This window comes from Carica papaya, chromosome 7, assembly GCF_054855325.1.
Source record: "Carica papaya isolate Zhongbai chromosome 7, ASM5485532v1, whole genome shotgun sequence".
Classification (NCBI taxonomy): Eukaryota; Viridiplantae; Streptophyta; class Magnoliopsida; order Brassicales; family Caricaceae; genus Carica; species Carica papaya.
In genome coordinates, this window is record NC_142315.1 from 16,624,878 (window position 1) to 16,696,966 (window position 72,089).

Consider the following 72,089-nt stretch of genomic DNA (forward strand, 5'->3'; position numbering starts at 1 on the left):
TGCAACCCCTGATTCACCTCTCACTTTTAGGACAGCTTTCAAGAAGTCTTGGGGTCTAAGTTGTACTTCAGCACCGTTTAACATCTCTAAACGGATGGTCAATCTGAGCGTACGATCCAAACATTAGAAGACATGTTACGTGCTTACGTTCTCAACTTTGGTGATAACTGGTATGAACATCTTCCTCTTTGTGAATTCACTTATAATAATAGTTACCATTCCAACATCGGTATGGCCCCATATGAAACTTTGTATGGAAGGCCTTGTCATTCCCCTACTTGCTAGAGTGAAGTCGAGAACTAACGCCACTTAGGACCAGACCTCATTCAGAAAACCATTGAGAAAATCAAAATCATCCGCAAGAATTTAACAACTCCACAGAGCTGCCAAAAGAGCTACATCGATAATCATAGGCGACCCTTGGAGTTTTTTGTAGGAGATCAAGTCTTATTAAAAGTCTATCCCTACAAAGGCAAGATGCAATTTAGAAAGAAATGGAGGTTAACCCTCGATATATGGGACATTTTCCTATCATCGAGCACATTGGACCCATGGCTTACCACTTCACTCTAACTTGGGAATTCGAGGGTTTATATGATGTCTTTCGCGTCTCGATGCTCAAGAAGTACCACTCTGATCCTTTTCATGTTATTGCTTGTGATGAGGTACAGATATAGGCCGATATGTCCTATGAGGAGGTTCTTGTAAAAATTTTCGGGTGGACTGATAAGGTCTTATCTAACAAGATGATTCCTATGGTAAAGATAAGATGGCAGCATCACCCCCCAGAAGAAGCGAGGTGAGAGTTAGAGGATAAAATATGAAAAAAGTATCCAGACTTATTCGAGACAAATTTAGGGACCAAATTTTTTTAGGTGGGAGGGATGTAATACCTCACGAATCACTATACTAAAATGATTTGGAAACTCTATTTATTCGAATCTTTGGCCACCCTAAATTTAAATTAATTTATGTCATTCGCGAGATCTGTGATTTCAATCAATTTTTATTTTTATTTTTATTTATTTTATTAATTTTTCGATTATTTTTATTTTAATTTATTTTACATTATTTTGTTTTATTTCAAATGGAAAAATTAGAAAAAAAAATTAGAAAACAGTGAAATTGGAGAAAATCGGCTTGCGGGGAAAAATATAATGGGAACAGAGGTTTGCCCGCGTAGATGCTGGGCACTGTGTGCGTGCGCACATAGTATCTGCAAGGCGTGCACACAGTGCGCATGTCCCATCCGCATGTTAACATGCATGGGATGTGTTCACAGCGCGCAAGTCCCCTCCGCACGCACGCACATATAGGACGTGCGCACAATGCGCACATCCCATCTGCACGCACGACAGGGGTCAAGACCTGCGAGCACATCCTGTCGCGTGCAGGCGGGCCATCCGTGCGTCACTTCGCGCATGGATTGGCACCACACACTGTGCGCTGCAGGCCTATGAGGATAGGTCCTGTGCGCCTGGGGCCTGCACACAGTAGACCTGCCCGCGCGATGTCCAGTACACCTGAGCCCAACACAACAATAGGTCTGTGCGCTTGTAGGCTAGCTTGAAGCACGCCGACCGAGCTTTGCCACCTAGGACAGAGCTCCGCCACTGCCAGTGAAGGAAATTTTTCTCCCTCATTTTTCGTGCTAAGAATCTTTTCCTCCTTTCTCTTCACTAGATTTTGCCACTTGATGCGAATCCAACGGTTCTGAAATTCTATAAATTGTCTTTCCCCCTCCCTTCCTCTCCACATTTACATTTCTTCCATTTTTCAAAGATTTAGAGAGATATATATATATATATATAGTAAAATAATGAAAAAAGAAGGAAAAAAAAGAAAATGGTGAAGGAGAAAAAATCGAGATTTTGGTAAGAAATCTAGTATTACTTTTGATGTCTTAAGGAGTATTTTTAGATAAGTAAATTTAATATGATAGTTATTTTGTCTGTTTTGTGTGTCTCTGTATTCAAATAAGTAGAATTTTCTGATTTTCAAGCATGTTGTGTGATTTACTGACACTTAGTGAATTTGTATGTAATAAATGTAATATGTAGTTCATGATGATAAAAGTAAAATAAAAAAATAAAAAAAAAGTGAAATAAAGCCTGCATGGTCCGAAATGTATCTGTATTGACATGCATATTGCATCAAATGTCTCGTTAAGTTTTTTATCTCTAAAGGGTATCTGTTCCCCTTGCCCTTTGGGGTATTTGTTTTCTCCTCCTCTATATGGTCTAGAAAGATGTAAGAGAACTGCTCCTAGTGGATGACAGTGTACCCTCTGATGAGAGTGGTATTATATTATCTGTAGGAGTCACCCGTGGCTAAGTAATGTCGTGACTATAGACTATATGTTAGAACTACTATTGTTGATACGACAGTGGTCCATGGTTTAGCCAGCTAGAAGTGGGCTTGAGCAAATTGTCGTATCTGTATTTGATCTGATCATTTCACTTAGGCGGTTGGAAATTTGTATCTATATTGGCCTTCAAATATGAAAGTTTGTAACAACTTCACGAAATATAACACGAAAAATATGAGTATTTTATGATTTATTTGATTTTCTTTATTATTTAGCATGATATATGTATATTTAATTTTTTGTGCTAACGTACTATTTTGATATTTAAACAAATAGTTTTTTTTCTAATGATGAGTTAGGTAAACGAGGAAGCTAATCGGTAAGATAAAATAATAAAATTTTAAAATTTTACGATGTTAATTTAATACTGTTTTCCTTACTGAGCATATGGAACTCACTCTTTCCACCCCCCTCCCCCCCCAAGATGAGGAAGAAAATGAGGAACCATAGGCAGACCTACCCTTATAAATCTATGAGGATCCCTTGGATCCATAAGTCTAAATACATGTCTGTTCCCGCACTCTTATAAATTCCAGTAGCATAGTGAAAGAAGTGGCCCTTATGTTTTGTATTTTGTAGCCACTTCTGCCCTCAGTGATGTATGTATTTTGAACTATATATATCTATCTGTAAGGAATTTGTTAAGATCTTGATTTCACTGTATAAATATTATCATGCACTCGGTATTCTGAATCTGTATCTGACACCCAATTGTCTTAACTGGGACTTGAGATGTCACAATATATTAAATAGCAACTTTCCCTTTTCATATGGCACCTTGAATGAATTGATAACATCTCTTAATATACTTCGTTTTCCTACGAATTTTTTTATCCCGAGCATATTGGATAGTATTGTCACAATACATTTCTACATGTTCATCAACTTTAAGGGTGATGTTGATATCTTGTAGAAAGTTTCTCAACCAAATTGTCTCTTATACAGCAGGACAACTGTAACACCCCGCCCGTCGCTATGCTTAATTAATTTGAAAAATCCTATTTATTCGAGCATTTAGGTCGTATTGAACTCATTTAATTTACTCCGCATATTATCTATCGTAAAATGTGAATCTTGCTAATTTTTTATTATTTTAATTTTATTTAATATTATTTTATTTTAATTATTTTTATTTAATTTTAATTTAATTACATTTATACTATTTGTTTTATTTTAGTAAAAAACTGAAAAATTTGAAAAAAAGGGCAAAATGGAAAAAAAAATCACACGGGAAAGAAAAGAGAGATAGGCCCCTGTGCGCCTAGGGCCTGCGTGCAGTAGGCCTGCATGCACGGCACCCAATGCACCTAGGCCCTGCACGCGCGCAGGCTAGCCCCCGCGCGTGCAGCAGGTGCCTTGTGCACCTGCAAACTAGCCTGTTGCGCGTTGAGCGGGCCACTGCCACCTCAAGCAGTGCGCCGCCGCCACCAATGAAGGAGGTCTTTCTCCCTCATTTTTCTTGTTGAGCATCTTTTTTCTCTCTTTTCACCAAATTTTGCTACTCGGCGTGAATCTAATGGTTTCAAATTTTTATAAATAGGTTGATGTGAGCATATACACGGACCATAAAGAGAAGGCCCAATCCAAAGAAAGAGGAGGAAATAGGCCAAAAAGGAGATCTTATGGCCGGTCCTAAAATTTTTATATGTCTCCCCATTAATTTAACTACAATCTCTTTTAATTAAATGGGAAGACTAAATTTATCTTAGTTATGAAATTAGTTTTTAGTTTTTAATTTATTTCCATATATCTCCCATCTTAATTTGGCCACAATATCTTTTAATTAAAAAGGAAGACTAAATCTATCTTACTTAGAAAATTAGTTTTAAATTTTTAATTTCTAATTTATTTCTTATGTAATTGCAAATTAAATTAAGACATTTTATTTCCATTTTTATTTACTTGGCTTAGCTTATAAATAGGCCTCCAAGTTTTCATTGTAAGAAATTCAGAAATTATTTCAATAATACTAAGAGTATTTCTTTTCAAGAGAGGTTCTTCTACCATCTTGTTGAGAAAGGAGTGGATCTACTTATCAAGGTACGACCTTGTGACGTTTTTTCATTTTATTTCTTTCATTTTCAATGACCTTAGTTCTTATCATTTTTTATAGTGATTTAAGTAGGAAGGGTTTCTATAGAATCAATTCCTTTGATGCCTTTAAATGAAATTATGTGAGTTCCTGATCACATCGGTTGATCTTGGGTTCGGCATCATTTGGTATCAGAGTTTTGGCTCCATTTAGACCTACTATCTTTTACTTTTGTACTTTTAAATTCTTGCACCATTTATTATTTTTTTATTTTTTTATTCATCTCCTCAAAGAAAAAAGATTATCTCATACATCGATCCAAGTAAGACATAACGTCAATTGACACTTTTTTGGCTTGATAAAAGTGTTATTGAGTATCATTATTTTTTTTACCTACTTTTCTTGCAATTTTGTTTCCTGTGCAAAAAAAAAAAGAGAAAAAAAAAAGAAAAAAAAAAAAGAGAGAAAAAAAAGGAATGAAATCCCATCGGGAAAATACTTAACTTTTTGGTACTCAACCATCATTCTTTGAAACCATGCAAGAACTACCTCTTCATAAGGCAAAAGCCCCTTTTATTTTACAATTATTTTTTACAACCACGTGCATTCACACTTACGTAGTTCATTAAATGTTACATTTTTTTTTATATAGAACGTAACATACATCGAAAATAGATTGGTAGGAATATCTTTTAGATTTTTCCTTGGGCTAATACTAAATCCCTACCTCTTCTACGAATCGTCAATTTTTTTCTACACTCAGTTTCTTTTATTGTTCTAAGCTTTAGTTCTCTAATACATCTAAGCATCTATATTGTATCTTAGAGCTTAGCGTAATTGATAACACACTACCTCTTCCTTTGTGTGTTACATTCGTGCTTCTAGTATTGGTACGATATTTGTTCTATAGTACTACTTGTGATGTCTTAAAATAATACTTGAGAATACTTTGATTCAAGAGGATTTATCCGGCACTCAACTTGAGGGTGGGAGATAGAAAGGTAAAAGGCAAGAGTGTATGAGATTATTAGAGGATAAAAGCCAAGTGAGTGAAATATGAGAGAATTGATGAAATTTTGTTTTTTTTTTTACCAACCCTTTTACAGGAAATCTTCTTAAAAAAAACAAATTTTCATCAGTTCTTAAAAAAACAAAATGCCAAGTGAGCATCAATGGCCTGCCAACATAATGCTCCTTATGGAGGTTATGTATGCATAATTGTTATGGCTTAGTTAGAAGGTAGATAACTTGAGGAGTGGTCGAAGTGAGGCAAGATACAGGACCCCTAACACAAGGCGACCTAGAACTCAACAACCTAAAAATGAGGTTAGGTCCTGTAATGATAAGGAGGAAGATAAGGCGAATAGGAGAGAATAAATGAGGGACAGTAATATCAACTCCATCAAGATGAGAATACCACATTTCAAGGGTAAAAATGATGTTGAAGCATACTTAGAGTGGGAGAGGAAGGTAGAATTAGTCTTTGATTGCCATAACTACCACAAAAAAAAAGAACAAACTAACAGCAGTTGAGTTCACTGACTATGCCTTAGTGTGGTGGGATCAACTACTCCTTACTAGACGGTGTAATAGAGAACGACCAATATCTTCTTAGAGAGAGATGAAAGCAATCATGCAAAAATGATTCGTACCCTCTTACTACTATAGAGAGATGCATCAAAAGTTACAGTGCTTAACGTAAGGGTCTATGTTCGTTGAGGACTATCACAAAGAGATGGAGATGGTCATGATCAAGGTCAATATAGAAGAAGATCCTTAAGCAACAATGGCGAGATTCCTTGGAGTTCTCAACAGAGACATCGTTAACATGGTGGAATTACAGCACCATACAAAGGTGGAAGACATGGTACACATAGTCATGAAAATTGAGAGACAACTCAAGTACAAAAAAGAGGGGCACATCATATGTCACCCTTACCAACAGCTTGAAATAGCCTAAGAAAGAATAAAATAAGGGAGTAGACGAGAAGAAGGAAAAGTCTATACCATTTGATACAAAAGGTATGAAACCTAACTCATCTCAAAAGTATAGTACAATTAAATACTTTAGGTGTCTCGGAACCGGACATATCACTTCTTAATGCCCAGATAAGAAGATCATGCTACTAAAAAATGATGGTGGAATTGATAGTGCTAGTGATTGCGAGAGCGAAGATAATGATAACATGCCACCACTAGAGGATATTGAGGAAAGTGTTGAATATCTAGCTCAGGGGGAAGTTTTGGTTATCCGGAGAGTTCTGAATGTCCAAGTCAAGTCGGAAGAAAGTAATTAGAGAGAGAATATCTTTCACACTCGTTGCCTTATAAATAGGAAGGTATGTAGTCTCATTATAGATGGGGGTAGTTACACCAACGTTGCTAGTATTATTCTAGTTGATAAACTTGGGTTGACATGCACGCATCATCTTTACCTTTACAAGTTGCAGTGGTTGACTGATTGTGGAGAGATAAAAGTGACTAAGCAGGTATTAGTTTCTTTCTCTATTGGGCGATACACTGATAAAATACGTTGTGATATTGTGCACATACATGCTAGTTACATCCTACTTGGAAGACCTTAGTAGTACAATAAGCATGCAACTTATGATAGCTATAGGAATCATTATTCCTTTAGCATGAGTGATCAAAATTTTACACTTGCACCGCTATCACCTGAAGAGGTATTCAAATATTAGCAGCAACTCAAAAACTCCATAAATTCTAGAGGAAATAAAGAATTAAGCAACATGAAAAGAGAATGTTACTATATGGAACAGGAGTTAAGGATGCCATCTTTTAAGAAAAAAATATTAGCTCACCTCAAATTTTTTTTGTTTAATAGTGTTGTTTTGCAGGACATTTTCTCAACAAAAAAAAGAAAAAACAGGATTGGTGAAACCCCTGCATAAGAAGTGTATGATTCGAAGACAAATCATTTTTAAAGGGGGAGGGGATGATGTGAGTATGTACATGGGCCATAAAGAGAAGGCCTAATTCAAAGAAAGAGGAGGAAATAGGCCAAAAATGAGGTCTTATGGCTGACCCTAAATTTCCATATGTCTCCCCATTAATTTGACTGCAATCTCTTTTAATTAAAGGAGAAGACTAAATTTATCTTAGTTAGAAAATTAGCTTTTAATTTTTAATTTATTTTCATATATCTACCCTTTTAATTTGGCCACGATCTCTTTTAATTAAAAGAAAAGACTAAATTTATCTTACTTAAAAAATTAGTCTTTAATTTTTAATTTTTAATTTATTTCCTATGTAATTGCAAATTAAATTAAGAGATTTTATTTTCTTTTTTATTTACTTGGCTTAACCTATAAATAGGCCTTCAAGTCTTCATTGTAAGGCATTCAGAAATTATTTCAATGATGCTAAGAGTATTTCTTTTCAAGAGAGGTTTTTCTATCATCTTGTTAAGTAAGGAGTGGATCTACTTATTAAGGTACGACTTTGTGGCATTTTTCCATTCTATTTCTTTCATTTTCAGTTACCTTAGTTTCTATCATTTTTATAGTGAGTTATGTAGAAAGGGTTTATGTAGGATTAATTCCTTTAATGCCTTTAAATAAAATTGTGTGAGTTCCTAATCACGTTAGTTGATCTTAGGTTTCGCATCATAGGTTTTCCCTTCCCACTCTTTTCTACACTTCCATTATTCCATTTTTCAAGACTTATAGAGAGAGAAAGAGATAGAGAGTGATTTAGAGAGAGGAGGGAAAGAAAAGAAGAACGGTGAAGGAGGAAATATCAAGATTTTGGTAAAGAATTTGGTATTTCTTTCGATGTCTTGAGGAGTATTTTCATATAAAGAAAAATTATTATAATATGATAATTATAACTTTGCCTGTTTTGCATGCTTGTGTATTTGTGAGTCTTATAAGTTGAACTATTCTTGTTTTCAAGCATGTTATGTGATTTACAGACACTTGATAGTTTTCATGTAATAAAAATAATATGAACTCGGTATTGTTATGTAAAAAAGATAAAAAAAAAACAAAAAAAGAAAAAGTGGAATAAAGCATGAATGGTCCGAAGTATATATCTGTATTGACATACATAATGCATTAAGTGTCTCCTTAAGTTTTTTATCTCTGAGAGGTATCTGTTTCCCTAACCCCATTCGGGGTATCTGTGTTCCCTTCCCTATCTGGTCTAAAAATATATAAGAGGACCGCTCCCTGTGGATGACGGCATACCCTCTAACAAAAGTGGTGACACAAATATCTATTATGGGTCATATTTGGCTAAGTAATATCGTGACTGTAGATATCTGATAGGACCACTATGGTTGGTACGACCATAGTTGTAGATCGTACCATGATTTGGCCAGCTGAAATTGTGCCTGAGCAAATTGCCGTTATCTCTATCTGATCTAGTCATTCCACATTGGTAGTTAAAAATCTGTACCTGCCTTCAAAGATGAAAGTTGTAACGACTTCGTGAAACATAACACAAAAATATGAGCATTTCATGATTTATTTAATTTTTTCTATTGTCTGGTTTGATGTGTGTTTGTTTTAATTATGTTAACTTACTGTTTTTTAATAAATAAATTATTTTCATAATGTAAGATAGGTCTACAAAGTAGCCAAATGGTAACTATTTTTGTTAAAATAATTCACTTTTAAAACCTTACGATGTTATTTAAATACTGTTTTTCTTACTGAGTATATGGAACTCACTCTTTCCATGCTCGCTTACCCAAATGAGGAAGAAAATGAGGAACCGCAGGCTGACCTACCCCTGGAAGTCTATAAGAATCCCGTGGATCTACACAACTTGAGTGCATGACTGTTCTCGCACTCTGATGAGACCAATAGCATAGTGAAAGAAGTGGTCTTCTTTTGTGTTTTGATTTTGTAATTGTAGTCACTTCTGGCCTCAGTTATATGTATGTAATTGGAACTCATATATATTTGTAAGGGATTTGTATTAATTAGTTCCACTGCATAAACTTTTATCATGCACTTGTTCTTCTGTTTCTGTATATGACACCCATTCACTTTGATTAGTATTTGGGATGTCACAACAACTAGCAACATACTTCGCTTCTATTATAAATAAGCAATGTAGTCTTACTTTTTACTACAACAAGATATGGCTTCTCCACCAAGGACAAAAATATATCCTGAGATCGACTTAGATTCATCTCAGTTGTAACCCCAGTTTGCATCTAAATATTCCTTCAACCTTAAGTCCCCTTCTTAATAATAGAGGACTAGGTCACTTGTGCCACGAAGGTAGCGCAAGATTCTCTTGACTGCTTACCAATGAGCAGGTCCAGGGTTGCTTTGATAACAAATTACTAAACCAACCACAAAACAAATATCCGGCCATGTACACAACATGGCATACATCAAATTTCCTATTGCACTAGTATAAGGAATGTTACTCTTTTTTTTTTCTTCATCTGTCATTGGGCACTAATTAAGACTTAAGATTATACCCTTCTTAATAGTAGTGTCAACGGGTTTGGAGTCATGCATCTGAAATCGTTCCATGACTTTTTTAATATATGTTTCTTGGCACAGTCCTAGAAGCTTGTTGGGATGGTTTCTCATTATTTCCATGCCAAGGACAAACCTGACTTCACTTATGTTCTTTATCTCAAAAACAGAGGGCAATCACTACTTAGTGGCATTGATCATCTCCATGTTATTTCTAGCTAATAGTATGTCATCAACATATAAGGAGAGAAACATAATCGCTCCCATTATTTTCTTAACATACACACAATGATCTTCATTTATTATGGACAAGCCAAATGAAGTAATGACTTCATGGAATTTAAAAATACCATTATCTAGATGACTGTTTGAGACTATATATAGATCTTTTAAGACGAAAAACTTTATTTTCTTGAACTTTTGAGATAAACCTAATAGGTTGATCCATATATATTTCTTCCTTAAGTGTACTATTGAGGCAAATAGTTTTAACATCCATTTGAAATAACTCCAAGTCTAAGTGGGCAACTAGGTCTAGAAGGAGGCAAATAGAAGCAAATCTCACCACAGGAGAAAAAGTCTCTTCATAGTCTATACCCTCAATTTGGGTAAAATCTTTCGTCATTAGTCAGGCCTTAAAATTTTCAATTGATCCATCCGCTCCACACTTTATCTTGAAAACCCATTTTATTTCGCATCATTGAGTCCATCTCATCCCTCATGGCATCAATCCACTCTTTATTGTTTGGTGAATTGATAGCTTCCTTAAAGGAATTGGGTTCCTCAAGTTTTAAAGGAATGCATAGGAAAATTTCTCCTTCAATTTAGAAATATCATCGAGAAATTTTTCCATGTTCACTCTTTCATATTCTAGGACCTTTATCACCTTCCTAACTAGATGATAAATCTCTCCCATTGTCCCTAGGCATGGGATTTGGAATTTAAAGACTAACCTCATGTTTCAAGCTCGAATCTTGAGGACTAACCATATTTTTCGGTGGATTATGATTTATAGACAAGTTTCCACCATCTAGAATAGTAGGATCACTCCCACTATCTCTTTTATTTAGTAGAATATCACTATCTTTGGTGACTTGGTAGGTTCTCAATGCCTTTCTCTTAATAATAGATAGTTGCATGTCCTCCTGTAACTCATATAGTTTGAGATTCCCATTTATATCATCAATATTTGGGAACTCATCCTTAAGGAAATCAACATTGCAGAAGTCAATTTCGATCATGCCACCATTTGGGTATTCTTCAAACATTATATATCCTTTTAAATGTTCGGGATATATGATAAACACTATCTTAGTTACTCTTGGACTTAGTTTTTCGTGTTTGTGGGTTGGGTTATGCACATAGTCTGCCGACCTCCAAGGATGTAAATGATTCAAAATGGACTTATTGTCATTTCATAACTCATATGGAATGATGGGTACACTTTTATTTGGTATACGGTTAAGGATGTAGATTACCGTATCAACACATCTCCCTAAAAGTATTAGACAGGTTGGCATGTGCCATCATCGATCTAACCATGTCTAGTAATGTACGATTTCTTCGCTCTACAACACCATTTTGTTGCGGAGTATGGAGAATTGTAAGTTGCCTACGTATATCTTTTTTTTCAAAATATTCTTTCAACATATCAGAAAGGTATTCACGACCACGATTGGTTCGAAAAGTCTTTACTCTTCAATCCATTTGATTTTTCACTTCCGTTATAAAATGTTTAAACATATCTAGCACTTCATAGCAGTGAGAAATTAGATACACATATGCATATCGTGAATAATCATCTATAAAAATAAGAAAGTATATGGCACCAGACGTGCTTTGATATTTAAAGGCTCGCAAATATCAGAATAGGTTAATTCTAAGGGACTTGACACCCTTGAAGCCTTACCAAAAAGCTTCTTACTCGTTTTACTGGCTAAACATGACTCGCATTTAGGCAATTTGACCTTAGTAAATCGGTCCAAAAGACCTTTTTTAGCCATTCTACTCATTTGGTCTTTGCCAATATAATCAAGTCTAACATGTCATTTAACAAATTCAGAATCACAATTAAAGTGAGAAACATAAGCAAACATAGAATTATTATATATATTATCATCCAAGTCAAGAACAAAGAAATTATTTCTTAAAGACCCATGACCAAATACATCACCATAATATAAAATGTCTAAAGATCCAATCTTAATAAGAAAACAACTAAAAGTAATCAACATTGCACCCCGGGTGCATAGTATCATGAAGGAGTAAAGTATTTCCTCTATGTAGCTTGAGCTGATATGTTCCGATTCCAAGGATATCCTCTTCGTTGTCGTTGCCCAATACAATAGTTTGCGAACCCACCAGGACACAATAGTAGTCAACGAATCTAGCTCGATCTTGAACTACATGTTTGCTTGCTCCCGTGTCTACAATGTAATTAGGAAAAGAATTAGCAACTAATGTATGAGAACAAATAAATAAATCAAGAGGAAAAATAGAGAAAGGTACTTTCTTCAGCTCGGAATAATCACGAGCAAATTGACTCTTGTGCCACAGTTATAGCACTTCATACGCACTACATTTTTCTCTCTATGGCCCTTAGCCTTATGTTGTTTGGCCACACCACCTATAGGTCCATTAGCTTAAAAGGTGCACCAACCTTTCTTAAATTGTTTGGCACGATTAGGCTTGTTTCCCTTGGGTCTAATCCCATGGGCAACAAGTGCTACATTGGAAGGATTAAACATTTTTTAACGCTCAACCTCCATCTCAATGTGCCTAGCAATTTCAGAGAAAATATTAATGTGTTCACTATGAACCATCAGGTGTTTAAAATTTTTTCAACATTCAGGTTCATCTGGAAGTGAACGAATCACATTCAGAACTTGCTCCTGATCTCTTATGTCATATCCTCCAGCCTTAAGGTCACAAACCATAGCATTCATGACACGTAAGTGTTTAGCTATACTGTATTTTGGATCCATTTCATATTTCATCTACTTTAAATCCAAGGCACGGAACCTTGTAGCGGATGTCTGGCCATAAGTGACCTTAAGCTTGTCCCACATGTCCTTAGCTATGGAATAACTCTCAAACTCTCCAATGAGATCGTTATTCATGTAATACAACATAGTATAGCGCGCAAAACAATCCTTTTTGGACTATTCTTGGTATGCAACCAGATCTTCATTATACCGACCATTACCGATATTTTTTGGCTCAAGTACAATAGTGGTCAAGATTTCTAAAACCTCGTGCTTATTAAGAAGATACTGAATCTTTCTATGTTATATATCATAATTTGTCCCATCCAACTTCTCGTTGGTAGATAAATTAGTAATAATATTTTTGGTTGCTATTTTTACAAGTATATAAAAAAAATAGACATTAAACATAATTTTTCATAATTAAATTATCAAAATTTTATAGTTTATATCACATGCTCGAAAAGTTTACTAATCTTATAATTATTACATATGATACAAATTAGAAATATTATAAATTAATTATTATAACAAAAAAAATTAAATGGAACATATTCATGTAACTCTTTAATTTTGCCAAACTTAATTAACATAAAAAAATATCACATAAATATAAGTAGTTATTTTAATTTTAACAAAATATGCATAACTAACTAATGTATATAAACTAATTAATATACATTAGTACAGTAATCATAAAACAACATAACAAAATACTAATATGCCATCTAAATAATAAAATAATGTACATATACATAATATTATTAAAATACACATACTCACAACCAATGAAATGCTTAACTACATAAATGTTTATATATATTTTATAACTCAATTGATTCGAGTATTTATTTAAAAAAACGGAATTGATGAAATCATTATTATCACGATGAAAGAGAAAAGAAGAAAAAATTATAATAAAATGAAGAAAAAAACTTATTCTTTTTCTTTCTAGGAAACAGCCATATGCATATATATATATATATATATATCTCTCTCTCTCTCTTTCTTTCTCTCCCATTTTTTTCTTCTTCTTTCACGCGCAGACAGTATTCTTTTTTTGTTTCTTCTAGCATACTGTGCATCACCCTCCTAATTTTTTTGTAGTTTTATATATATATACACACACATATATCTTCAACATTTTTCTTTCTCTCCTAATTTTTTTGCTTCCTTCACGCATACACTGCACGCAGACAGTGTTTTTTTTTCACACAGCACACAGTGCATTATCTTCTTCCTTTTTTTTTTCAAGCACACAGAGTGCAACTCCTCTCTCTGTTTATTTAGTTTTCACCCATGGCTAAAACTCTAACTTTTTTTTTCTTTTTAAACATCTCTATGGGAAAGACCAGAATACCCTGTTTTTATTATTAGCAACCATAATCACGTAAAGGCTTACATATATTCAGTCATCTCAACATTTACATTTAGAAAGAAAATTAGAGCAAGATAAATGTGCCACTCATGGGTTGTTTTTGTTTTCAGATTCTTAAAAAACAAAAAAAAACATGTTTTCTAGATTCATTACATAAAAAAATTAACAAGCTTAATATAGATTGGAGCATAATTATTATAGGGACAGATGCAAGCAATAAAGTTCTGATACCACTGTTAGAAAATTTTATAACTACTCTTAATGCAAAAATAATAGGATAAGATGTTTATTTTTCTAACAACAGAGAATAACTGTTGATGTATTTTATTTTTTCTCTAATGCTACTAAAGTTTTGGGTAATTTTCACACCTAAAAACCTAAGTCTGCTTATAGTTTAATTTAATGTGAGAGAAAAAATTGTGATATAATTTTTTTATGAATGTTATCTGTTTTTTTAAGTGAACAAAAATAATTTTTATATTTTTTATATATTTATTAAAAGTTATATCTTTTTATAAAAAAAATTTCTCTCTTATAAACTTACGAATGGTCGTGTCTTTTTACAATAGATATTGTTAACGTTTTTAATTTTATATAACAATTCTAGGAGGAGAAAGTTTTTTATATTTTTATTTTTTAATTTTTTAAAAAATTTTTAAAAAAAATTAAAAAAATAATTATTTTTTATACGTTAAATATTATACCATATTTAATGTAAAAATTTATTCAATTAAAAATAACCATATATCTAACTCATTGGTACAAAATAAATCGAGTTATAATGTTAATCATATTTAATGAATAGAGATTACTATAAATATTTTTGAAAATAGAGGAATTAAAATAAAAAAAAAAATTAATTTAAACATTTAAAAAATAATATAAATATCAATTTAGTAGTTAAGACATTTATATAATTCTAACCGAATCTATCATATTTAAGTAGAAGTTTTGGTGGGATTGAAAATGATTTTATTATTAAAAGCCACAAGTTTTGGATTTTGTAATATTCGTCTCAAATATAATATAGGTATCTCTAATTTATGTTAATTAAAATTAATTTTAAGAGTATAACCTCTTATTAACATAATGAAAGCTCATATGCAAGAGAACCCAATTTGACATGTAATGGTATCAAAGCTCAACTATGCCTCCAAATATAAAGAAAAATCTTTTATGCATTAGAATGTATGTATGTACCAATTTAAATATTTAAAAATAATATAGAAATTAATTAAATATTTTAAAGTTAAATAATATATATATATATATATATATATATCATAGATGCTTGATTTTCTTATATGCTTTGGCCGTTCAAAAGGTTCCCCGCGCTTTCTCGGAAAACTTGTAGTTTTCTCTGGTTCCAAACAAGGAAGAGGAAGCGAGGGAAAATGGAACAATGGATTCCGCTCTTGGACATTTTTCTGAATAATCCGACACCGGAAACTGAAGCATCCCTCTGGTTACAGCAGTCTTTCAATTCCTCGTTATCAACCTCAACCACAACCACAGTCCCACTAACCACCACCTCTTTCATCTCATTGCTCACCAAATCCTGCAACCAAAATGTCCATTGCATAGCACATTCTTCTTCTTCTTCGTCACCGCGTTTGCCTCCGACCACAATCAGGTGAAATCCACATCGCTCTTATTATTTTGCTTTTTCGTGTTCCCTTCACTTTGACTCTTAGTCGTGGTTCCTCAACAGGTTGATTTTCCTACAGACTCTGCCCAGTATGGTCCAGTCCAGGATTTTGTCTTTTCTTGTTTTTGAGCGCAAGAGGTTTTGTTCTAAGGATTTGGCTTCTCTGGCTAGAGAAATATTGAATGGGGATCTAGATCTTGATTTCTGGGTGAAGAAGGCTGCGCGCAATCTGCTCGATGTAGTGTCTGAGAGATACGATGAATGGATTTCGGGTTTGAATTTGGATTCTGAAAAAGAGAGAGTTGTTAAGGAGTTTGAATCAATGCCGGCTTGGCTTAGCAACGTTGCTGATAGTAGCGATTTGCTTCTATCTTGGCTTCCTGTATCGGCCGATAAAATAAATTCAAGTACGTTCCATAGTGCTAGTGAGGATGACGAGGATTCAGCGAATCAAATTGCAGAGAGAACGGAAGAAGATACGAAGGAAGTTGTGCATGAAAACGAGACTAACTGTCCGATGGATGTTATTTTAGAGCCTGAAATTGTTGAAATGGCATCTAGTTTGAGAGATCGATTGTTGAGTTTTGAGTCTCATTCCAAAACTGCAATCTTGGCCAGTGAAATTCAACAACTTTGTTTAGACAGAGGAGGAGATTCTTTTGGGATTTTGGGTTTGATTAAACCTTGGAAAGCAGATGATGAGGTTGCCTCAGTTCTGATATCTCATCTTTCAATTGGAAATGAAGAGGAGCTTGGTTGGCCAAGCCAAGTTCTCTCATCAATTGTCCTTCCTAAGTTGTTGGTTCTTGAGGAACCAGCCTCTCGTGTTATGATGACTGCAACGATAGAGTATTGTAAACTCCACCAGAAGGCTGCGGAGTATGCGTTATTGTTTCCTTTGATACTGCGGAGGACAGGTATCAACAACCCTATTTGTGATGCAATCACACATGTTCTCAAAGAGTGCTTTCACCCGGCTCATGTGTCTGCCTTCTGCCAGAAGCTTCTGTCTGTAGGAGAAGATGAGAGGAAGTTTGTCTGTCTCCCTTCCCACAAGCATCTTATCTCTGATGAATTAGTGTGGACAGAATCGCTCTTTAGCCTTTTTCAGAATATCTTGAATCAGCATGTTCATTTGACTAAGGATTCTGTTGATCATGTTGTTCAACAGATTAGAGAATTGGCCGAAAGGTTTTCTAAATCTTTGAAATTTGGGAACTTTTTGTTATGTCTGGTCACTAAGTATGGCCCTTTGTTGAAATCTAATAAGCTTTTGTTGACTGAAGCAGTTGAACGCACTGATACTCTTGTTGCAAAATCTATATTATCAAAATTGGCTGCCTTGTAGCTGTTCTACAGAACGTCTTTCGGATGATTTTGTTGATCTTGAATTATTACTTCCTATGAACGTCCTTGCTTTTTCACCTGTCTGTGCTCCATCGGAAGGTAATGGAAAAAAAGGCCTTTCCAATTCATTCATGAGGTGGTCCTACTTTAGTTCAGGTTTGAAGGCCTTTAAGATATTTTATTTTCTTTGTAACTTTAGTTAGGAATGATACTTTCTTACATATATGTGTAAAACATCAATGAGAATTGGCCAATAGATACCATGTTATATGCAATCGACTAAATTATGCTTCTGTTACGTCTGTGATTGGAGATATTAGTAGAAGAGCAGACAGAACTGTTCAACAAAATTTCTCAAAGAAGGCTAGTTCTATAAAGAATTTAATAAAACTTATAAACAAGTTGACGCAAAACTCAAGTAGAAGACATTTGATGAGGTCTTCAAGTTGTGTTACATCATTTTGTATGTGGTTTATCATTAGTCAATATTGTCTAGTCTTTTATGATGAGGTCTTCCTAGTTCAATACAGAGGCAGAAAAAATTCCATATTTCTACTTGAATTATTCAAACGGTGGACTTCCATCTGTTTTATCGATAGATTCTCATGGAACCAATATATAAAAGAATCATCTTCTAAGTAGCTTGGTCTATTACAAATGCTAGCCCCGATTTTTGCTTCTGGTTCTCTCTATATGGGGAGCTCAGGTCTGAGACATATCGGTTTTACTGACTTTAGATCTACCAAAGAAAGAGTATCTTCTTCTATTTCATTTGTTTTTCCGATTTTATCCCAGACTATATGACAGAGTGCATTAAAAATGCAAACCTTTTAATGTTGTACAGGTTAAAGGGCTAATTCATTAATCAGTTGATGTAAATGGATCTAGTTGTGAAAGAAATTACAAAGTTTAGTCAAATCTGATGAATAAACTATTATGAATTTTCTTGATCGAATTATTGATTTAAGACTTTTCATTTTGACTGTCATTTTACTAGCAGATTATTTGTCTGATAGAACTCTAATGGTTCCATTATCAAAAATGGTTGAAACTACTAAGAAACAAATCTGAGGGGATGAAAGCATGTTGGTGATTTCTTGTTAAAATGAAGCATGTTCATGATCTCTTATTATATTAAAACTAATTTTTTGCTCGAAGTTTTTGCTTCTTGAGTGAGACAAAGATGCATTTTCGAATGAAATCATGAAAACAGAACTGGAAAAGCAAACCCATGGGTAATTTGTAAGTCATGTAGTAACCTTTAGGCCAAGAGGCCATTCTTTCCACTGGTTATTCTGTTCTTCATGAATTCCAGTCTAGGGCCCTTTTCAGAAAACTTTGTGGTTGCATATAGCTTTAGGTAATCTTGGAAAAGGAAATGATTGGGATTATAAAAATTTTGGAGCTCAAGAGAGGAACAGCATCACTGGCAGGATTGTAGAAAGTAGCAATGGAGAAAGCCATTACATGACGGAAACTACTCAAGATTTCCATTGGTCACAGGTATCGACAAACATGCTGTTGTTCTTTCATGGAGGGATCTTTACTCATTTTGCATCTCCTAGAAACTGCAGATCAGGGACTTGGTCATCTTGGATGAGGAGTATAATCCCACCACCAACAGTGTGTTCACAAGCTCTGGATCAGGACATTGAGGGTACTCACTGCAGCACTTTTGGATCCTGAGAATGCTTCCTTTATGCAATCCTTGTCAAGACCAAGACTTTCACATATGAGCTTGGAAAGAATCTCGGACAGCTTGATCAGTTGAGCAATATACTCATCCATTGTTTTGCTGCATTTATACGTCAGTTATGAGTCAATTATATACTAAATAAATCCTCCACTTATGTTTCATATATATCTCATTGACTCCCCAAAGATCCTCTGAAAGGTTTAAATTTTCATCTATGTTTAACGAGGGACGACACCGAAGGAAGAAGCTGTTTTCCCAGTCTATATAAGAGGTACTTCTTTGACTCATAAAAGGTTTTGTTCAAATTTTGTTCATAGTGAGAGTTGACGAGTTGCTTCACCTTCTCCATTAACAGTTTGTCTATTCCATGATTCTGAACCTGCAGTTGTTTAGAAATGCATCATTTTTATAATTCAATATATGTAAATTAAACAAACAAACAAGCCTGGTCAAGCAGGGCCATTTGGGAAGAGTATTTATCATAGTGTCATTGAAGGAAAAACCAATTTACCTTGGGAAGAGTAGTAAGTATATATTAGAAAATGATCCATGTTGACTTCACATAGGCATAGGATGTTCTTTGTGAACCATATATATATATATATACAAAGATATTTTTTTACACTTTTGGTTCATATACTTTCAAATTTTTTTTGATTTAGTCTCTAATCATGCACACCAACGTCATTAGTGAATTTTTCATATGAACTCAGGTTCCACATGTGTTATATTTTTATTAGAGCATTATGCATGTTAGATGCCATGTTTACAAAATAATTTGACTTTCAATTAATTTTATTAAAAAATTAAAAAAATTTAAAAAAAAAAACATAAAATTAAAAAGAAAAAGTTTCCTCCTCACTTGATTAATATTAGCCTTTAGTTTCTTTTAATTTTAATTAATAAATTTAATTGATTTATTTATAAAAAAAAATAGTAATAAATCACTATAACAAAAATAAAAAATTTCTAGTAGGTCGAGTTTCGTAATATCTCAAATTTGGTATAGACTGGGGTTGACTTTTGCTTCCACAAACACTGCTGCTCCTCTTGTGCAGTTCACAATCAACATTCCTTTCGAGTGATTGTAGGTCAGCCAACTAGTGACTAGGTAGTAGTAAACTAAAATTTTTCTCATAGTGTTTGTAATCACTTCTTTGGCGTCCTTCTCTCTCCTCCGGCTTAAAGTAATAGATTGTGCACTATAATCATGAGATCTAACAAGTCGACTCGCTTTGATCTCATGGAAGCTTGCAGATGATGGTGGAAGGGAGAAAGGAGAAATTTTATTTTCTTTATTTATGTGTTTTTAATTTTTAATATTTTTGTTATATTAAAATAATTAAAATTAAATTATTTTTTACATACTAAACATTATGAAAATTTACTTGACTAAAATTACTATATATTCAATTTAATATTAATGGTGTTAGTGTGTTTCAACAATGATAAATTAAATTAGAAATATATTTTACAAGTACAAAAACTAAGAATAGAAAATAATAGTACATAAATTATTTTATATTTTTAAAAAAAAAAATTAGTACAGAAAGTAATTACTTTGAAATAATACATAAAATTACTATTTTTTTGCAAGAAACTTATATACATATATATATATATATATACGATTGTCCAGTTTAAAGGAATTAATATTGGAAACTACATCGCTTACGTTTATATATATTTATAGAGGTAAGTGAGAGAATTTTAGTAAACTAATATTCGTACTGAATAATCTGAGACACAATTGGGCTGAATCAAGGCCCATATCTTCTTGTTATATTTTGTTGTAGAGGGATCATCATTCACTGACCTCAATTTCCATCTCTGGAAATTTGTTAATTATAATTATATTAACATATTAAAGACTTACGTATAATTTATTTTGTTAAACAGCTATATAAAAATAAAATAATCTCTACGTACTTGAAAATAAATTTAAAATATCTCTTGAGCCTTATTCCCCATTTGTTCTCATGTAAAGAAAAATATAAATTTATTTATTTCTTTGTTCAACTTTTATATGGAGTAAATACTCTTTATTATATATTAACCCAATTAAACATTTCATTACAAAAACCCAATCAACTATTCTTAAATGTAGAAAGTCAATTTTCATAAATACCCTAATTTGACGTTTGTTTTCTTGTCCGGTCAGTTGGGTAACGGCGGTCAAATACAGCGCGTGTTATGGGTCAATGGACATCTCGTACGGTTGTTAGATGCCAATTTAACGGAATCTTTTCTGTTATTTTGGTTGTTGTCCTCTTGTGATCCTCTTATTTTGTTGACCACTGAGTCCATCTGCTTTTGACCAATGCACGTCTACATCTTTCTGCATGAGCCAGCACCACACTCCATCTTATTGCACGTCTACTGCCTCCCCCGCACCCATCCATACAAGTACAACTTTTCCTTTCAGCCAAAAGAAGGAATCCTTTTATTTTTCTTAGATGTCGAATCTGATTATTTTTTTAAAAAAAAAATTATTATACTTAAAAATCTTTTTAGTCTTTGTAACAATTTAAAAAGTACGTAACTACTAAATTATTATTTTTTTTACTTTATTTTTTAATATTTAAATTAGTTTTTCTATTAATATTTATTCTTTTTTTTTTTTTAAGAAATATTTATATTAGTTCCTATATATTATAACATTGTTAGTAGATTTATTGTGTGACAATAAATTGGATAAATGACTGTTTTTAGTTAAATATATTTTAATATTTAAAGTCATTTGATGTTTTGTGTAAAAAATAATTTAATTTTTTAATTATTATTTAATAAAAAAATTAAAAACAGCTAACAAACTAAAAAAAAAAAAAAATTTACTCACATCATCTATTGCTTCATGGTCCAAGATGTCACTAATGGAGCTTGTTGCACAATCAACTTTCCGTGTCACCCATTGGTGGTTCATTGTTTCCTAGACAAAAGTCTCCCCCTTCTGTAATCATTTGTCGTTAAAAAAAAAAAGTTCAATTTCAACAAAACCTTTGTCATCTTCTAGGTTTGGTTCAAGGACGATCAACAACAAAGTGTGACAACATGTTGAGTTGAGTTTGAAATAGAATTATAAGCTTGTAATTAGCACAAGAAGCTCGAGAAGAAGCAATAGCAAGAACCATGTTCTTGCAAATCTTAACAAGAAACAAAACACCACCAACTTTAGGTTCAAAACATGAGATTTCCAAAATAGAGAAGGAAAAAAATAAAGGCATTAATGAGGTCAAATAGAAAAAGAAGCTTGGTGAATTTTTTGGGAGGATAAAGAAGAATTCGTCGACACATCAGACAAGAAAAAAGAAAAAATTAAAAATTAAAATATTTTTTAATGTTTTATATTGAAAATTAAAAATTAAAAACTAAAATATTTTTTATGTGTCAAAGTAAGATATAAAAATTTACTAAATTGAAAACAGTAATGTGTCCAACTTATTGGCACTTTGAAAATTCACTAATATTATTAGTGATATTTAACAAATAGTTTTTTTTAAAAAGTAGAAAGATTAAAAGAGTAAAAAATTAGTTTATGAACAATCCAAATACTTAAAAATATTATATGAACCAATTTAATATCTACACCTTCCAAAAAAGGAACATTGTATTTGATGTAATATTATTTTAGATTTAAACAATTTCAAATATCATTAATATATACATACATATTTTATATTTTAGACCTTAAACAAATTCAAATATCAGCAATTGTTGACGTAAAAAATATAAAGCTACTAATTTTTCAAAGATAAATACTAAGTAAATTATAAACTAATTTTATGACAGATATATATTGAACAAATTATAGTCTATATTATAGTTAATTCATTATAAAGTATGAATATCTTATTTGGTTTGAGGATTCAAGATTAATATGAAATGGATGTAGAAAAACTAGTATGGTAAAAGTGTAGCACCCGGAAAGGAGGAGGAAAAAAAAAACAAAAAAAAAAACAAAAAACAAAAAAAAAAGCCACGTCAGCAGCCACGTCAGCAGGCCCGGTCAGCAGTCCCGACCAACCAGGACCTGCCACGTGGCAATACCACGTCGTTCCAAAAAGGGCCACGTTGGCAATCCGCGTGGGCGCGATCGGACGGCCCAGATCAAGCGGCCGATCGGACGGCCCAGATTTAATCAAAAACGGACGGCCCAGATTAAAACAAAATGGACGGCTGAGATCAAAGGGCAAGGGGTTATAAATAGAACCCCCACACCAGACCACAAACCCTAGCCGCCTGCCGCTCGCCGGAGAAGACGAACCAGAAGCCGGCCGCCGCCACCCGCCGCCGCACCGGAGGAACTTCCGACCGCCGATCGAGGTAAATTTCGTACCCCCGACTCGTTTTTCCACGCTGATTCCTCCTGTGGCCAAATCGGAGCCAAAATCCCGGCCAAACGGCCGGAATACACGGCCGAAGCCCAGCGGCGCCGCCGCGCCCCTTCTCGGTTTTTGCCTCCGATGAGGCCCTTCCCGGCCTCCGTTTGATGCAATTTTTATATCACCGTGATCACCATTTTTTTCTCTACAGGTTGACCGGAGCCGAATCACCAAAACACGAACCTCGCTGGAGAGCCGCTGCACCCGAGAGCACCGCCGCCGGTAAGCTCCGTTTTTTCGTGATTTTTTGGCCCCCCGAGGGCCCTAGGGTTGTTTTCTCACAGGGATCGATGCGAGTGTGGCCGAATTCGGCCGAAAACAGCCAACCCGAGGCGACTCGCCCCCGCCAGCGGCGGCGCCGTCGCCGGAACACGGCGGAGCCGCCGTGCCGGAGTTGCGATATTGGCCAAAAAGGGGCCCTGAGCCTGATTTGAGATTTTTTGGAATACGTGCAGGTACTGTTAGTGCGTTTCGGTTCCCCGGAAAAAATTCAGGGAAAATTAAGAACAGCCTGTAGACGCACTGTGAATCGTATTCGAATCCCGAAAACAAGTAAGGACCCCTCACCCTATTTTCCTATCACGGTATTAAAGTTCAAAATGATAAAACGGTATTTCTTGAATTAACGAATGTGTGAAATTGCTTAAGGTGGCTAATGGAGCCCGAGTCTAGTGTGATTGGTGATTTACTGTTATTTGGTCTGTTTACAGCTTTAAATGCAAAATGAGGTTTGATGTGTTCATTTTACAGATTTGTGTGCATAAACTACGTTTTTATTAATTATGGATTGAATGACTGAAAAACTGATACTGTATGTTGTCTGTTTGGCATGAATTACGATTTGCTTGTTTAAATGTGAATTGATGATGCTGAGTGAGGAAAAGGAAAATGAAAGATTGTGTAGACTGATAATTTTATTATGGGGGTCAGCCTAACTAGATATCCTGGGAGATGATGGACGGACCGGGTCCGTAGGGAACCCTACCAGGATTGTGGTCTCACATGCCGGACGGGGTATGGAGATCTTATGGTTTTGGCGCCCATACCGGACGGGGTATGGGGACGGCCCGTTTCACCCTCATACCGGACGGGGTATTGAGGTTTAGGGTTTTGGCGCCCATACCAGACGGGGTATGGGGACGGCCCTGGAAACTGATTATGAATGTTAAAGGTTAACGGGTACGGGACCCCTATGGACCCCCACGGATACTAGTAGGCTGGTAAATGAGAAAAAGATATGTTGTACAATGATTGAATTACAAGAGGCGTGATAAGTGTTATGTTTTACAGCTTATATTATTCCATGATTATGATAATGTTATTGTTTTTCTTATATTGTTTTCATAAATTCCACCGAGGTAAGTGGATGGTAAAGGTTTTTATGTTAATAAGCGAGTTTATTGTAAATTATGCTCCATTGGTCTTTTTTGTGTTTTCTACCCACCTTTACCTCCGTGACGGTGAGATATCGTGATGTTCTTACTGGGCTAGTGTAGCTCACTCCTTATTTAACCATTTCAAATCAGGAAGACATGGTTCCCGAGCCCATTCCGCAGGAGGACGACGAAAGGGATGCCTAGAGACTCTGTAGTCATACTCATAGCTTTGTTTTCGAGTTTCTCTTTTAGTTAGTTTAACCTTTCATAATTTAAGTACGTTTTTGGTTTTCGTGTAAGGGATGTTTACTGAAATTTTGATCTCGCTTCCGCATTTGATATATTTAAATACTCATTTCATTTTAATATTTCCGGGGCCGTTACAGTTGGTATCAGAGCCGCATTTCCTCGGACCCATCCCTTACACAATAGTGCCTTAGAGTAATACTCACCGATATATCGTTACTCAATCATTCCTTGTGAATGCAAGTACACGGGAATGAGGAGAGGAAGGCCCCCACTAAACCGAGCGGCCCAAGATAATTCGCTTCAGGAGGATTTAGACAGACTATTTGAGATGGTGGAGGCTCTCGTAGCTGCCCAGCAAAGGCAAGAGGAGAGAAGGGAGTTACCCGGACCTCCTCCGCTAGCGCAGGTTGAGCCCCCGCTACAGCAGGCTGATCCCGAGCCACCCCAGCAGGAGCTTGTTCCTCCACAGTACCACCCGGCACCACAGCCGCGGTACGACCCGGTACCACAGCCAAGGTACCAGCAGGCGCCGCCACAGCACATTCCAGTACCCCCACCACATCAGCAGGTGCCACCACAGGGTCCCCCAGTTCACCCTCAGCCGGTCCCAGTCCCTCTACCTCGGGACCCCGCCCCTTCCTTGATCGATCCCGGCTTCATAGAGAGGTACAGAAGACTGAACCCTTCTACTTTTGCAGGGGGATCCTCTTTTGAAGAGGCCCAATATTGGCTGGCAGAGACTGAGAGAGCCTTCGAGACCTTGGGAGTAGTTCCTGAGCAGATGGCTGCCATTGCTTCCTACATGCTGGTAGGGGAAGCAGTACGCTGGTGGGAGCTCAAGCGGGCCACCCTGCCTACACCAGTTACTTGGGAGCAATTCCTGGCGGCCTTCCATGCAGAGTATCTCCCTAAACACATCCAACATCTAAAGAAAATGGAGTTTGCTCAATTGGTCCAGGGAAATATGACAGTGTCGGACTATGCCCGTAAGTTCCTAGAGTTGGGCCGACATGCCCTGGAGACATTGATGGATGAGGGCCGAAAGGCCAGGAAATTCCAGTGGGGTCTCCGCCCGGAGATCAGACTGCACTTACTCGTGATGGAACTCGAGACGTATTCGGCAGTCTTGGCGAAGGCGCAGATCATAGAAAGGAGCTTTGATACCCGCCCTCAGCTAGCGGGAAGTTCCCGACTCTCAGCCCCGCTCCGCAGGCCAGCACCTATCATGCCTGTCCAACCCAGTAAGAGGCCCAGACCTGCCGTCCAGGCCCCTCCTCAGGCTACGGGGGCAGCACGTGGGAAGATCTGCCAATACTGCTGCAGGGATCACGGGGACCGACCCTATTACCGCCTCAACGACACCTGTCGCATATGCGGCAGTGCCCAGCGCTATGCAAGGGAATGCCCTAGGAACCAGAATCAGAGAAGGCCTCCAATCCAGGGTAGAGTTTACAACCTTACCCAGAAGGATATCGACGCAGACCCGGACGTGGTACATGGTAAACCCAAGAAAGAAGTTTGTATCCAAGAGATTCCAGTAGTCCGAGACTTTCCAGACGTATTTTCGGATGAACTGCCCGGTCTACCAAGGGACAGGGAGGTCGAGTTCACCATAGACTTACAGCCAGGTACCCAGCCCATCTCAGTAGCTCCTTGCCGAATGAGTCGCATCGAGATGGAAGAATTAACGAAACAGATCACTGAGCTACAAGACAGTGGTTTCATTAGACACAGTGTTTCCCCATGGGGTGCCGGGGTTACTTTTGCGAGGAAGGGAGATGGAACGTTGAGACTGTGCATTGATTACAAAAGGATAAACAAGGTAACAATCAAGAACAAATATCCTCTTCCTCGGATTGATGACCTTTTTGATCAGTTGCAGAGTGCACAGATCTTTTCTAAAATAGATCTACGATCAGGTTACCATCAGGTAAAGGTAAGAGCAGAAGATATCCCCAAGACGGCATTCCGAACTAGGTACGGACACTACGAGTTCCTGGTTATGCCGTTTGGGCTAACCAACGCCCCGGCCATCTTCATGGATCTAATGAATAGAATCTTCAGAGAGTTCTTGGATAAATTTGTCATCGTGTTCATCGATGATATCTTAGTCTACTCAAAAAGTAGAGAAGAACATGCCCATCATCTTGCCCAAGTCCTACAGGTACTCAGGAAAAAGAAGTTGTATGCAAAGTTGAGCAAGTGTGGATTTTGGCTCGAGCAAACCGCCTTCCTAGGACATGTTATATCGAAGGAAGGGGTGTCGGTGAACCCCAAAAAGGTTGAAGCGGAACTTGGTTGGGAAAGGCTGACAACAGTTAAGGAAATTCGCAGTTTCCTAGGGATGGCAGGTTATTACCGCCGGTTTGTCGAAGGGTTTTCCAGTCTAGCGGCCCCTCTAACCCGACTCACAAAGAAGAATGCAAAGTTTGATTGGAATGAGAACTGCGAAAGGAGTTTTTCAGAATTGAAGAAGCGACTGACTACTGCACCCGTGCTGACTCTACCGAGTGGATCAGGAGGGTATACAGTTTATAGTGATGCCTCCTATCTGGGCCTGGGTTGTGTCCTGATGCAGCATGGAAAGGTTATAGCATATGGGTCTAGACAGCTAAAGAATCATGAGAAGAACTATCCTACCCATGATTTGGAGCTTGCCGCAATCATACACGCCTTGAAAATCTGGCGCCATTATTTGTATGGAGAGACCTTTCATATCTACACCGATCATAAGAGCTTAAAGCACATCTTCACTCAGAAGGATCTCAACATGCGTCAGAGAAGGTGGATGGAACTCCTCAAGGACTATGATTGTGACATCCTATACCATCCAGGTAAGGGCAACGTAGTAGCCGATGCCCTCAGCAGGAAGAGTGCAAGCACCCTAGCCCATCTAATGGTTTCAGAATGCAGGTCCATTGGGGCTACGCAGCAGGTTTGACTGCGAGATCTGAAGAGGGCCACATGTTGAGCCACCTAGCAGTCCAACCCGAGTTAATCCAAAGAATAAAAGAAGCCCAGTCAATCGACCCCGCCCTAGTAACCCGCAAGAAGGATGCAGAACAGGGAGTGAACTCAGAATTTCAGATCTCTGCCGACGGATTGATTCGTTTCAAGGACAGAATGTGTGTCCCAGACGACAGTGAATTAAAAAGAGACATCATGACAGAGTCTCATAGTTCAAGGTTCGCCATGCATCCAGGAAGTACAAAAATGTACCAAACTATGCGACCTCGATTCTGGTGGAATGGGATGAAGAGAGATATAGCCGACTTTGTATCTAAGTGTTTGGTATGTCAGCAGGTCAAAGCAGAACATCAACGCTCAGGGGGGTTGCTTCAGCCTTTACCGATTCCAGAGTGGAAGTGGGAACACATCACCATGGACTTCGTATCGGGACTACCCAAGGCACGATCGGGACATGATGTCATATGGATAATTGTTGACCGACTCACTAAGTCTTCCCACTTCCTGGCTATCAGAATGACTGATTCTTTGGACAAGTTGGCAAGAATGTATGTCCGGAAAATAGTCAGACTGCATAGAGTCCCAATAACAGTGGTATCCGACAGGGATCCCAGATTCACTTCTCGGTTTTGGAATAGTTTCCAGCAAGCTATGGGAACAAAGCTGTCCCTTAGTACTGCCTTCCACCCCCAAACCGATGGGCAATCAGAGAGGACAATCCGTACGCTGGAGGATATGCTCCGAGCTTGTGTCCTTGACTCCGGGGGCCATTGGGATGACCATCTACCCCTGATAGAGTTTGCCTACAACAACAGTTACCAAGCAAGCATCGACATGGCCCCATACGAGGCGCTATACGGGCGTCCGTGTAGGTCACCGATTTGTTGGGAGGAAGTGGGCGATAGAAGATTGTTTGGCCCGGATTTGGTGGAAGAAACCACGTCCAAGATAGTTAAGATCAAGAAGAACATCCAGACAGCTCAGAGTAGGCAGAAGAGTTATGCTGATACCCGGAGGAGAGACCTAGCCTTTGAAAAAGGTGACCGGGTGTTTCTTAAAGTCACCCCCATCAAGGGAATTAGTAGGTTCGGCAGGAGGGGAAAATTAAACCCCAGATACATTGGACCCTTTGAAATCTTAGACAAGATTGGTACCACTGCCTACAGACTTGCACTGCCTCCTGAGCTCTCCCGGGTTCATAATGTGTTTCACGTGTCTATGCTACGTAAGTACAATCCGGACCCTTCTCATGTCTTGGCTCACGAACCGCTTCCACTCCGGGAGGACTTGTCTTATGAAGAAGTACCAGTCAGTATCACGGACCGAGAAAGCAGGATACTCCGCAACCGGGAAATATCATTTGTAAAAGTCATGTGGTAGAACCACACGCCCAAGGAAGCGACTTGGGAACTGGAATCAGAATTTAGGGCCAAATATCATCATCTGTTTGATCAAGAGTAATGAGGCAAATTTGGGGACCAAATTTCTTTATGGGGGGGAGAGTTGTAGCACCCAGAAAGGAGGAGGAAAAAAAAAAGCCACGTCAGCAGGCCCGGTCAGCAGTCCCGGCCAACCAGGACCTGCCACGTGGCAATACCACGTCGTTCCAAAAAGGGCCACGTTGGCAATCCGCGTGGGCGCGATCGGACGGTCCAGATCAAGCGGGCGATCGGACGGCCCAGATTTAATCGCACGGATGGCCCAGATTAAAACAAAATGGACGGACTAGATCAAAGGGCAAGGGGTTATAAATAGAACCCCCACACCAGACCACAAACCCTAGCCGCCTGCCACTCGCCGGAGAAGACGAACCAGAAGCCGGCCGCCGCCACCCGCCGCCGCACCGGAGGAACTTCCGACCGCCGATCGAGGTAAATTTCGTACCCCCGACTCGTTTTTCCACGCTGATTCCTCCTGTGGCCAAATCGGAGCCAAAATCTCGGCCAAACGGCCGGAATACACGGCCGAAGCCCAGCGGCGCCGTCGCGCCCCTTCTCGGTTTTTGCCTCCGATGAGGCCCTTCCCGGCCTCCGTTTGATGCAATTTTTATATCACCGTGATCACCATTTTTTTCTCTACAGGTTGACCGGAGCCGAATCACCAAAACACGAACCTCGCCGGAGAGCCGCCGCACCCGAGAGCGCCGCCGCCGGTAAGCTCCGTTTTTCTGTGATTTTTTGGCCCCCCGAGGGCCCTAGGGTTGTTTTCTCACAGGGACCGATGCGAGTGTGGCCGAATTCGGCCGAAAACAGCCAACCCGAGGCGACTCGCCGCCGCCAGCGCCGGAGTTGCGATATTGCCTAAAAAGGGGCCTGAGCCTGATTTGAGATTTTTTGAAATACGTGCAGGTACCGTTAGTGCGTTTCAGTTCCCCGGGAAAAATTCAGAGAAAATTAGGAACAGCCTGTAGGCGCACTGTGAATCGTATTTGAATCCCGAAAACAAGTAAGGACCCCTCACCCTATTTTCCTATCACGGTATTAAAGTTCAAAATGATAAAACGGTATTTCTTGAATTAACGAATGTGTGAAATTTCTTAAGGTGGCTAATGGAGACCGAGTCTAGTGTGATTGGTGATTTACTGTTATTTGGCCTGTTTATAGCTTTAAATGCAAAATGAGGTTTGATGTGTTCATTTTACAGATTTGTGTGCATAAACTACGTTTTTATTAATTATGGATTGAATGACTGAAAAACTGATACTGTATGTTGTCTGTTTGGCATGAATTATGATTTGCTTGTTTAAATGTGAATTGATGATGCTGAGTGAGGAAAAGGAAAATGAAAGATTGTGTAGACTGATAATTGTATTATGGGGGTCAGCCTAACTAGATATCCTGGGAGATGGTGGACGGACCGGATCCGTAGGGAACCCTACCGGGATTGTGGTCTCACATGCCGGACGGGGTATGGAGATCTTATGGTTTTGACGCCCATACCGGACGGGGTATGGGGACGGCCCGGTTCACCCTCATACCGGACGGGGTATTGAGGTTTAAGGTTTTGGCGCCCATACCAGACGGGGTATGGGGACGGCCCTGGAAACTGATTATGAATGTTAAAGGTTAACGGGTAGCGGGACCCCTATGGACCCCCACGGATACTAGTAGGCTGGTAAATGAGAAAAAGATATGTTGTACAATGATTGAATTACAAGAGGCGTGATAAGTGTTATGTTTTACAGCTTATATTATTCCATGATTATGATAATGTTATTGTTTTTCTTATATTGTTTTCATAAATTCCACCGAGGAAAGTGGATGGTAAAGGTTTTTATGTTAATAAGCGAGTTTATTGTAAATTATGCTCAATTGGTTTTTTTTGTGTTTTCTACCCACCTTTACCTCCGTGACGGTGAGATATCGTGATGTTCTTACTGGGCTAGTGTAGCTCACTCCTTATTTAACCATTTTAGATCAGGAAGACATGGTTCCCGAGCCCGTTCCGCAGGAGGACGACGAAAGGGATGCCTAGAGACTCTGTAGTCATACTCATAGCTTTGTTTTCGAGTTTCTCTTTTAGTTAGTTTAACCTTTTATAATTTAAGTACGTTTTTTGTTTTCGTGTAAGGGATGTTAACTGAAATTTTGATCTCGCTTCCGCATTTGATATATTTAAATACTCATTTCATTTTAATATTTCCGGGGCCGTTACAAAAAGCCTCGATTTATAGTTAATCCCTCTAGCTTAAAGCAAATCTAATTAGATTGTCATGTGCTGAAAATTCATTTCTTAACATATATATTGAGCTCAAAAGCCGCGGTAGAAATTATTGGGGATATAAGTGTTATATCCACGATCCAATTATTCGTGTAATATATTGAATATATTATTAACTGATAATTTATTTTAATATATGATAATAGTATTTTATTATCATATTTATTATCTTATCGTTTAATTTATTTGATAAAATTCTTAATTAAATTTATAGCTTTTATATTAAGATGGAGATCTTGATAACGAGAGTAAAATATTTTATAATTTAATTTAAAATATTCTTAGTCGTTGGATCATTAAAATGAGACATTAATGATCTAGAAAGACTAATATATATATGATAGTCTCTATAAGATAAAAATTAATTGATCTCATTAACAAAATCACATATATAGATGATGCATATGGAGATATAATAATTGAATCGACTCAATTGAGAATTTTTAATGGTTAATAGTACCTTAAACTATCAATAGAGTATTCTTTTATTTTGATGAGATATAAGAATTTCTTTGGACTTGAGATCATCATAGTAATTGATAAGTTATTTATTATATTTTGATTCTGAATACCTATAGTTATAGAATTGTAGTTGAAAGGATATTGAGTGTGATTAAATACTTATAAAATTAATGATTGATCAAGATGCAATCTGTCAACTTAAGTAATAAGTTTAAGCTCTATATTGTCATTTATTATAATGATTAAATTAAGATCTTGATCAAGACAGTTGAATGAAAGAAGAAAAGAGTTTCTTATGTCATTCATTAGTCAATTATAATTGACATGAAACATAGTTGGTTACCTATTAGGATTTGACGGATAAACTATATTTTAGGGTTAAATCGGAGTAATAATGATAGAAACAAGTATTACATATTTCTTTAGCAAATTCTTGAGAATAATTGTGCATTTCATACTATTCAATCGTTAAAGAGTATTACTAGATGTCAACCTTAAGTAGTAAATTACTTTGACTAATTTGCTACCGATTTAGTGTTGAACCTATGGAATCGTACGTTAACGAGTATTTTGACTTTTGCTGAATAGATTAATTATTTTAATTATTTGATAATTAAATTAGAGAATTTAATTTAATCAAATAAATAATTTTTTTTGTCTAAATAGAATATTATTATATTCTTTACTAGCACTAAGAATATAATTAATATTTAAGATAAATTAAATTTTTTTTATTTTTAAACTAAAAAATTAATATTTTTATTTTGGTTATTATATTATAATATGTGTGGCTATTATAATAATTGAGATTATTGTAAAATTTAATTTAAAATTAAATTAGTTTATAAAATTATTTTATTAAATAATAAGAATTAAAAAGGATAAACGTATATATATGTAAATATTTAGGTGTTAAAAAGAAGAAAAAAAAAAGATGGATGAATCCAAATAAATTTGGATGTCTATAGGAAGAGTCCAAAAGGAACTCCTCCACCCATGTCACTAATATATATGTACCTGATATATATATATAGGTGTAGAGGTTTTGAAAAAGTATGGAGAAAGAACTAGAAAAGGTAGCCGCACGCCAAAAAGAAAAATTCTCCAATTTTTCTTTTAAAGTTTTGTTGGAAAATTTTAATATATTAATTTGTCAAAGCATTCGTTGAACAATAAAGATTGATTTTGGTGTAGATAGCGCATAAAGTATTCGTATTTTTGAATAATTTTAATTTTAGAATTTGCTATCAAATATATTTTAGATTTGATATTTATCCTGTAATATAATTTTCAAGTACAAATAGATTAGATTAGATTGCTTTTTATCTTTCGCTGCGTGTTATGCATATATTACAATCCAACAGTGATATCAGAGCCATGAATTTTTTTGTTTAAATTATATTACTAAATTTGAATTTTTGATATGAGATATTAAATATTTGAAGAGTTTAAATATGTAAATTATTATTTGGTTAATTTTATTTTATATTTTTTTTTTTCAAATGATGAACTAAAAAATAGATTTAAATTAAGTTACTGAAAAATTTAATGTAACTACTGAAAAATTAATGTAGCTGCTGAAAAATTAAGGTAGCTGCAATATATATATATATATATATATATATGAGATATATATACGTAATTTTTTTTTCTTTTCTTTTGGGTTGCTATAAAAAAAATTTATTTCTTTTGAATATTTTGTTTATATATTTACAATAATTTTTGAAATTTTTAATCGTAAATATATATCATATTTAATTTTTAATTATTGCATGTATGTTTGTTCTTTGTGTAATTTTGAATTAAGTATTATATATGATGTAAATTTATTAAAACTAATTGCATGTAGATAAGTTAAACAAAATTAATTTTATATTAGTGATTTGATTATTATATTTTTTATAATTATTTTAATAATTATATTCTCTAATTTAAAATTAAATTTATGATAATTATATAACTTGCCATTAAAATAAATAAATTTATTTATTTCTTGTTTACAAAGAATGGTCTGACAACCAAAAGATTTGTAGTTCAAGAATAAAATAAAGTTATTTGTTGCATAAGATGCATATATAAAAATAACTATTTCAATTTTATATCAATTATCTGGACTACCCCAAAAATATGAAATTTTATTAATTATTTGTCATTACGATAGTTGAACTTAACTATATCAATGAGAACGACCTAACAACCAGGAGACTATTTGGAATAGAGCAATTCATGAAAGTTATATAGGGATACAATTGGTAAGAGTACCTACCTTTAAAATATGTGTGAGAATCGACTTGACTACCAAGGGGATCATTCATATTGTTAGATGATTTCTTTATTCCACTAAATTAAAATATAGATTTTTTAAAATTGTTTGATTTATTTAGTGAAAATATCATTTATATAAAAGTCTATTTCTTTATGATAGTAAATATGTTCTTATATTATTACATTTTCTTTTCTTAATTCTAGATTTTTTAATATGTCTGTTATATCACTGCGTGACATATTTGATGCTAACAAGTTGGTTGGACAAAATTTTGATGACTGGTACCGAAATATGAGAATTGTTCTCATGCATGAAAAGCTTATGGATATAATCGATAAGCCTGCTAGAGAGACCCTACCTGAGGATGATGCTGAGGCAGTCAAGGATTTTTGGAAATATTTGATAGATTATCTTACTGCCAAATGCATTATTCTTACTTCTATGAGTTTTGAACTCCATAAGAAACATGAGGATATGGATCCTCGTGCAATCATCGATCATCTTAAGAAGATGTATGGTGCAAAAAGTAGGACAGTTAAAGACCAGTTATCTAAGTCTTTGTTTGGATCCAGACTGATTGCTAACTCTCTAATTGGACCCCATGTTTTAAACATGATTGGCCTTATTGAAGAACTTCAGAAATTAAAGTGCACACTGGGTAAAGAACTTTCTTAAGATTTGATCTTGCAGTCACTATCTGAGTCCTTTTCACAATTTATTATTAATTTCAACATGAATAAAATGGATTGTGATTTTCATGAGGTGCTCAATATGTTGATTGATTATGGGAATCAAATTGCATCTGAGAAGAAGAAAGGAACTGTCATGTTGGTTGGCAACTCTTCTAAAATAAAGAGTAAGGGTAAGAAAAAACCCAAGAAGTCTGCTGCACCTAAGGATGGTGTGACCAAACCCAAAGGTAAGGCAAAAGCGGACCAATATGACGCTGAATGTTTCTTCTGCAAGAAGAAAAGGCATTGGAAGAGAAACTGCAAAAAGTATCTTGCATCTCTAAAAGATAAGAAACAAGGTAAAACCTTAATGAAAAGTGTTTTCATTATTTCTTTAACTTTTATTAATCCGTTTATATGGGTATTAGATACTAGTAGTCATTTTAACATTTACAATACGTTGCAGGGACTGCAGATGAACAGAAGATTGAAGAAAGGAAAAGTTAATCTTCAAGTTGGGAATGGTGCAAAAGTTACAGCTCTAGCTATAGGATCAATTTCTCTTAGGATGCCTACAGGCAAAGTACTTTTGTTAGAGGATTGTTATTACATTTCAAAATTTATTTCGAACATAATTTCAATATCTTTTTTGGACCAACATGGTTTTCGTATTATTTTGAATGATGGAGTTTGTTCTATTTATCATGATGATAATTTATTGCAAATGGTTATCTCCAACATTGTAACACCCCGTTTTTTTTTTCTTCTAATGGTATAAGATAAAGCACTCATACGACTCAACACACAAATCCCATATCATTCCAATTATGCATAAGAGAAACTTGTCCACAATCATTACTCCAAATCAATTGTACATACACCTCCACCTCTACATCACATGGAAACACATTATCAAAAATTTCCAGAAGTTCAATACCCACACTAAGACACCTTTATCAAACTACTTTATGCCACGAACAAAACTTATGCCCTATGGCACTACCGACGGGGCTCCGTTACTAGCCGCTCGGATCCCGACTCCGTTCTTACTCCACCTGTGAATGATGAGAAGTGAGTTCACATAACTCAATACGATAAAATCAAGTTGTAGGTGCAGTATGCAGTGACAAGAATTTCAGAAATGTCTACATGCAGTTATCCTACCCAACCCAAAACAACTCATAACCCCCTCCCTATAATTAACCATCAAGGTCCTACCCCAAGGGAACAGTACGGCCAAGCAACAGCACACACACAACAATCATCCATTAGCTCACGTCACCAACATCGGCGACTCATACTCTCTCCTCCACCGCTCGACCTCATGAGGCCACACACACACACAAGCACCTTCATTCCACGTCACCAATATCGGTGACTCACATCCACTCCTCCACCTCTCGACCTAAATAGGCCACGCACACACAAAAGCACCTTCATCCCACGTCACCAATATCGACGACTCACATCAACTCCTCCACCTCTCGACCTAAATAGGCCACGCACAAACACAAGTACCATCATCTCGCGTCACCAACATCGGTGACTCATACTCACTCCTCCAACTCTCGACCTCGTTAGGCCACGCACACACACAAGCACTATCACCTCCCGTCACCAACACCGGCGACTCATACGCTCTCCTCCACCTCTCGACCTTGTTAGGCCACACACACACACAGGTATCGTCACCTCACGTCACCAACTCCGGTGACCCATACTCTCTCCTCCACCTCTCGACCTTATTAGGCCACACACACACAGGTATCACCACCTCACGCCACCAACATCGGCGGCTCACACTACACCCCACCAACGTGCTTCAAATCTCCCATCCTAAACCGCACGCTACCATCTACCCTTACGCCATGCTAATCCCAAGTACTCTACACTCTTCGCCCCCCCCCCCCCTCTAACTTACTAACCCCTACTGTTATATTACCCCTCTTCCCTCATCCGAACCCCATCAATTCCCGGTTCCTATATCCTAGTCCCCTCCACCGTACCATCCAGTCCTCTTCCCTCTCCTACCGCCCCTTACGCTCCACTTCCCCCTATCCTTCTCCCTCCTCCTGTTTCCTCTATACGTTTGCCTCCCTAGGGCGGTTAAAACCTCTCGGCTTGCACCGTCTCAATCCGTACACACACCCGTACCACCGTACGCTCAGGGAACACGTCGCCTCCTATTCGCGGCTCCCTCCACGCCTCCACCCACGCACACACCTCTTTCTGTCATCTCGGGTTTTTCTCTCACCCGCACTCCCTATATTACCCTCTCACTCTTCCTCCCTCTGTTCTACCAGAACCTCTATTTTTCCCCCACGGCTCCCCGTACACCCCCAAACATTGACATACTTTCGTTTCCCACCCGGTCTCCTCCGCGAACGTGCGGAATAACCCCACACTTTACTGCCTACCTCCACCTCTCAACTCTGTCGCGCCGACTACAGACTCCGCAACCTGCAAACAAAATTCACAACTCACACCACACCAAAACAACTCAAATTTCCATCGTACCTACCGTTTCCATCTTCCTTCTCTCTGCCGGTATCGTCGTCCGTCCACGGCCTCCTTCCCTCTCCCTTCTCGCTCTCCTCCGCTCGACCCTCTCCTCTCTCCTTCTGGAACTTTCCTTCCCTTCTTCTTCTCCACTTTCTTCTTTTCCTCCTTTTCTCTCTTTTTTTTTTTTTCTCTTCTCCCTTTCCCGACCTCCCTTTATACCCTACTAGCCTACCCAAAACGACGTCGTTTTCCTTCATCCTAAAACGACGTCGTTTTTCCCCTTTCAAAACGACGTCATTTTTTCCCTCTTTAAAACGGCGTCGTTTCCTACCTATTATAGATATATATTTTTTTCTTTTCTAGTCATTACATACACTCCCCCCTACAAAGAAAATTTGGTCCCTCAAATTTTGTTACCTTACCTCCAAACAATTCTGGATAATTCCGTCTCATTTCGTCTTCCCGTTCCCAGGTTGCCTCTTCCTTGGCATGATGTCTCCACTGTTTCTTCACCATAGGTATCACTATGCTCCTCAACTTCCTTTCTTGTTGTTTGAGAACTCGGATTGGCTCCTCCTTATAAGACAAGTCCTTCTCCAATGACAACGATTCATACTTTAGAATGTGATTGGGATCCGGACGGTATTTCTGTAGTAGTGATATGTGAAATACATTGTGAACCCCACTGTACCGAGGAGGAAACGCTACCCTATACGCAACCACTCCCACCTTCTCCAAAATCTCAAATGGCCCTATGAACCGGGGACTTAATTTCCCTTTCTTTCCAAACCTCAATAAACCTTTCATGGGAGAAACTTAACTCTCTCCTACGATTGTCTACGTACCCCTTCTGTCTACTCTGAGCAGCTTGTAAATTCTATTGTATCATCCGCACCTTAGCCGTGGTTTCCTCTACCATCTCCGGCCCCAACAACTGTCTTTCCCCCACTTCGCTCCAACACACCGGTGACCTACAGGGTCGACCATACAGAGCTTCATAAGGAGTTATGCTGATGCTGGTGTGATAACTATTATTGTATGTAAATTCTATTAAGGGTAGTATGTCTTCCCAATCTCCTCCCATGTCGATGACACAGGCTCTCAACATATCCTCCAATACTTGTATCGTCCTCTCCGTTTGTCCGTCCGTTTGTGGGTGAAAAGCTGTGCTAAAGCTCAATTTAGTACTAGCTTTTCTGTAAATTTTTGTACATCTTAGTACTTCCCGGGTGTATAGCAAGTTTGGTGTCATGAGCCTCACTGAGTATCTCTTCTCGGATTGTACGATCACTGGGAACGCACATTCTGGTTTGAAATATGAGTATCCCATCGTTCCCCACCCCAAAATCTCCCACTGTACCCTGTTCCACTCCCTCCCGAATCCTCTGCATTTCAGTGTCCCCCAATTGTCCCTCTCTTATTTTCTAAACCAAAGTAGGTTGTGCCCTCAAACTAGCCACATATCTGCCATTGTCCCCCTCTTGAATATCCAATCGTTGCATGGCTTCCCGTACACACCACTCAGACACCATCAAGTGAGATAACATCCCAGTACTCTTACGGCTGAGAGCATCTGCCACAACGTTTCCCCGTCCAGGGTGGTACCTAATTCTACAGTCAAAATCTTTCAATAGATCCATCCATCTCCTCTGCCGCATATTCAATTCCCGTTGTGTGAACAAGTACTGTAAACTTATGTGATCTGTGTAAATTTTAAATGTTTCCCCGTATAAGTAATGTCGCCACAGTTTTAAAGCATAGACCACTGCAGCTAGTTCTAAATCGTGTGTTGGATAATTCTTTTCGTGTGTCCTCAATTATCGCGACCCATACGCTATAACCTTCCCCTGTTGCATTAATACACAGCCTAACCCAACATGAGATGCGTCGCTATACACTGCAAAATTACCCTCTCCCGATGGGATGGCCAATATTGGCGTAGTAGTCAGTCTATGTTTCAATTCCTGAAAGATACTCTCACACTTTTCATTCCATTCGAAATTCACATTCTTCTTTGTCAGCTTGGTAAAAGGTGCTGCAATACTAGAAAACCCCCGCACAAACCAGCGGTAATATCCTGCTAAACCCAGAAAACTCCTGATCTCTGTGACAGTCTTTGGTCTTTCCCACTTTACCACTGCTTCTATCTTCATTGGGTCTACTGATACCTCATCTCTCGACACAATATGGCCCAAGAAGGTAATTTGATCCAACCAGAACTCACACTTACTAAGTTTTGCATACAGTTTAGCTTTCCGAAGCATCCCCAGCACTGTAGTTAGATGTTCTGCATGTTCTCCCAAGTATCTTGAGTAAATTAATGTCATCTATGAAGACAATGACATAGCGATCCAACAGGGGTCGAAACACCCGATTCATCAAATCCATAAACACTGCAGGAGCATTCATTAGTCCAAAAGGCATCACTAAAAATTCATAGTGACCATACCTGGTGCGGAATGCTGTCTTAGCAATGTCTTCGGCTCTTACCCGTAGCTGATGATACTCCGAACGCAAATCTATTTTTGAAAACACTTGTGCCCCTTGCAATTGATCAAATAAATCGTCGATCCTAGGTAACGGATACTTATTCTTTATTGTCACTTGGTTCAGGTCTCTATAATCAATGCACATTCGCATAGTTCCATCCTTCTTCTTAACAAACAATACCGAGGCTCCCCACGGTGATACACTCGGCCGAATAAATTTCTTATCCAGTAACTCTTGTAACTATCTACTTAACTCCATTAGTTCTGATCTCGCCATCCTGTATGGAACCTTGGAGATTGGTTGGGTGCCGGGCTGGAGTTTGATAGTGAATTCGACCTCTCTATTGGGTGGCAATCCCGGAAGGTCATCTGGGAAAACGTCTGGAAAATCTATTACCACTGGTATCTCTTGGAATGTAAGTCTCTTATCCTCGTTACCTATCAAGACATAGACAAAATTGTAATCCATATACATATTCCCTCGAACATATTTTAATATGACACTCATTTATTCATTGAGATTTTTCTTTCCATACAGAAAAAGGTTCTTCGTCAGGCATCTTAAACACTACCCTCTTACGGAAACAATCTACATGGGCATGTTGGGCTGCAAGCCAATCCATTCCCAGTATTACATCAAAATCCTTAATGTCTAGCAAAATCAGATCTACTTTTAACTTCCTCCCCTCTACATCTACCCTACAGGAATTAAACATTACATCAGTACATAAAGGGCCATTAGTTGGCGTAGATATGACTAACACCCGATCTAACACTCGAGGTTCTATACCTATCCTAGATGCAAACATAGGCGATACAAATGAATGTGTGGCACCAGGGTCAATTAGTACTTTAGCAGGAATATCTAAAATGTAAAGTATACCTTGTATTATTTCGGAAGTGGCGGTCGCCTCTGGCGCTGTGATGGCAAACACCCGTCCTTGAACCCACGGTTTACCCGGCTCCTTCGGCAACGGGCAATCACGCACAAAATGTTGAGTGTTCCCGCACCGATAACAGCCCCGACCGCCGCTCATACATGGTCGATCCCCATGATTTCTACCGCATTGGGTGCAGTTTGGTTTACTCCGGGATACCTGATGACTTGGGACAAAATCCGGTACCATCCTCTGCCTTTTCTCTGTTTGGCCGGAGGGGGGTGGTGGACGTCTGTAACTGGACTCCCCTTTACTGTTCTCAACTAGTTCTTTATACAGTGCTTCCACTAACTGTACCTTTTCTAACACCATCTGATATAAGGGTAATGCAAACACAGCTACCTGACGATACAGTTCTGACCGTAATCCTTTTTCAAACCTGCGGGCCTTCTTGGCCTCATTTATCATCACCTCGGGCACGAACCGCCCTAAATCTATGTACCTCTCAGCATATTCCACGACTGACAACCTTCCTTGTCTCAGTTCGGCAAACTTTGTTTCCTTCCGTTGCCTCAAGAAATCCAGAAAATACTCTGCATTGAAGGCTTCCAGGAATACTTCCCAAGTGACTGGGGGAATTAGAGTTCTCCTTTTTAATTTCCACCAACACTCGGCGGACCCTCTAAACATGAATGTGGCTAGTTGCACCTTCTGTTCGGTGGTCACGGTGATCACTTCGAATAATTTTTCGGTCTCCTTTATCCAGTCTTCCGCCACCAATGGATCAGTACCCCCATTGAAAGTAGGAGGGTTTAACCTTCGATATTTCTCATTATTGCTGGTATCCACCACACTCTGATGAACCCCCGGTTGTGGGACTGAGGCTGCCTCTGCCCGTAGTTCTCTATCTCTGATCACCGTGGCCAGACTCTCAACTACCCTGCAACGTCGGTTAAAATCTTCTTGTTGTACGCCAGGCGGTCCCGCCTGGTTTACTACTGGGCCAGGCGCGTGCCTCGGTTGTGTGGGAGGGGGTACTGTCTGATACGGGGGCGGCCCGTGAAATGCTGTGAGTGGTACTTGGTGACCCCATGGTGTTCGTTGCGGAACTCCCGGTGAGTCCCACAGCCCCGGGATAGCTCCGCGACGGGGTCGGCCCCGTCCTTTCTTCGTCACCTCCCTTGATCCACCTGCAGGATAGTTATACCAGTTAGTAGGTATTCTTAGTTTGCTCTAATACCAACTGTAACACCCCGTTTTTTTTTTTCTTCTAATGGTATAAGATAAAGCACTCATACGACTCAACACACAAATCCCATATCATTCCAATTATGCATAAGAGAAACTTGTCCATAATCATTACTCCAAATCAATTGTACATACACCTCCACCTCTACATCACATGGAAACACATTATCAAACATTTTCAGAAGTTCAATACCCACACTAAGACACCTTTATCAAACTACTTTATGCCACAAACAAAACTTATGCCCTATGGCACTACCGACGGGGCTCCGTTACCAGCCGCTCGGATCCCGACTCCGTTCTTACTCCACCTGTGAATGATGAGAAGTGAGTTCACATAACTCAATACGATAAAAATCAAGTTGTAGGTGCAGTATGCAGTGACAAGAATTTCAGAAATGTCTACATGCAGTTATCCTACCCAACCCAAAACAACTCATAACCCCCTCCCTATAACTAACCATCAAGGTCCTACCCCAAGGGAACAGTACGGCCAAGCAACAGCACACACACAACAACCATCCATTAGCTCACGTCACCAACATCGGCGACTCATACTCTCTCCTCCACAGCCCGACCTCATGAGGCCACACACACACACAAGCACCTTCATTCCACGTCACCAATATCGGCGACTCACATCCACTCCTCCACCTCTCGACCTAAATAGGCCACGCACACACACAAGTACCATTATCTCGCGTCACCAACATTGGCGACTCATACTCACTCCTCCAACTCTCGACCTCGTTAGGCCACGCACACACACAAGCACTATCACCTCCCGTCACCAACACCGGTGACTCATACGCTCTCCTCCACCTCTCGACCTTGTTAGGCCACACACACACACACAGGTATCGTCACCTCACGTCACCAACTCCGGTGACCCATACTCTCTCCTCCACCTCTCGACCTTATTAGGCCACACACACACAGGTATCACCACCTCACGCCACCAACATCAACGGCTCACACTACACCCCACCAACGTGCTTCAAATCTCCCATCCTAAACCGCACGCTACCATCTACCCTTACGCCATGCTAATCCCAAGTACTCTACACTCTTCGCCCCCCCCCCCTCTAACTTACTAACTCCTACTGTTATATTACCCCTCTTCCCTCATCCGAACCCCATCAATTCCCGGTTCCTATATCTTAGTCCCCTCCACCGTACCATCCAGTCCTCTTCCCTCTCCTACCGCCCCTTACGCTCCACTTCCCCCTATCCTTCTGCCTCCTCCCGTTTCCTCTATACTTTTGCCTCCCTAGGGCGGTTAAAACCTCTCGGCTTGCACCGTCTCAATCCGTACACACACCCGTACCACCGTGCGCTCGGGGAACACGTCACCTCCTATTCGCGACTCCCTCCACGCCTCCACCCACGCACACAACTCTTTCTGTCATCTCGGGTTTTTCTCCCACCCGCACTCCCTATATTGCCCTCTCACTCTTCCTCCCTCTGTTCTACCCGAACAACCTCCATTTTTCCCCCACGGCTCCCTGTACGCCCCCAAACATCGCCATACTTTCGTTTCCCACCCGGTCTCCTCCGCGAACGTGCGGAATAACCCACACTTTATTACCTACCTCCACCTCTCAACTCTGTCGCGCCGACTACAGACTCCGCAACCTGCAAACAAAATTCATAACTCACACCACACCAAAACAACTCAAATTTCCACCGTACCTCCCGTTTCCATCTTCCTTCTCTCTGCCGGTATCGTCGTCCGTCCACGGCCTCCTTCCTTCTCCCTTCTCGCTCTCCTCCGCTCCAACCCTCTCCTCTCTCCTTCTGGAACTTTCCTTCCCTTCTTCTTCTCCGCTCTCTTCTTTCCCTCATTTTCTCTCTTTTTTTTTCTTTTCTCTTCTCCCTTTCCCGACCTCCCTTTATACCCTACTAGTCTACCCAAAACGACGTCGTTTTCCTTCATCCCAAAACGACGTCGTTTTTCCCCTTTCAAAACGACGTTATTTTTTCCCTCTTTAAAACAGCGTCGTTTCCTACCTATTATAGATATATAATTTTTTCTTTTCTTTTTTTTTTTATAGTCATTACAAACATGGTATTTATGTCTTATCTGATATGAATGAAAACTCAGCTTTGCATGTTTCTAGTCTTAAGAGAAAAAGAGATGACAAAGTAAATTATACATATCTTTGGCATTTTAGGCTTGGTCATATTGGAGAGAAAAGAATAAACAAGTTGTACAAAGAAGATTACCTTAACAGATATGATTATGAATCATATCCAACTTGTAATTCTTGTCTCAAAGGAAAATTAACCAAATCTCCATTTTTTAGAAGTGGAGAAAGAGCTTCTGAATTATTGCGACTAATTCATACTGATGTTTGTGGCCCCATGAAAACTCAAGCCAGAGGAGGATATTCTTACTTTATCACCTTCATTGATGATATGTCAAGATATGAATTTGTGTATCTTATGAAACATAAATCTGAATCTTTTGAAATGTTACAAAAAATTCCATAATGAAGTTGAGAAACAGACTTACAAAAGCATTAAAGTGCTAAGGTCTGATAGAGGAGGAGAATATCTTAGTGATAATTTTACTAGATATCTCAAAGAGAATGGGATTATCTCACAATGGACCCCTCTTGAAAAACCACAACACAATGGTGTGTCCAAAAGAAGAAATCGAACCTTATTAGATATGGTGAGATCAATGATAGGGTTTACAGATCTTCTAATTAATTTATGGGGATATACTTTAGAAACTGTGGCATATTTGTTAAATAAATTACCTACTAAGTCAGACTCTATAACACTATATGAGATATGGAAAAGACATAAACCGAGCCTTAAGCACGTTAAAGTTTGGGGTTGTCCAGCTTATGTTAAGAGATTACAAACTGATAAACTTGACTCAACATCTAATAAGTGTAGATTCATTGGGTATCCTAAAGAAACAATGAGATATTATTTCTATTACCCATTTGACTATAAAATGTTTGTGTCCAGGGGAGCAATCTTTTTGGAAAGGGAATTTCCTTTTGAAGAAAATTATAGTGAAAGAATTGAACTTGATGAAGTTCAAAAAACTAATGAATTAATAAAAAAAGAGGATCATGAAAAGTAAGTTGAACAACCTTTATTAGATATTTTGAAGATGACAAGGAAGTTCTCATCTCTAATGGTTGAGATTCAAGAAACAAGTGTTATTCAAGACTAGTTAATGAATCGGTTCAAAATTAGATTGAACAGCAACCTAATCTAGTACAAAATGAGCAAGTTGTACACGAACCTCTTAGAAGGTCTGGTAGACAAGTTAAATCTTTTAGTGCAAGATGATGTAACAAATGAGGTTAATCATGATGATGATGACCCCAAGACCTATGAAGAGGCTATGCAAGATTCTGATTTTGAGAAATGGATAAAGGCCATGGAATCTAAAATAGAATCCATGAAGGTCAAGAAAGTTTAGACTTTAGTTGAAACTTCAAAGGATATAAAGCCTATTGATTGTAAATGGGTTTTTAAGAAAAAGATTGGAGCAGACGAAAAGGTTGAGACCTATAAACCCCGTTTTGTTGCTAGAGGGTATCGTCAAAAAGAGGGAATCGATTATGACGAAATATTTTCTCCTATAGCAATGCTTAAATCAATTCGGATTTTACTTGCTGTAGCTGCATACTATGATTATGAGATATGACAAATGGATGTGAAAACAACTTTCCTAAATGGTGAGTTAGAAGAGGATGTGTATATGACACAACCTGAAGGCTTTATATCCCCATCTGATCATGAAAAAGTCTATAAGCTACAAAGATCCATTTATGGATTAAACCAAACATCTTGAAGTTAAAATATTCATTTTAGCAAAACAATTAAAAAGTTCAATTTTATTATATACAAAGAGAAACCTTGTGTGTACAAAAAGGCTAGTGGGAGTACAATTATTTTTTTAGTGCTGTATGTAGATGATATATTACTCATTGGGAATGACATACCAGTATTACAAAATACTAAGATTTGGCTATCTGAACAGTTCTCCATGAAAGACTTGGGATAAGCAACTTATATATTAGGAATAAAGATATATAGAGAAAGATCTAAGAAGTTGTTTGGACTTTCCCAGTTTATATACATTGACACCATTCTGAAGAGGTTTAATATGAAAAATTATAAAAAGAGCTATCTACCGATAGGCACTGGATCACTCTAAGTAGAGAGAATTGCCCTAAGACCTCTGAAGAGAGAGAAATAATAGGTAGAGTCCCGTATGCTAATGTACATATCCTGATGTGGCTTATGCACTAGGAGTGACTAGTCGATATCAGGCAAATCCTGGTGAGGAACATTGGAAAGTGGTAAAAACTATTCTTAAGTACTTGAGAAGAACTAAAGACCAATTTCTCATTTATGAAGAATCTAAGTTAAAACTGGAAGGTTATACCGATGCAAGTTTTACTTCAGATAAAGATGATAGCAAATCTATATATGGTTATGTTTCACCTTAAATGGTGGTGCAGTGAATTAGAAAAGTTCCAAACAAACTACGGTAGTTGACTCAGTGATCGAAGCAAAATATATAGCGGCAAGTGAAGCTGCTAAGGAAGCTGTTTGGATGAAGAAGTTCTTAATTGAACTTGGTGTGGTTCCTTCAATAGAAAGTCCAGTTCTATTATTGTGTGACAATACTGGAGTGATCACTCAAGCAAAAGAGTTGAGATCGTATCAACAGTCCAAACATATTCTGCATAGGTACCACTTAATTAGAGAAATTATTAAACGTGAGTACGTTAAAATTCAAAAAGTTAATAGAAAAGATAATGCAGCTGACCTGTTCACTAAGGCTCTTGGTGTAAAAGAGTTTGATAAGCATAAGTGGAAGTTAGGAATGAAGTACATGACAAATTGGATCTAGTGCAAGTGGGAGATTGTTGAGGATATAAATGTTATACCAACGATCCAATTATTCGTGTAATACATTGAATACATTATTATTTGATAATTTATTTTAATATATGGCAATAGTATTTTATTATCAAATTTATTATCTTATCGTTTAATTTATGTGATAAAGTTCTTAGTTAAATTTATAGCTTTTACATCAAGATAGGGATCTTGATAATGAGAGTAAAATCTTTTATAATTTAATTTAAAATATTCTTAGTTGTTAGATCATTAAAATGAGACATTAATGATCCAGAAAGACTAATATATATATGATAGTCTCTATAAGATAAAGATTAATTGATCTCATTAACTAAATCACATAAATAGATGATGCATATGGAGATATGATCATTGATTCGACCCAATTGAGAATTTTTAATGGTTAATATTACTTTAAACTATCAATAGAGTACTCTCTTATTTTATTTTGATGAGATGTAAGAATTTCCTTAGACTTGAGATCATCATACTAATTGATAAGTCATTTATTATACTTTGATTCTGAACGCTTATAGTCATAGAACTGTAGTTGAAAGGATATTGAGTGTGATTAGATACTTGTAAAATTAATGATTGATCAAAACAGAATCTGTCAACTTGGGTAATAAGTTTAAGCTTTATATTGTCATTTATTATAATAACTAAATTAAAACCTTGGGCAGGGCAGTTGAATGAAAAAATAAAAGAGTTTCTTATGTCATTCATTAGTTAATTATAATCGACATGAAATATAATTGGTTACCTATTGAGATTTGACAGTTAAACCATATCCAAGGATTAACCCTGAGCAATAATGACGGAAGGAAGTATTACATATTTTTTTAGCAAGTTCTTGAGAGTAATTGTGCATTACATACTATTCAGTCATTGAGGAGTATTGGTAGATGTCAACCTTAATTAGTAAATTACCTTAACTAATTTGCTATCGGTTTAGTGTTGAACCTATAAGGTCGCATACTAATGAATGTTCTGACTTTTACTGAATAGATTAATTATTTTAATTATTTGATAATTAAATTAGAGAATTTAATTTAATCAAATAATAAATTTTTTTGTCTAAATAGAATATTATTATATTTTTTACTAGCACCGAGAATATAATTAATATTTGAGATAAATTAATTTTTTTTTTATTTTTGAAATAGAAAATTAATATTTATATTTTGGTTATTATATTATTAGTGTAATAATATAATATGTGTGGCTATTATAATAATTGAGATTATTATAAAATTTAATTTAAAATTAAATTAGTTTATAAAATTATTTTATTAAATAATAATAATTAAAAAGGATAAATATATATATATATATATGAGATATATATGTAAATATTTAGGTGTTAAAAAGAAAAACAAATGGTGGATGAATCCAAATAAATTTGGACGTCTACGAGAGAGTCAAAAAAGGAACTCCTCCACCCATGTCACCTATATATATGTATATGATATATATATATATAGCTGTAGAGGTTTTGAAAAAAGTGTGGAGAAGAGAACTAGAAAAGGTAGCTGCACGCCAAAAAGAAAAATTTGAGAATTTTTCTGTTAAAGTTTTGTACTAAAATTTTAACACATCAATTTGTTCGTTTGTTCTGTTAGTTAAAGAGTTGAACAGTAAAAATTAATTTTGGTGTGTTTACGCATAGAGTGTTCATATTTTCGAATAATTTTAATTTGAAAATTCGCTGCTAAGTATGTTTTAAATTTAATATTTAACCTGCAATATAATTTTCAAGCACAAATATATCATATTGGATTGTTTTTTATCTTCCACTGCGTGTTATGAATATATTACAATCCAACAGAAATAACATAAATTCTCTAAATATTAAATTCTTTCTTAAACAAGTGATCTTGAAAGCATTACTTATACATCTATCAAAATTGAAAAACCCAGTATTAATTGATTTATTTTATTTATTACGTATAATAAAATTATTAAAATTAGAAACAAATGTTTAGTTAACCAACTAAATAACATTAAATGATTTTTAAATATTCAAAATGTAAAACATGACAAACTCAATTTGATATTAAAAATGTAACGGCCCCGGAAATTTGAAATGAAATATGTGTATTAAAAAAATCAAATGCGGAAGCGTAATAAAAATTTTGATTAAACATCCCTTACACTAAAACCAAAAACGTGCTCAGAGTATAAAAGAACAAACTAACTAAAAGAGAAACTCGAAAATAAAAGCTATAAATATGACTACGGAGTCTTCAGGAGTCCCCTTCGCCGTCTTCCTGCGGAACGGGCTCGGGAACAATGTATTCCTGATCTGAAATGATTAAATAAGGAATGAGCTACATCAGCTCAGTAAAGACATCACACTATCTCACCGTCACGGAGGTAAAGGTGGGTAGAAAACACAAAAGGACCAATGGAGCATAGTTTACAACAAATTCTTTTATCAATACTAAAATCCTTTACTATCCACTTACCTCGGTGAAATTCATAAAAACAATATACGAAAGCAATAACATTATCATCATTATGAAATCATAGGAACTGTATAACATAATACTTATCACGCCTTTTGCATCTCAATCATTTCACAACATATTTTTCCTTATTTACCAGCCTACTAGTATTCATGGGGATCCATAGGGGTCCCGCTACCCGTGAACCTTTAACACTTGTAATCAGATTCCAAGGCCGTCCCCATACCCCGTCCGGTATGGGCGGCAAAACTATAAACCTCAATACCCCGTCCAGTATGAGGGTGAAACGGGTCGTCCCCATACCCCGTCCGGTATGGGCGCCAAAACACATAAGGTCTCCATACCCCGTCCGGTATGAGAGACCACAATCCCGGTAGGGTTCTCTACGGACCCGGTCCGTCCACCATCTCCTAGGATATCTAGTCAGGCTGACCACATTATACAATTATCAATTTACATAACCTTTCATTCCCCTTTTTCTCAGACAGCATCATCAAATCACACACAAATAAGCAACCAGTAATTCATGCCAAACAAGCCAACATACAACATCGGATTCTCAGTCAGTGTTTGACTTTACTGTTGAGCATAAAAACTACTAGGGGAACCTTTTGTTCCTTCATCAGGTCTAAGACAAAGAAAAGCTTCTCTATCTATAGGATCAAGACTTCAGCTATTAAAGGGTCAAGGCCACCTTTAAAATGTAGCGGGTAAGCTTCCTAAACTCTGCTATGTTATGGAAAATAGACCTCTCAACTGTTCAATATTCTAGGGTAAGAGGTGGACAAGGGTTGGCTTGATTTTATCTTATGGCTGTAGTCAATTCTTGGATGGCTCGAAAGAGTTTGACAAATTCAGCTATGATCAAGTGATTCGGGGCTTCAAATCACTCAGTACGTTCTACAGATGGTCTTCCTCGCGTCATTCCTACAAAAGAAAGGAAGATACGACTTGGTGGTCTAATTTTTGAAAGGAAGACTTATCTTTCTTAGGTGTTCTAAGGGTCTTTCTACCTAAGGCCTCAGTATAAGAGATTTGATATGCGTAATTCTACTCTGATACCATCTGTGACATCAAATGCTAATTAACGCAAATGGGTATCAAATACAGAAACATAATTACTAGTGCATGATAAAATTTTATCCAGTGAAACAAATTAATAAAAATTTCTTACAAATATATATAAGTTCTAGTTACATACATATTATTGAGGCCAAAAGTAGCTACAAAATATAAAGTCAAAATACAAAAGAGAGTCACTTCTTTCACTATGCTATTGGACTCAAGAGATGCTGGAACAATCATGCACTCAAGTTTTGTGGATCCACACGATCCTCATAAAGGTGGTTCCTCATTTTTTTCCTCATTTGGGGGAAGGGGCATTGAAAGAGTGAGTTTCATATGCTCAGTAAGAAAAACAGTATTTAAATAACATCCCAAGGTTTTAAAAGTGAATTATTCTAACATAAATGTTTACCATTTAGCTACTTTGTAGACCTATCTTACATAATTATTTATTAGAGAAAACAATACGTTAATAGAAGTAAAACAAACACACATCATACCAGATAATAGAGAAAATTAAATAAATCATGAAATGATCATATTTTCGTGTCATGCTTCACGAAGTCGTTACAATTTTCATATCTAAAGGCAGATACATATTTTTAACTACCCATGTGAAATGACCAGATCAGATATAGATAACAGCAATTTGCTTAGGCACATTTTTGACTTACCAAACCATGGTACGATCTATGACTACGGCCATACAGACCATAGTGGTCCTATTAGATATTCTATAGTCACAACAATACTTAGCGAAAAGTGACCCCTAATTGATATTTGCGTCACCACTCTCGTCAGAGGGTACACCATCATTCACAGGAAATGGTTCTTTTACGTCTTTCTAGACCATATGAGGGAGGAGAAAACAGATACCCATCAGAGATAAAAAGCCTAACGAGACACTTGATGCATTATGCATGTCAATATAGATACATATTTCAGACCATTCATGCTTCATTCCATATTTATTTTTTCTTTTTGTTTTGTTTCTTTTATTTTCCCAGTAATAAAACTGACTTCATATTATTTTTGTTATATACAAATCATCAAGTATCTATAAATCACATAGCATGCCTGAAATCAAGAACAGTTCAGCTTATTAGACCTACAAACATAAAAAAAAGGTAAAACATGAAAAATCACAATTATCATATTTAATCTAAAAATACCCTTCAAAACGTTTAAAGAAATACTAAATTTCTTACTTCAACCTTGATAATTTCTTCTACATCGTTCTTCTTTTCTTTCTCTCCTTTTCTCTCTAGATCACTCTCTCTCTCTTTTTCTCTATCTAATTCTTGAAAAATGGAAGAATGAAAGCGTGAGGAAGAATAGGAAGGAAAGACCCTATTTATAGAAATTAGGAACTATTGGATTCGTGCCAAGTGGTAAAATCTTGTGAAGAGAAAGAGAGAGGAAAAAGATGTTCAGCACAAAAAATAAAGGAGGAGAGTCTCCTCCGTCAGCAGCGGTGGTGCGTCACCCGAGGTGATGGCGGCACATTGCCCGAGGCAACAGTGGCTCGCCCAGCGCACTGCGAGCTAGCTTGTAGGCGCACAACCCTCCTACCACTCACGCGCAAGGCTTAGGTGCACTGGGTGCTATTCACGCAGGCCTACTGCGTGCAGGCCCCAACTGCACAGGGGCCTATCCGTGTAGGCCTGCTGCGCAAACGGCGTACACATAATGTGCAGTGCTTGTCCACACGCGAGGTGACGCGCGGATGGCCCACCTGGGTGCTACAAGACGCGTGTAGGGTCTAATCCTGCGTCGCGCTTGCAGATGGGATGTGCACGCGCACACACGCATAGTGCATAGGCACCCGTGTGGCCAGCTCCCTTTTTTCGCAGGATTTTTTCTGTTTCGCCGTTTTTCCAAAATTTCATTTTTTTCTTTTTCATTTGTATTGAATAAAATAAAATTAAAATTAATGCAATTAAATAAAAATAGAATTAATTAAGATAAAGTTAAATAAAAATTAATAAAAGTCACGAATTACGATAATAATTTACATAATAAATTAAATGAGTTTAATGTGCTCTAAAGACCCGAATAAATAGGATTTTTCAAATTAATTAAGCATAATGATGGCCGGAGTGTTCTAGTGTTTCTCCAATTTTCCTCTTTATTTATTTATTTAATTTAAAACCTTCAAAATATTAAAAGCAAAGTAAAATAAAATAAAATAACAATATAAAATTAAGATAAATTTTGATAATTTAAGAAAAAATGATAAAAATTCAAAATAAAATAAAATAAAAAATATTACATCATAGAAATTTAATGGCCAAAGGCCTGAATAAAATAGTCTTAATACCATAGGAAGCCCAAAAGTGCGGAGTGTCACATCTTCACTATTTATGAACGGGCTTTGGGTGTCCAAATTTGAAAATAATAATAATAATAATGAATTGGGTGAACTATACTAACTCAGTAAGGATACAAAAATTAAAAACCATATTACTTTATTAAAGTTTTGTATAAAATAGTAATACCACTGACAGAATATTTATTTTAATAAAATTAGTTTTTAATTTTGAACAGATTTTATTAAAGAAAATTTCAATATTGAAAAATAACCATAACCACTATAACCATCATTCTTTTCATTATTAATTCTAAATATCTATTTTTTTTTTTACAGGTACTACTATCGTAAATTCAAATTATATGCTTTCACATTATCAAATTTCCTTTCACATAATCAAACTTCACTTTCATACATTACATTACTAAATCACAAATATTCCAAACCAAACTTATATAACATTTTTCAAAGTCACAGACATCAATACATAACACTAATAGAAAATCACAACTGTAGCGCCCGGACCGAGAAGGAGGAAAAAAAAAAGAAAAAAAAAGCCACGTCGGCAGCCACGTCAGCAGGCCCGGTCAGCAGTCCTGGCCAACCGGGACCTGCCACGTGGCAAAACTACGTTGTTCCAAAAAGGGCCACGTTGGCGATCCGCATGGGCGCGATCAGACGGCCCAGATCAAGCGTGCGATCGGACGGCCCAGATTTAAACGCACAGACGGCCCAGATTTAATCAAAAATAGACGGCCCAGATTAAAACAAAATAGACGGCTGAGATCAAAAGGCAAGGGGTTATAAATAGAACCCCCACACCAGACCACAAACCCTAGCCGCCTGTCGCTCGCCGGAGAAGACGAACCAGAAGCCGGCCGCCGCCACCCGCCGCCGCACCGGAAGAACTTCCGACCGCCGATCGAGGTAAATTTCGTACCCCTAACTCGTTTTTCCACGCTGATTCCTTCTGTGGCCAAATCGGAGCCAAAATCCCGGCCAAACGGCCGGAATGCACTGTCGAAGCCCAGCAGCGCCGCCGCGCCCTTCTCGATTTTTGCCTCTGATGAGGCCCTTTCCGGCCTCCGTTTGATGCAAATTTTATATCACCGTGATCACCACTCTTTTCTCTACAGGTTGACCGGAGCCGAATCACCAAAACATGAACCTCGCCGGAGAGCCGCCGCACCCGAGAGCGCCGCCGCCGGTAAGCTCCGTTTTTCCGTGATTTTTTGGCCCCCCGAGGGCCCTAGGGTTGTTTTCTCGCAGGGACCGATGCGAGTGTGGCCGAATTCGACCGGAAACGGCCGAAAACAGCCAACCCGAGGCGACTCGCGGCGCCGTCGCCGGAGCACGGCGGAGCCGCCGTGCCGGAGTTGCGATTTGGGCCGAAAGGGGCCCTGGGCCTAATTTGGGATTTTTTTGGAACACGTGCAGGTACCAGTAGTGCGTTTCAGTTCCCCGAGGAAAATTCAGGAAAAATTAGAGACAGCCTGTAGGCGCACTGTGAAGCCGTGTTCGGACCCCGAAATGAGTAAGGACCCCTCACCCTATTTCCTATCACGGTTTTAAAGTTCAATAAATGATAAAACGGTATTTCATGAATCAACGAATGTGTGAAATTGCTTAAGGTCGCTAATGGAGCCCAAGTCTAGTGTATTTGTCGGTTAACTATTATTTGGCTTGTTTTACAGTCTTCAATGCAGCATGAGGTTCGATGTTTTCATTTTATGGTTTCGTATGCATATTGTACTGTTTTATTGATATTGGATTGAATGACTGGGGTGTTGATACTGCATGTTGTCTGTTATGCATAAATTATCGTTTAGCTTGTTTGTATGTGATTGAAAATGCTGACTGAGGAAAAATGCGAATGAAAGATTACGTGAATGGAAATTGTATAATATGTTCAGCCTGACTAGATATCCTGGGAGATGGTGGACGGACCGGGTCCGTAGGGAACCCTACCGGGATTGTGGTCTCCCATACCGGACGGGGTATGGAGATCTTATGTGTTTTGGCGCCCATACCGGACGGGGTATGGAGACAGCCCGTTTCACCCTCATACCGGACGGGGTAATGAGGTCTATGGTTTGGCGCCCATACCGGACGGGGTATAGGGACGGTCCTGGAATATGATCTCAAGTGTTAAGGATTAACGGGTAGCGGGACCCCTATGGATCCCCATGGATACTAGTGGGCTGGTGAATTAGGAAAATATGTTGTGAAACTATTGAATTACGAAGAGTGTGATAGGTATTATGTTATACAGTTCATATATATGTTTTCATGATGATGATGATGTTATTGCTTTCGTATATTGTTTTATGAATTTCACTGAGGTGAGTAAATGGTAAAGGTTTTATTTTCGATAAAAGGATTTGTTGTAAATTATGCTCCATTGGTCTTTTTGTATTTTTCTACCCACCTTTACCTCCGTGACGGTGAGATATCGTGATGTCTTTACTGGGCTAGTGTAGCTCATTCCTTATTTAATCATTTCAGATCAAGAGGACATCGTTCCCGAGCCGCTTCCGCAGGAGGACGACGAAGGGGACGCCTAAGGACTCCATAGTCACATTCGTAGTTTTTACTTTCAAGTTTCTCCTTTAGGTAGTTTAATCTTTTATATTTTGTGAGCACGTTTTGGTTTTAGTGTAAGGGATGTTATTCAAATTTTGACTTCGCTTCCGCATTTGATATTTTTAATATACACTCCATTATAAATTTTCGGGGCCGTTACAGTTGGTATCAGAGCTAGGTTTCCTCGGACCCATCTCTTACACTAATGTGCCTTAGAGAAATACTCACCGATATATTGTTACTCAATCATTCCTTGTGAATGCAGGTACACAGGAATGAGGAGAGGAAAGCCACCACTAAACCGAGCGGCCCCAGATAATTCAATTCGGGAGGATTTAGATAGACTATTCGAGATGGTGGAGGCTCTCGCAGCTGCCCAGCAAAGGCAAGAGGAGAGAAGGGAGTTACTGGGACCTCCTCCGCTAGCGCAGGTTGAGCCCCCGCTACAGCAGGCTGATCCCGAGCCACCCCGGCAGGAGCCTGTTCCTTCACGATACCACCCGGCACCACAGCCGCGGTACGATCCGGTACCACAGCCACAGTACCAACAGGTGCCGCCACAGCACATTCCAGTGCCCCCACCACATCAGCAGGCGCCACCACAGGGTCCCCCAGTTCACCCTCAGCCGGCCCCAGTCCCTCTACCTCGGGACCCCACTCCCTCCTTGATCGACCCCGGCTTCATAGAGAGGTACAGGAGACTGAACCCTTCTACTTTTTCAGGGGGATCCTCGTTCGAAGAGGCCCAATACTGGCTGGCAGAGACTGAGAGAGCTTTTGAGACCTTGGGAGTAATTCCTGAGCAGAGGGCTGTCATTGCCTCCTACATGCTAGTAGGGGAAACGGTACGCTGGTGGGAGCTCAAGCGGGCCACCCTGCCTGTACCAGTTACTTGGGAGCAGTTCCTAGCGGCCTTCCATGCGGAGCATCTCTCTAAACACATCCAACATTTAAAGGAAATGGAATTTGCTCAATTGGTCCAGGGTAATATGACAGTATCGGAGTATGCCCACAAGTTCCTGGAGCTGGGCCGACATGCCCTGGAGACATTGTTGGATGAGGGCCGAAAGGCCAGGAAATTCCAGTGGGGCTTCCGCTCGGCGATCAGACAGCACCTATTGGTGATGGAGCTCGAGACATATTCGGCAGTCCTCGGAAAGGCGCAGATCATAGAAAGGAGCTTCGACACCCGCCCTCAGCTAGCGGGAAGTTCCCGACCCTCAGCCCCGCTCCGCAGGCCAGCGCCTACCATGCCTGTCCAACCCAGTAAGAGGCCCAGGCCTGCCGTTCAGGGCCCTCCTCAGGCTATAGGGGCAGCACGTGGGAAGATCTGCCAGTACTGCGGCAGGGATCATGGGGACCGACCCTGCTACCGCCTCAACAACACCTGTCGCATATGCGGCAGTGCCCAGCACTATGCGAGGGAGTGCCCTAGGAACCGGAATCAAGGGAGGCCTCCAATCCAAGGCAGAGTTTACAACCTTACCCAGAAGGATGCCGACGCAGACCCGGACGTGGTACATGGTATGTATACTATCTCTGGCCACATTGCTCATATTTTGTTTGATACTGGTGCATCACGTTCTTTTATTTCACATGTTCTTGCTTCCAAAATTTGTGTATCACCTGATAGACTTGATTCATTATTGTTTGTATCTACCGCTGGGGGGGAGACATTGCTAGGAGAGGTTGTCTACAGGGCATGTGCCGTGGAGATAGCAGATAGGAAATTGAGGGTAGACCTGATAGGGTTAGACACAGGGGATTTTGATGTAATCCTAGGAATGGATTGGCTAGCGGCGTATCACGCCACCATAGAATGCTTTAATAAATAGATTGTATTTAATCCTCCCAACGAGGAGCCATTTACAAGTTAATAAAATTATTCGGTACTGATTTTCCCTAATGACAAATTCTTTTCTTCTTAATTCCCAGTGCCTTGATATTGTATTTTCCCTAACTAGGTAAACCCAAGAAGGAAGTTTGTATCCAAGAGATTCCAATAGTCCGAAACTTTCCAGACGTATTTCCAAATGAACTGCCCGGTCTACCAAGGGACAGAGAGGTCGAGTTCACCATAGACTTACAGTCAGGAACCCAGCCCATCTCGGTAGCTCCTTACCGAATGAGCCGCATCGAGATGGAAGAGCTAAGGAAACAAATCACTGAGCTACAAAACAGTGGCTTCATTAGACACAGCATTTCCCCATGGGGTGCCGGGGTTACTTTTGCAAAGAAAGGGGATGGAACGTTGAGACTGTGTATTGATTATAGAAGGATAAACAAGGTAACAATTAAAAACAAGTACCCTCTTCCCCGGATTGATGACCTTTTCGATCAGTTGCAGGGTGCACAGGTCTTTTCTAAAATAGATCTACGATCAGGTTACCATCAGGTAAAAGTGAGAGCAGAAGACATCCCCAAGACGACATTCCGAACCAGGTACGGACACTATGAGTTCCTGGTTATGCCGTTTGGGTTAACCAATGCCCCGACCATCTTTATGGATCTAATGAACAGAATCTTCAGAAAATTCTTGGACCAATTTGTCATCGTGTTCATCGATGATATCTTAATCTACTCAAAAAGTAGGGAAGAACATGCTCGTCATCTTGTCCAAGTCCTACAGGTACTCAGGGAAAAGAAGTTGTATGCGAAGTTGAGCAAGTGTGGGTTTTGGCTCGAACAAACCGCCTTCCTAGGACATGTTATATCGAAGGAAGGGGTGTCGGTGAACCCCGAAAAGGTTGAAGCGGTACTTGGTTGGGAAAGGCTGACAACAGTTAAGGAAATTCGTAGTTTCCTAGGGATGGCAGGTTATTACCGTCGGTTTGTCGAAGGGTTCTCTAGTCTAGCAGCTCCTCTAACCCGACTCACGAAGAAGAATGCAAGGTTTGAATGGAATGAGAACTGCGAGAAGAGTTTTTCAGAGTTGAAGAAGCGACTGACTACTGCACCAGTGCTGGCTCTACCGAGTGGATCAAGAGGGTACACAGTTTATAGTGATGCCTCTTATCTGGGCCTGGGTTGTGTCCTAATGCAGCATGAAAAGGTTATAGCATATGGATCTAGACAGCTAAAGAATCATGAGAAGAACTATCCCACCCATGACTTGGAGCTTGCCGCCATCATACACGCCTTGAAAACCTGGCGCCATTATTTGTATAGAGAGACCTTTCAGATCTACACCGATCATAAAAGTTTGAAGCATATCTTCACCCAGAAGGATCTCAACATGCGTCAGAGAAGGTGGATGGAACTCCTCAAGGACTATGATTGTGACATCCTATACCATCCAGGTAAGGGTAACGTGGTGGCCGATGCCCTCAGCAGGAAAAGTGCAGGCACCCTAGCCCATCTGATGGTTTCAGAATGTAGGTCCATTGGGGCTACACAGCAGGTTCGCCTGCGAGACCTGAAGAGAGTCACATGTTTGGGCCACCTAGCAGTCCAACCCGAGTTAATCCAAAGAATAAAGGAAGCCCAGTCAGTCGACCCCGCCCTAGTAACCCGCAAAGAGAGTGCAGAACAGGGAGTGAGCTCAGAATTTCAGATCTCCGCTGACGGATTGATTCGTTTCAGGGACAGAGTGTGTGTCCCAGACGACAGTGAGTTAAGAAGAGACATCATGACAGAGTCCCATAGTTCAAGGTTCGCCATGCATCTAGGAAGTACGAAAATGTACCAAACTATGCGACCTCGGTTCTGGTGGAATGGGATGAAGAGAGATATAGCCGACTTTGTATCTAAGTGCTTGATATGTCAGCAGGTCAAAGCAGAACATCAACGCCCGGGTGGGTTACTTCAGCCTTTACCGATTCCAGAGTGGAAGTAAGAACATATCACCATGGACTTCGTATCGGGACTACCCAAGGCACGATCGGGACATGATGCTATATGGGTAATTGTTGACCGACTCACTAAGTCTTCCCACTTCCTGGCCATCAGAATGACTGATCCCTTGGACAAGTTGGCAAGAATGTATATCCGGGAGGTAGTCAGACTGCATGGAGTTCCAGTAACAGTGGTATCCGACAGGGATCCCAGATTCACTTCTCGGTTTTGGAATAGTTTCCAGCAAGCTATGGGAACAAAGCTGTCTCTTAGTACTGCTTTCCACCCCCAAACCGATGGACAATCAGAGAGGACAATTCGTACGCTGGAGGATATGCTCCGAGCTTATGTCCTTGACTCCGGGGGCAATTGGGACGACCACCTACCCCTGATAGAGTTTGCTTACAATAACAGTTACCAAGCAAGCATCGGCATGGCCCCATACGAGGCGCTATACGGGCGTCCGTACAGGTCGCCGATCTGTTGGGAGGAAGTGGGTGATAAAAGATTGTTTGGCCTGGATTTGGTAGAAGAAACCACGTCCAAGATAGTTAAGATCAAGAAGAACATCCAGACAGCTCAGAGTAGGCAGAAGAGTTATGCCGATACCCGAAGAAGAGACCTGGCCTTTGAGAAAGGCGACCGGGTGTTTTTTAAAGTCACCCCCTTCAAGGGAATTAGTAGGTTCGGCAGGAGGGGAAAATTAAACCCCAGATATAGTGGACCCTTTGAAATCTTTAACAAGATTGGTACCACTGCCTACAGACTTGCACTGCCTCCTGAGCTCTCCCGGGTTCATAACGTGTTTCATGTATCTATGCTACGTAAGTACAATCCGGACCCTTCTCATGTCTTGGCTCACGAACCGCTTCCACTCCGAGAGAACTTGTCTTATGAAGAAGTACCGATCAGTATCACGGACCGAGAAAGCAGAATACTCCGCAACCGAGAAATATCATTTGTAAAAGTCATGTGGCAGAACCACACGCCCAGGGAGGCAACTTGGGAACTGGAATCAGAATTTAGGGCCCAATATCCCCATCTATTTGATCAAGAATAATGAGGCAAATTTGGGGACCAAATTTCTTTATGGGGGGGAGAGTTGTAGCGCCCGGACCGAGAAGGAGGAAAAAAAAAAAGCCACGTCGGCAGCCACGTCAGCAGGCCTGGTCAGCAGTCCCGGCCAACCGGGACCTGCCACGTGGCAAAATCACGTCGTTCCAAAAAGGGCCACGTTGGCGATCCGCGTGGGCGCGATCGGACGGCCCAGATCAAGCGTGCGATCGGACGACCCAAATTTAAACGCACGGACGGCCCAGATTTAATCAAAAACGGACGGCCCAGATTAAAACAAAATAGACGGCTGAGATCAAAAGGCAAGGGGTTATAAATAGAACCCCCACACCAGACCACAAACCCTAGCCGCCTGCCGCTCGCCGGAGAAGACGAACCAGAAGCCGGCCGCCGCCACCCGCCGCCGCACCGGAGGAACTTCCGACCGCCGATCGAGGTAAATTTCGTACCCCCGACTCATTTTTCCACGCTGATTCCTCCTGTGGCCAAATCGGAGCCAAAATCCCGGCCAAACGGCCGGAATGCACGGCCGAAGCCCAGCGGCGCCGCCGCGCCCTTCTCGGTTTTTGCCTCCAATGAGGCCCTTCCCGGCCTCTGTTTGATGCAAATTTTATATCACCGTGATCACCACTCTTTTCTCTACAGGTTGACTAAAGCCGAATCACCAAAACACGAACCTCGCCGGAGAGCCGCCGCACCCGAGAGTGCCGCCGCCGGTAAGCTCCGTTTTTCCGTGATTTTTTGGCCCCCCGAGGGCCCTAGGGTTGTTTTCTCGCAGGGACCGATGCGAGTGTGGCCGAATTCGGCCGGAAACGGCCGAAAACAACCAACCCGAGGCGAATCGCCGCCGCCAGCGGCGGCGCCGTCGCCAGAGCACGGCGGAGCCGCCGTGCCGGAGTTACGATTTGGGCCGAAAGGGGCCGTGGGCCTAATTTGGGATTTTTTTGGAACACGTGCAGGTACCAGTAGTGCGTTTCAGTTCCCCGAAAAAAATTCAGGAAAAATTAGGGACAGCCTGTAGGCGCACTTTGAAGCCGTGTTCGGACCCCGAAATGAGTAAGGACCCCTCACCCTATTTCCTATCACGGTTTTAAAGTTCAATAAATGATAAAACGGTATTTCATGAATCAACGAATGTGTAAAATTGCTTAAGGTCGCTAATGGAGCCCGAGTCTAGTGTATTTCTCGGTTAACTGTTATTTCGCCTGTTTTACAATCTTCAATGCAGCATGAGGTTCAATGTTTTCATTTTATGGTTTTGTATGCATATTGTACTGTTTTATTGATATTGGATTGAATGACTGGGGTGTTGATACTGCATGTTGTCTGTTTGGCATAAATTATCGTTTAGCTTGTTTATATGTGATTGAAAATGCTGACTGAGGGAAAAGGCGAATGAAAGATTACATGAATGGAAATTGTATAATGTGTTCAGCCTGACTAGATATCCTGGGAGATGGTGGACGGACCGGGTCCGTAGGGAACCCTACCGGGATTGTGGTCTCCCATACCGGACGGGGTATGGAGATCTTATGTGTTTTGGCGCCCATACCGGACGGGGTATGGGGACGGCCCGTTTCACCCTCATACCGGACGGGGTAATGAGGTCTATGGTTTGGCGCCCATACCGGACGGGGTATAGGGACGGTCCTGGAATATGATCTCAAGTGTTAAGGATTAACGGGTAGCGGGACCCCTATGGATCCCCATGGATACTAGTGGGCTGGTGAATTAGGAAAATATGTTGTGAAACTATTGAATTACGAAGAGTGTGATAGGTATTATGTTATACAGTTCATATATATGTTTTCATGATGATGATGATGTTATTGCTTTCGTATATTGTTTTATGAATTTCACTGAGGTGAGTAAATGGTAAAGGTTTTATTTTCAATAAAAGGATTTGTTGTAAATTATGCTCCATTAGTCTTTTTGTGTTTTTCTACCCACCTTTACCTCCGTGACGGTGAGATATCGTGATGTCTTTACTGGGCTAGTGTAGCTCATTCCTTATTTAATCATTTCAGATCAAGAGGACATCGTTCCCGAGCCGCTTCCGCATGAGGACGACGAAGGGGACGCCTAAGGACTCCATAGTCACATTCGTAGTTTTTACTTTCAAGTTTCTCCTTTAGGTAGTTTAATCTTTTATATTGTGTGAGCACGTTTTGGTTTTAGTGTAAGGGATGTTATTCAAATTTTGACTTCGCTTCCGCATTGATATTTTTAATATACACTCCATTATAAATTTCCGGGGCCGTTACAACAACCACTATTACCTATGCACAATTTTCACTTATTTAAATATTCTTCTAATATGTAACATCCTAAAAATTAATGACGACACTCGGGATAGTTTGGAAAGTTTTGGTAAAATATATAAATATAAATATATGCAAATAAATAACAACAAATTATCAAAAGAAAAAGAACTCTAAAGAAAGGAAAAAAAAAAGAAAATCTAGGAAGCTAACGGTCCCAATTTATTCCTAACATCAAACGGTTCCCAAGTCCTTTATAAAAGCTTTCTCTTTTTAGCCATTCCAAAACAAAACCCTAAAGGGAGAGAGAAACAGATAGTTAGAGAGAGCCGAAGAGCGATTGATGGTGGTGGCTTAAAGAAAACAGGCGTTGTGCACAACAAATTTGTTCGAAGGAAAAAGGCATGCACGATGGCTTCCCAAAACCCATTTCGTCCTATGGTTATATTTTAGATTTAGGTAGATCTAGAGAAGGCAAATAAGCACAATCTATCTAAATCTTGGCTGGAACTACTTCAACACACGAGGAGAGAAAGTTGTAAGGCTAGATATATGCGAACAACCGAATGGTGAAGTGAAAGAAAAGAGATCGGTGCATGGAACTGTCCAATAAGACGAAGAAATCTTATCAATGGGTGACTTGGAGGGGACGAACCATGTTTGTGAGCATGGCATCCAGCTCTGCACGAGGCAAAAAAGGCAGATATATGCGCCGCGACGAGTTGGTTATATCCGAGGAGGGAAAACTTAGTGCATACAACGATGATGCTTAGTGGTTCCAGCCAAAACGCACTAGTGTGTGGTGATCCCAGTAATGGCATGTGCAGTGGTGCGTGGTGATTCCAATGACACACATATGGCGGCACATGTAGTAGCACGTGGTATCTCCTGTAGATGAGAACCACAATGCATGTAATGTTTATTTCTAGAAGTATTCATTGTTCAACGTGTGTTTTTTATCTTTAAATGAGAAAACTAATCGAATGATAGTCGAGATTTAGAGAAATTATCAATCCAACTCGGTAAGAATCCCAATATTTTTTTTACCAAACTCTAGGTAATGATACTTTAACCTTTCTATATAATTCTTTAGCCCATGCGTAACACTAAAATATATGAAAATTATAAACTATTTTGAAGTAATTCTACTTTCGGTGTCGATGGAGATATATACATGTTTTTATGCGTATTATGTGTCGATGGAGATATATACATGTTTTTATGCGTATTATAATTATGTATTTGTTTCTCCATGTCTGTCTAGGTATACCATGTGTGTGTGTGTATGCCTTTTTCTGTGTATATAAAATTATAAATAATTATGTAAGTATATATAGTGTATATATGTTCAATGTTATAGTACATGGGTGTGTAGTCTATATGTATAGTAATGAGTTTTTAATAGCATATTTGAGTAAGGAATTGAGGAAGAATAATGAAAGCATATTTGAGTAAAAGGTGGAATGATGGATTTTTTAGAATAATTGGAAGAATATGGTAATACAATTAAATTAGCCAAAATAATAAAGTAAAAAGACATAACTTGAAATTAGGTATAATAATTAATGATTTAATAAAATGAATAATTATAGGAAAAAAATGAACCATTATGGACATAAATAGATGGTTCAATAAAAAATTATATAGTAGAAAATAAGAAAAAAAAATCCAGAATGAAAGAGTCCTTTAAAAGGTTAGGAAATCTGTTTAACAGGTATCAAAGAAGGAGGATGCATGTGTAATATTTATATGATAAACTCTATTCTAGAAATGATCTCAACCAGATGTGATTGGAAAGTGATTATCAATGCTCATATGGATTCAGGTATAAGCTCGACTGGTGACCGTGGTGCCCATATAGATTGGGATACGAAAACGATCGATTTTTAATAAAATAAACTAAGTATTTTTTAATAAAATTTTTGAATAGAATAGAATTAATAGTTTTCAATAAAAGAATGTGATGGTTAAAGAAGAGAAGAAAAGAAACTCATAGAAAGGTGAAATTTTTTCTTTTTGTGATTTTTTCCATCATTTATCAAGAAAAAAAAAAGATGAAGATTTAAAAAAATGAAGAAGATGCACGTTTTGAAGAAGGAAAAAGCTGAAGGTGAATGATTTTAACTTATATTTCTTCAAATTATTGTCGATTATAATAGTTCCCTCACATCTCTTTTTTTCCCTTATGCCATCTAGCTTACACACCTTCTTTCTTCTCCATTTAACCTCCTCCTCCCCTAACCCTATTATAGTCCCTTCATCTCTGTTACTTCATACTTGGAAAGGGAAGACCCAATTTTTCCGTTTCTCAAACGTGGATTAATATGTTCATGTGTATAAAAATTCATTTTTTGCTTACTAAACACATCTTAATGTCTCCAGCTTTTCTTCTTAAAATTTTGGACCCTGTTCGATTAATAACCATTTTGAAGAATTGTTAAAGTTTCTTATATTAGTTTATAACAAAAAATTAATGTAGGACTAAATTAAAAATTAAACCAAATTCATGACTAAAATTGTAATTTATCATTTTTTTAATAATCAAAGAGGCATAGGCATACGCGTAGGATAAGTAAGAGCACCTGATACTTCCCCATACTTGGAGGACCATTTTGTACTTTCACTCTTACCTCCATTTCCCAACCCAACTGCGGACCTTCCCCGTTTTTTCTCGTTCTTCTCAACCAGACAGAAAAAGCACACACATGCACCAGCACCAGCACCACTGCAAATCTTTGGCTGACCTACTCCGGTGGTGCTCTTCGCAGACCTCTCTTTCTCTCTCTCTCTATAAACGTCTTCAATGAGAACGCTTGTTCCTCCCTACTTCATTTGCAGTCTCCTTATCTGCTTCGCGGTGTTCGCTTTCATTGAATCCACCGCTGAGGTCGACTCGGCGGCTACCACCGAGATCAATGGCACAGCTAATGATTCGAACACAACGCGCCCGAGATCCAGGGAGGACAGCTTTGCCGACATGATCGATCGGGCGCTCGAGAAGGAGTTCACCGAGAACGACCAAAATGAAGGTTCTTACTGGATCTGAGCTCTATCACTTTCTGCCTTCCTGCATTTGGTCATTTTATGTATGGTTTTTGGGCTAGGGTTTCAAGTTTTTGGATCAGCTTTTGTTTACAAAAATGCTACGTCCCGAGTTTAAATTGCGTTTTGTTTTTTTTCCCCCTCCCTGTTATGTTTTTTTTTTTGGTTGATTAGAAACATTCTTTATCCCATTTGGCCTCAACAGCAACTAATCAACTTTCTTGTTATTTGAACATATTACGGAATTAACAATATGTTTAATTCCAGTGGCCAATGTGGTCCATTTTGGCTTTTGAGAAATTTGGCAAAACAATGCTAAAAAATTAGTTTTATTAATCTTGTTAGTTTTAAGAAGATAGAATTCCAAGTTTTAAAAAGGTTGAAGATGGTTTTGTTTCATTAGTCTGTGTAGATTTTTGGAATCTTAAGCTGCGAATCTTATATTTATGCTGCAATCTGTCGTTCCCTCTCTCTCTCTCTCACCCTCTTTTTCTCTACTCGCCATTTGCATCCGAGAATTGAGTTTCTTGTATTTTCTCTTGCAGCTACTGATCCTGGTGGCTTCAACAATAGTGTTGCCGAACAGCAGGTTGGTAGTCCCATTTCAAAAATGTAATTTTCATTGCCCATGCGATGTTAAAAGTAACAAGAGGTGTTTGTTAATAGATCTGATTTGGTTATAATGTCAGTTTCGGGCCTAGATAAATGAGTTTTGCTTTTGCTTTGAACCTGGCAAGGAAAGAAATTAAGCCTATTACTGAGTATTTAAGATTCACTGAGGCTTTGTCACACGGTTGGCATGGGATGATATGCATTTTCATTTTGAAGGAAAACAAGGTTTTTCTGGTTAGATAATACTTTATCATAGTGTCAAAAGATGGATGGTTGGGGCATTATATTATATAAATTTTGGTTAGCATTGTGATTCACTGAGGTTCTAATTTTTTTTTTATTAATTCAAAATGTGAGAAATTTATTTTTTGCGTACGACATTGTATTTAACAGTTAAGGTCTATATCTAAACTTAATTTCAAGAAAAAAAGGTCTATATCTAAACTTGCATCATATCTTTATGGCCCATAAGCACTTTGAAAGACATTTAAACTGATGCATCTCCAGGGAATGATTCTGAAAGTTTGAACAGAAAAATAGGAAGTAATTAAGTTATTAGTAGATCTTTTAGTCCATGCTTATGTTTGTAAAAGTTAATAACTAAGCCTACATTTTCTTAAAATTTCAAGTCAAAGCTAGAAAGAAGCAATGTGATAAAGAGCTTTTAAAGTGAAATGTGGACCCTTGAGGAGTTGACGAATAGGCTTGGAGGTTTTATCTGTAGGCTTCAGCAGTGCCTCTTCTTGGCATGCTAAGCTAATAATATCTTACCCTGAAGCAGTTGGCTAGTTAAGAGGAGGGGGTCCTTGTCTGGTCATAAAAGCATACATATTTCTGAAAAATGTCTGTTTGTCTCATGGAACCCATGCTTAGGAATCTGAAGAATCCTTAAGACAACTGTCCTGTGGTTAAAGTGCTGTTTATTTGGATTAACTTGTAGTTTGCGGACAGCATGTCTATTATAGGCATCAATTGCAAGCAAGATAGGCCTGATAATGGATTAGTTCCTTGGGTTAGGTCGGAGTGGATCATGAAGCATTTTATGGTGACCAAGTTTCAAATAATCTGTACACAAGGATTTTCGTTTTAAGATTCATCATTTCATCTAAAAGATCTTTACAACTTAATGCTAATTTTCATATTTGTCTTACCAGGCTGTTCTAGAAACTGTTGCAAGAGTTAAAACCAAGAAAAATGAGACCAAGGAGGAGAAGTATGTGATTATCTTATATGTTTATTCTCTTTTTTGTGATTTTTTGAGAGGTTATTGTTAAAGTCCGGCTTCATAAATGTAAGAGCTACGAACAAAATCTTGCTCTTTGTAGGTCATTTCAGTTTCATCATGTCTTCAATTTGGATAATGAGAATCGTGTGGAAGATACACCGACATTGATAGATCGAAAGGTATATTTGGAGAACATAATAGAAAATTTCTATCTTGTTTATAACATAGATTTCTTGTTGTTTTGGACCTGTTAACATTTTGTTTCAACAGCATTGTTTCATGAGAAACAGTTTATTTATTTAAGCTGATCATATATTTGTCCTGTGGGCATGTTCAGGACAATGTTTTTATCATATCAAATCCAAAATCTAAATATCCAGTGCTGCAGTTAGACTTAAGGTTAGTTTCTTTAAATTTTACGCGTGTTTATACACTTCACTGTTTTTAAGGTTCTTGCACATTATTGTCAACTTTATCCAGTTCCAACCCCCAAAAATTCTAAAATTGCAGATTGATCTCGGATTTGGTGGTTGTCATTGTCTCAGCAACTTGTGGTGGAATTGCCTTTGCTTGTGCTGGGCAACCGGTTGGAAATTTTTTGTCCCTTTACGTGTTTCATAGAATCTAGAAGTTTTTGTTAGCATTGAATTTTCTCAGAAGTTATGAAATGCTATAAGTTTTAATTAAAGCTTTAGATGATTTAATTTTAGTTTATTTTCTAATTGAATGCTAATATCAAAATTTGTAGGTTATTACTGGATATTTGCTGGCAGGATCTGTTATTGGACCTGGTGGTTTAAGCTTTGTTAGTGAAATGGTGCAGGTATATTTCCTTTGCAACTGTGCTGACTGTTAGTTTTCTCTTGTTTCTTTTCCATGGTGTGGGGTTTATAATTTTAACATTTTTCTTTGTGGGTTAGAAATTAAACTTTTAAATTGAGTTTCAATTATTGTTTTAATGGCTTTGTTGGGAAGGAGTTTTCAATAGGTTCTTTTACTGTTATTTGGTTAAAATATGATTTCCTCTTTTCTCAAGATGCTGGCAATTCATATCTGATGGTAACATATTGAGAATGGGATCTGGAATGCTTTATGAAAGCTAAAGTGTTTATTCAGTGCTTGGGTGCTCCCGTGTTTAACCTTTGGTATAAAACTTTTCTTAGTCAAATTACAGTTTCACCCTTTATGCTTTGACCCTTTTAAAAAAATCTTGTAGTTTGTTTAATTACAGCTATCTGCTTTGATGATTCACTATGTTACTTCAGTGACGAACTTGAGTCTCACATGATTTTGACATTGTTTTCTTTTTGAAGATTTTATCTCAATCTTCCAAAATAAATGAAATTTAAGGTGTAACTTATATAATTTCAATACCTTGCAAAGGTTAATTTATTTTGTTGACGTGATTTATTAGAATGAATAAATAACAAAATTTTAACTTTGCAAAAAATGTCCTAAAGCCATGCAAGACTTATGCAGTCATGTTATAGAATCATTTCTCTGTCTAATAATGAAAGCTCAAGGTAGATAAATGTGAGAAAACAAACTACAAAACTTTATTTTAAAATTGGTAAAACCAAGAGAGATGACACAGTGACTTGCCAATTTTATGTACTAGGTATGCAAGTCTGTCCTTTTTGCCTCAGAATACTTGGGGTTGTGCTTGATATCTGCATCTGTTTGTGAGTTATATTATTTTATGCCAATATTAAGAGATCTTTGCTCATTTTGTGGTTCTTTTGGACCTCAATTTGAAGTAATTTCTGTTGTTTCCAAGTGTTTACTGGTCTTTTCCTTTTACTGGATTTATGTCTGGGATTAACTTCGTATTTGCTCTGGTTTCTTGCATATGTATGGGAATTAAAGATATAGACATTGATAGACTTTTTTGACAGATGATTACATCATTTTTATGTAGTACAGGTCGAAACAGTGGCTCAGTTTGGTGTGATCTTTCTTCTTTTTGCTTTGGGCCTGGAATTTTCAGCAACAAAGGTTTGCTTATATTTCCTGGTTCCTTTAGTTTGATATTTTTACCTCTTCCATTCCATAACTTGGTTGCATAATTCTTTTTATTCTTTATTGCTGCAGCTTCGTGTCGTACGTGCAGTTGCTATTCTTGGAGGTCTTCTCCAGATTTTTCTGTTCATGTGCTTGTGTGGAATAACAGCGTCAGTATGTTCATATCACATCTGTATTTGTTTTTGATTCTTAAAACTGCATCATGTGTCAATTTTCCCGCCTGTCTTACCTAAAGAGTTCCAGTTGATATCTCTGGTTACAATCCTTATGTTGGCATTTTCCTATTTTCAAGGTTCTTCCTGGGCTATTATTTATCTTTTTTCACATGCCAGAAACAACATTACAGCGTCAACATGATTTGGATGTTCATAAAATTTAATGAATGCATATTGCTTCAGGGGAATGACTATTATCAGAGAGTTGGTTTAACCTACAGCAGTATGCCAAGTCTGTTTTAGTAACCTTTTGAGTATATGATAGATTTGCTACTTGTCCATGTCCATGAATTATTTCATTTACATGTAAAATTTCAGCAGTGAGATTGTGATCTCAGTAATGTTGCAAGGTTGAAGAATGTAACCAGTTGTTGGCTTCCATATTATCTACTACTGTGCTATCGATTGCATATGGCCAGACTAATAAGAATATAATACTTGTAAGATTGGCAAAGGCCTCCTTGTGCTAAGTCCCTTAAACTTTTTCCTATTAGTTATTGTTAGGTAGGCTTGAGATGTGTAGATGACAATTGCTGCAGTAAAAATGCCATACTTTTTTTGTCTCTACCATAATTTAATTAATTAGGTGACTACTTCTTGCAAGTACAAGTGCACCATCCTGAATTATTGAGAGCGAAAATGGAAGTATTGTCGGACTTCTAAATAATTTGTTATGATAAAATGTAGGTTTCCATTCAGGCCCTCTGAATAGGTGAATGATAGTCGAGGTGGTTCTATATTTGTAGTTTGTATGTCCTAAGACATCAGATTTATTATTTTGAATTGAATTTGGAATCAGAACAATAGTGTGGCTTTTGGATAAACAAAGTTATTTTCATTATGACCCGTGCTAGTCACACACTCTCTTTTTCCTCTTGTGAAATGGTTACAGATATGAGTTTGATGGGTACAACTGCTTGCTTTTTTCAGTTATGTGGTGGAAAACCTACGGAGGGGATATTTGTAGGTGCATTCCTGTCCATGTCTTCAACAGCAGTGGTATGCAACATTTATCTAATATTAGATTATCTCTTGTACATTGTAACCTTGATGAATGAACTTTTATGAGTTCTGGTTGTCTGCATATGTAATTGTTACTGTGAGTCATATGGTTTATCAGTGTCTCGCTTTATGTTTATGCGTTTGCCTTTCATATCTATGCTTAATTGCTTTTCTGGTGATGTTTCTTTCCTTCTGTCTCTGTGCATGTGATGTAGATAAGTTGCTATAAATTCACATATAACTAGTAAGTACTCCTGCATGAATCTCATCTGTACTCCTTAATTTTATTTAATTTATGTTTAACTAAATATTAGGATCCTAGTTATAAGATAGGGTTCTTTAATGGTGGAAACGAAATAATAGTGGAAATGTTTCACAGATGGTTGTGCAGTAGGTTTCACCAAAACCATGTTAAAATTGTCGTGTTTTTTCCCTCTTACCTTTAGTTAGGTGTCTGCATGAGTATTTTCTTCATAACTATATCCTAGTTTTTTGAAAAGTTACCACATCATTTTCTACCATGCTTAATAGTTTGTAAAATATGTTTTCTTTTCCTAAAAAAGTTTTAAACTTATGTTGGCTTTTTATCTGCTTTGTGCTATTAGAAGACTGTCTAAGTTGCTTTGTTCTTTCCAGTAATCACACCTCTATTTTGTTATATTCGTTTAAGTATACCATGCTTAATAGTTTGTAAAATATATATATTTAAAATATTTTAAACATATGTTGTCTTTTTTCGTTTTGTGCTATTATAAGACTGTCTGAGTTGCTTTTTCATTCTGTAGGTTCTGGTAACACGCCTGTATTTTGTTATACTCATTTAAGTATGCCATGCTTAATAGTTTGTAAAATATGTTTCTTTTTAAAGATTTTAATCTTATGTTGGCTGTTTATTTGATTTGTGCTATTAGAAGACTGTCTGATTGCTTTGTTCATTTGTAGTTTCTCCACTCTTATTGACTTGTTTTTTGTAATTATAGTAATTGAAGCATGGATCAGCAGTCAATATTATTTTAGAGAATACTTTTTTTGAAAACATATGGAGCCTGCATGATCTTACTTGACATGTTGCTACTTGCTCTAAGCTTTCCAAATATGGGTTGCTTTTTGTTGATGGACATATTTACTCTTAAAAACCTCTGCTCAACATAATAACTCCTGTTGCAACTCTGATTCTGGTGTACCCTTCAATATTAACAAAGGGAAGTTCCTGATGTATTGTGAACAAGATGTAGAAGAAAATTTGTTAAAGAAATTGTTTATGTCAATTCTGTTCAGTAGTTTATCAGTTTTTCTTTGGCCTTATTGCCTCACTTATTGAACCTGTAGTTTTATTACTGCCCTTCAATATCTA

General features: G+C 38.1%; 6 protein-coding genes and 1 pseudogene across 7 annotated transcripts in view; 4 read left to right on the plus strand and 3 right to left on the minus strand.

The window, feature by feature from the left end:
- Window positions 1-15,532: 15,532 nt before the first annotated feature.
- LOC110811181 (fanconi anemia group E protein FANCE protein) lies at window positions 15,533-17,509 on the plus strand. Its single transcript, XM_022037594.2, has 2 exons — window positions 15,533-15,854; window positions 15,933-17,509. Exons 1-2 carry the CDS (start codon window positions 15,616-15,618, stop codon window positions 17,215-17,217), a joined length of 1,524 nt encoding a protein of 507 aa, XP_021893286.1. The 5' UTR covers window positions 15,533-15,615; the 3' UTR covers window positions 17,218-17,509.
- A 23-nt stretch (window positions 17,510-17,532) lies between these two features.
- Window positions 17,533-21,835, minus strand: LOC110811194 (1-aminocyclopropane-1-carboxylate oxidase 1-like; annotated as a pseudogene).
- Window positions 21,836-34,547: 12,712 nt separating this feature from the next.
- LOC148253011 (uncharacterized) lies at window positions 34,548-35,009 on the plus strand. Its single transcript, XM_088208510.1, has one exon. It carries the CDS (start codon window positions 34,548-34,550, stop codon window positions 35,007-35,009), a length of 462 nt encoding a protein of 153 aa, XP_088064636.1.
- A 2,402-nt stretch (window positions 35,010-37,411) lies between these two features.
- LOC148253012 (uncharacterized) lies at window positions 37,412-38,314 on the minus strand. The gene is made up of 2 exons (XM_088208511.1): window positions 37,925-38,314; window positions 37,412-37,465 (listed from the first exon to the last, which is right to left on the minus strand). The coding sequence occupies exons 1-2, from the start codon at window positions 38,312-38,314 to the stop codon at window positions 37,412-37,414; spliced, it is 444 nt and encodes a 147-aa protein (XP_088064637.1).
- A 2,194-nt stretch (window positions 38,315-40,508) lies between these two features.
- On the minus strand, window positions 40,509-43,651 carry LOC148253013 (uncharacterized). The gene is made up of 3 exons (XM_088208512.1): window positions 43,596-43,651; window positions 42,260-42,267; window positions 40,509-42,064 (listed from the first exon to the last, which is right to left on the minus strand). The coding sequence occupies exons 1-3, from the start codon at window positions 43,649-43,651 to the stop codon at window positions 40,509-40,511; spliced, it is 1,620 nt and encodes a 539-aa protein (XP_088064638.1).
- A 16,187-nt stretch (window positions 43,652-59,838) lies between these two features.
- LOC148253014 (uncharacterized) lies at window positions 59,839-60,415 on the plus strand (the record flags this gene model as incomplete). The annotated part of the gene is made up of 1 exon (XM_088208513.1): window positions 59,839-60,415. A coding segment is annotated over one exon (504 nt), but the record flags the coding sequence as incomplete, so codon positions are not given.
- A 4,819-nt stretch (window positions 60,416-65,234) lies between these two features.
- The window catches only part of LOC110811193 (K(+) efflux antiporter 4), an 18,865-nt gene continuing 12,010 nt past the window's right edge, over window positions 65,235-72,089 (plus strand). Inside the window, exons 1-10 of one of the 2 annotated variants that reach the window (XM_088206801.1) lie at window positions 65,235-65,646; window positions 66,205-66,248; window positions 67,426-67,484; window positions 67,597-67,675; window positions 67,834-67,895; window positions 68,007-68,082; window positions 68,245-68,319; window positions 69,420-69,491; window positions 69,588-69,671; window positions 70,664-70,732. In XM_088206801.1, the coding sequence (XP_088062927.1) occupies window positions 65,421-65,646; window positions 66,205-66,248; window positions 67,426-67,484; window positions 67,597-67,675; window positions 67,834-67,895; window positions 68,007-68,082; window positions 68,245-68,319; window positions 69,420-69,491; window positions 69,588-69,671; window positions 70,664-70,732 (846 nt within the window). In that variant the 5' untranslated portion in view covers window positions 65,235-65,420. The remainder of the gene's footprint in view (window positions 65,647-66,204; window positions 66,249-67,425; window positions 67,485-67,596; window positions 67,676-67,833; window positions 67,896-68,006; window positions 68,083-68,244; window positions 68,320-69,419; window positions 69,492-69,587; window positions 69,672-70,663; window positions 70,733-72,089) is intronic. The other variant, XM_088206800.1, reaches the window with a different exon arrangement.

Coding starts and splice junctions, on each gene's coding strand:
- LOC148253011 (XM_088208510.1), top strand. CDS start 34,548: ATGTCTGTTATATCACTGCGTGACATATTTGATGCTAACAAGTTGGTT.
- LOC110811181 (XM_022037594.2), top strand. CDS start 15,616: ATGGAACAATGGATTCCGCTCTTGGACATTTTTCTGAATAATCCGACA. Junction 15,855..15,932: donor TTGCCTCCGACCACAATCAG/GTGAAATCCACA, acceptor GTTCCTCAACAG/GTTGATTTTCCTACAGACTC.
- LOC148253013 (XM_088208512.1), bottom strand. CDS start 43,651: ATGGCGATGTTTGGGGGCGTACAGGGAGCCGTGGGGGAAAAATGGAGG.
- LOC148253012 (XM_088208511.1), bottom strand. CDS start 38,314: ATGAAAGGTTTATTGAGGTTTGGAAAGAAAGGGAAATTAAGTCCCCGG. Junction 37,466..37,924: donor CAGAATTGTTTGGAGGTAAG/GTAACAAAATTT, acceptor TTTTGTTTGCAG/GTTGCGGAGTCTGTAGTCGG.